This window comes from Gigantopelta aegis, chromosome 10, assembly GCF_016097555.1.
Source record: "Gigantopelta aegis isolate Gae_Host chromosome 10, Gae_host_genome, whole genome shotgun sequence".
NCBI classification, from domain to species: domain Eukaryota; kingdom Metazoa; phylum Mollusca; class Gastropoda; order Neomphalida; family Peltospiridae; genus Gigantopelta; species Gigantopelta aegis.
In genome coordinates this window covers 42,802,096-42,874,184 of record NC_054708.1, presented here as the reverse complement: position 1 = coordinate 42,874,184, position 72,089 = coordinate 42,802,096, and the positions used below count along the sequence as shown (strand labels likewise).

At 38.9% G+C, this 72,089-nt stretch overlaps 1 protein-coding gene across 1 annotated transcript; it reads right to left on the bottom strand.

The window, feature by feature from the left end:
- Positions 1-20,833: 20,833 nt before the first annotated feature.
- On the bottom strand, positions 20,834-48,010 carry LOC121382809 (26S proteasome non-ATPase regulatory subunit 4-like). Its single transcript, XM_041512429.1, has 11 exons — positions 47,860-48,010; positions 35,971-36,111; positions 35,458-35,569; positions 34,131-34,217; positions 33,425-33,493; positions 30,518-30,579; positions 29,956-30,109; positions 27,163-27,262; positions 26,243-26,395; positions 25,499-25,584; positions 20,834-21,425 (listed from the first exon to the last, which is right to left on the bottom strand). The coding sequence occupies exons 1-11, from the start codon at positions 47,883-47,885 to the stop codon at positions 21,240-21,242; spliced, it is 1,176 nt and encodes a 391-aa protein (XP_041368363.1). The 5' UTR covers positions 47,886-48,010; the 3' UTR covers positions 20,834-21,239.
- Between the last annotated feature and the right edge of the window lie 24,079 nt (positions 48,011-72,089).

Here is a 72,089-nt window from a genome sequence, read left to right as displayed (position 1 = left end):
GAGAAGAAACTAAAAGAATCAGTCCGGAATAAAAAGATCAAACAGATGAGATTTATAAGCAACAAATAGAAGAACCTAGTGACTTAGATCCAGACTTAGATAGCATGATTTTAATTCCAGTCAACAGTCGTGTTGCTTTCTTTATAGGCACAAGAAACAAATCCATTAATAAGCATCTCATCGATATGATAATGAATTGAATGCAATCATATATTCAATTGTTACTATCACGACGAGTTAGCACAATAACATCGAGTGTCTTCCAGATTCCATAGTATATTTCAGAGATTTAGCTGATCTACATGTGTTTATCAACTCAATACAAACATGTTCAGCTGCTATATTATTACCAGTATCTAGAGTTATATATACTTGACTCAAACCTAACAAACATGGTTCAAGTATTATTATTTTTCAGTGAAGCCTAGCGGGTTTTTTTTTTTTTCAAAACAAAACTCCCACATATAAGGGTGAAAGGCCTTAGAAAATAGCTAGTTATAGTAGCCTAACTCTCTCCTTGTATTGTATTGTTTTAAAGGGACATTCCTGAGTTTGCTGCATTTTTAAAAGATGTTATCGACTAACAGAGACTTTTTAACGATTGTAATTACATATCAAATATATTTTCCTGCATAACATATCAGTGGCTATATATTAAACGTTTTTCTGATCGTTCTAATATTTGTACTAGCGTAAATTTCATTTTATTTCCTAAAATATTGTTTTTCGTACGTACGAAATTATTTGAAGACAAATGCAGTTTGGGCTTCTTACAAATATTAAGACGACCAGACACACATTGAATATACAGACACTGATATTCTGAACAAGAAAATATATTTAATATGTAAGTTTAATCGTAGAAATATTTTATTAGTCAGAAATATTTTATAATGTAGCAAACTCGGGAAAGTCCCCTTAAATCCAAGGGAAATGGGGGTGGGATCTTTTTCTTAGGTGAAGTTGTGACCTTACGATTAGGGACTTGGGACAATAGGTACAACCTAAACAATTAATTAAGTTTCAACAACCATTCTGTATGCATCACCAGCTACATAGGATGCATTTACTAATGATAACAATGCATCCGAACCACAAAATAATGGCCCAGCACCACGTACTTAATAAGGAGTAGAGCAAAAGAAAACCGTCTCCAAATACACACTTGCAAAGTACCCAGAGGAAAAGGAGGGCAAAGAAAAGAGGATATAAAAGTATAACAACGAGAGCTTGTCGACCTTACTTCCCGTATATATACACAAACTGCAAGCCCTTATAAGGGCTAAAAACGAGTCTCCCATGAGTTGCCCTGGCAACCGGCCATGTCCTTTTAAGGACAGAACCGACATGATCCCAACAGATCAAGCCCTTTTAAGAGCTGAAAACAACCACAGGAGGCTTACAACGACGGCCACCAATAGGCTAGGTTACAATAACGAGCTACTCTCGGCAAACTAAGTTCAAAAATAACATGTAGCTTCCTTTTTACCTTTCGATGAACCGTTCCAAAATCGCAAATATTATTTCAAGAAATTGCGCAATTTTTCTCTTGACTTAATCCTATGGGACATTCAAAATTCAATAGCGCCAAAATGGCTCTGCCCGCTACTAACCCCGGTCCGGCTGTTGGTGCTATCTAGCACTTGCCAGCGCGGACAAACAAATCTGCTTTAGATTTGCCTGATCCCGGGATTGGCGTGCCTTATACTGATTTTAAATATGTTATCAACCAATTTATCTTTTCGACTTGGCAACATGATTGGGACGGTGCCGTTGCGAACAAGCTCCATGCTATCAACTAGTCTTATGAGAGTGGCAGTCCTCCTATAGACAGTGCAGGAAGGATGAATAGTCTTGTGTCATGCTTGTATTGGTCATACCTACTTAACCCGTTCATTTATCTTGAAGAAAGGTCCTCCACCTCAGTGTGATCACTGTCAGTGTACTCTGACGGTACGCCACATGTTGGTGGAGTGTAAGCATCTGACCGAAACTAGAAAAAGATATATTTGGTCAAAGAATTATAAATTTTAATTGTATCTATCTGTGATATTTGTATTTTTGCAGAGTTCTTTACACTGTGTTTTAATTTAACTGTTGAAGTTTTATATTGATGTTTTCCATCACTTTAGTTTTGCTTTTACCATAGTTTGACACCCAATAGCCGATCTATTTTTCGTGCTGGGGTGTCATTAAACATTCATTAATTCATTCCCAGCGCGGGTGGTCCCCTCTCCCACCCACCCCTACCCTTTTCCTGCCCTGGACGGAGGAGCCGACCGAGGCCGACACCTGCGCCCATGACAGGCGTGCGCTACAACAGCTTGTTCTGAATGTGCACGTAAAAACCTATGACCATGACCATGACCACTAATGGGGAAAATGTAACGGTTTTTCACTCTAAGAATATTTGTTAAAATTACCAAATCTTTAGCATCCAATAGCCGATGATTAATAAATCAATCCCTCTAGTGGTGTCGTTAAACAAAACAAACTTTAACTTTTTCAGCTCAAGTATTATGGATACATTGGATATTTTCGTAGTTATTTTCATCCTTATAACATTTAAGGTTCATGCACGCTGTCTTAGACACACATCTCAGCTATCTGGGTTGTCTGTCCAGGAGAGTGAGTTAGTGGTTTGTGAGAGAAGTTGGTGTATTGACCTTACAACTACCTATTGAGTCGTTAAAAATCGCTCTGGGTTGTTCAGGGAGACGAATCCAGTATCCACCAACCTTTAAGTCCGATGGAAGGAAATGGTTTATTTAACGACGCAAACAACACATTTTATTTATGGTTCTATGGCGTCGGACATATAGTTACGGACCACATATATTGAGGAAGGAAACGCGCTGTCGCCACTTCATGGGCTACTCCTTTCGATTAGCAACAAGGTTTTTTTTATATGCACCATCCGATAGACAGGATAGCACATACCACGGGCGTGGTGTAGGTCCGATGTGGGCAGGATTTAGCTCAGTCGGTTGAGTGCTTGATTGAGGTGCTTGCGTCGCAGGATCGAACCACCTCTATGGATCCATTCAACTGACTGGGGTTTTCCTCGTTTCAACCAGTGCGCCACAACTGGTCAAAAGACGTGGTATGTGCGTTCCTGTCTGTGGGAAAGTGCATATTAAAGATCCCTTGTTGCATTAGGAAATTTGTAGCGGGTTTCCACTCATGACGAGTCAGAAATTAGCAACTGTTTGATATCCAATAGCCGGTGATTATTTAATCAATGTGCTTTAGTGGTATCGTTAAACAAAACAAACTTTAACTATTTTCTAGCACTTATAGGTTGTATGGTATCAAAGTTCAAATATTTACGGACTAAAAACAGCTGATTGTTATTATTATATGACATTGATTATAATTTGTGCAAATACTATTATCCATTGGCAATAAATAAATACACTTGTATTTGTTATACAGTGGTTATGCAGTATTAAATAGAACTTCGAATATGATGGTTGCTAATAAAACATTAATTAAATATCTTAAATGGTATGTGATCCCCTCCACCCCCCCCCCCCCCACACACACACACACACACACCATTTTCAATAGATTAAAGGGACATTCCTGAGTTTGCTGCACATTTTAAGATGGTATCGACTAACAAAGACTTTTTAACGATTGTAATTACATATCAAATATATTTTTCTGCATAAAATATTAATGGCTGTATATTAAACGTGTTTGTGATCGTTATAATATTTGTACTAGGTTAAATTTCATTTTTTTTCCTAAAACAAAATCCAATTTGGACTTCTTACAAATATTAAGACGACCAGAAACACATTGAATATACAGACACTGATATTCTAAACAAGAAAATATATTTAATATGTAAGTTTAATCGTAGAAATATTTTATTAGTGGGAAACATCTTACAGTGTAACAAACTTGGGAATGTCCCTTTAAATGTGAAGTGCCACAGTTTTTTATTGCTGTACTACCTTGGTGTGTTGATACGCTGCTTATATCAGTTTTATTATTAAACATTAACATTATCGGCAATAGGAATTGATTTGGTCCGATGGAACCTGTATTCCTATCGGACTCAAATTCTTTTTACACCGGTATTGAATATCTCTTACCCAGACAGTCATATCCATAAAGGAAGGGAAATAACTCGTGGGTTTTTTTAACTGATCGACCTACGAAGATTGACAATAATTGGTGAAAATATCGTTGAAGTTAATGCGCTCGGTAATGGGAAATTTACTGTGATGTCATTCAGTGCTCAGTCATTGGTTCTGGTTTATGAGCCAAATACAAATTGGCAGACATAACAGGACTATAATAACAGTATTTTGTATTACTCAAATCTAAAATTATTAACATTTAGCTCGTAATTCAGTTCACAGCATAACGGGCACAAAAACATATAAATTATATTTAAATACCTCTACAGTATATACGACTGGTTTTCGATATGGAATTAGTCATGTCCCGCGATTCTTCTCCCAAAATAGATTATCAAAAAGCTGTTAAAATAGATGATGCAGGAAACATATTTATTTAAATGAATTCCATTTTCTCGGATATATCTAAATCGAATGGCTATCAGTCCCGTTAAAATATGCACCAAATCGAAAACTACACAGAGGTCATGACGTGAATGTGTTAATATGGTCGTTTTGTTTCTTTTGTTGTGATTTTGTGTCAAAATTATGTTTGATCCAGTGATATGTTGTTATGCTACGTTACGTTACAGTATGTTATGTTGTTATGGTATGTTAAACGTTATGTCACCAACTTTGTTCAGTAGTACCAATAGCAGCAGTATTAGTAGTAGTAGCAACACTACCAGTATTAGTAGTAGTAGCAACACTACCAGTATTAGTAGTAGAAGCAACACTACCAGTATTAGTAGTAGAAGCAACACTACCAGTATTAGTAGTAGTAGCAACACTACCAGTATTAGTAGTAGAAGCAACACTACCAGTATTAGTAGAAGTAGAAACAGCAGCAGTATTAGTAGTAGAAAGTAAAGTAAAGTTTCTTTTATTTAACGACGCCGCTAGAGCACATTGATTTTTTATCTTATCATCGGCTATTGGACGTCAAACATATGGTCATTCTGACACTGTTTTCAGAGGAAACCCGCTGTCGCCACATAGGCTACTCTTTTACGACAGGCAGCAAGGGATCTTTTATTTGCGCTTCCCACAGGCAGGATAGCACAAACCATGGCCTTTGTTGAACCAGTTATGGATCACTGGTCGGTGCAAGTGGTTTACACCTACCCATTGAGCCTTGCGGAGCACTCACTCAGGGTTTGGAGTCGGTATCTGGATTAAAAATCCCATGCCTCGACTGGGATCCGAACCCAGTACCTACCAGCCTGTAGACCGATGGCCTGCCACGACGCCACCGAGGCCGGTATATTAGTAGTAGAAGCAACACTACCAGTATTAGTAGTAGTAGCAACACTACCAGTATTAGTAGTAGTAGCAACACTACCAATATTAGTAGTAGAAGCAACACTACCAGTATTAGTAGAAGTAGAAACAGCAGCAGTATTAGTAGTAGAAGCAACACTACCAGTATTAGTAGTAGAAGCAATACTACCAGTATTAGTAGTAGAAGCAACACTACCAGTATTAGTAGTAGTAGCAACACTACCAGTATTAGTAGTAGTAGCAACACTACCATTATTAGTAGTAGTAGCAACACTACCAGTATTAGTAGTAGTAGCAACACTACCAGTATTAGTAGTAGAAGCAACACTACCAGTATTAGTAGAAGTAGAAACAGCAGCAGTATTAGTAGTAGAAACAACACTACCAGTATTAGTAGTAGAAGCAACACTACCAGTATTAGTAGTAGTAGCAACACTACCAGTATTAGTAGTAGAAGCAACACTACCACTATTAGTAGTAAAAGCAACACTACCAGTTTTAGTAGAAGTAGAAACAACAGCAGTATTAGTAGTAGAAGTAACACTACCAGTATTAGTAGTAGAAGCAACACTACCAGTATTAGTAGAAGTAGAAACAGCAGCAGTATTAATAGTAGAAGCAACACTACCAGTATTAGTAGTAGTAGCAACAGCGGCGGCAGCAATATCAGTGGAAGCAACAGAGTATTAATAGTAATAGTATCAGTAGTATCAGTAGTAGTAGTAGTGGTGGTGGTGGTGGTTGTAGCAGCAGCAGCAGCATTACAATTCCGTATAACATACTGCATTTAAGTATGAAACTACGGAATGGTACCTTGGCATGCGAAGATAAGATGTAGTGTGTGTGTGTGTGTGTGTGTGTGTGTGTGCGTGTGTGTTTGTATATGTGTGTAGCTGTGCGTGTGTTTGTGTGTGTCGCGTGTGTGTGTTTGTGTACGTATGTGTGTGTTTGTGTACGTATGTGTGGTGTGTGTGTGTGTGTATGTGTGTGCATGTGTGTTTGTGTGTGTGTGTGTGTGTGTGTTTGTATGTGTGTTTTGTGTGTATGTGTCTTATGTGTGTGTGTGTGTCTTATGTGTGTGTATGTGTAGCTGTGTGTGTGTTTGTGTGTGTAGTTGTGTGTGTGTGTTTTGTGTGTGTGTGTGTGTGTGTGTTTGTGTGTGTGTATGTGTGTGTTTGTATGTGTGTTTTGTGTGTATGTGTCTTATGTGTGTGTGTGTATTATGTGTGTGTATGTGTAGCTGTGTGTGTGTGTTTGTGTGTGTAGTTGTGTGTGTGTATTTTGTGTGTATGTGTCGTGTGTGTGTGTGTGTGTGTGTGTGTGTGTGTGTGTGTGTGTGTGTGGAGATAACTGGTTACTGTCAAGATTCGTTCCAACCAGTGCACCACGATTGGTATATCAAAGGCCGTGGTATCCTGTCTGTGGGATGGTGTGTGTGTGTATGTGTGTTTATGTGTTTGTGTGTGTGTGTTTGTGTATGTATGTGTGTGTGTGTGTTTGCGTGTGTGTATGTGTGTGTGTGTGTGTGTGTGTGTTTGTATGTGTGTGTGTAGTTGTGTGTGTGTGTTTGTGTGTATGTGTCGTGTGTGTGTGTGTGTGTCGTGTGTGTGTGTGTGTGTGTGTGTGTGTGTGTGGAGATAACTGGTTACTGTCAAGATTCGTTCCAACTAGTGCACCACGATTGGTATATCAAAGGCCGTGGTATCCTGTCTGTGGGATGGTGTGTGTGTGTGTGTGTGTGTGTGTGTGTGTGTGTGTGTGTGTGTGGAGAATAACTGGTTACTGTCAAAAGACTCATTCCAGCCAGTGCACCACGACTGGTATAACAGAGGCCGTGGTATGTGTTATCCTGTCTGTGGGATGGTGCATATAAAAGATCCTTTGCTGCATTAGGAAAAATGTACCGGGTTTTCTCTGATGACTACGTGTCAGAATTACCAAAATGAAATTAACCATTATATTACACAGCTTTACCGTTTTCCAAGGCAAGTAAACTCACTCGTGTTGAAAAAAGAAATGTTTTATTTAACGACGCGCTCACACATTTTATTTAGGCCTACGGTTATATGGCGTCAGACATATGGTTAAGGACCACACAGATATTGAGAGAGGAAACCCGCTGTCGCCACTTCATGGGCTACTCTTTTCGATTAGCAGCAAGGGATCTTTTATATGCACCATCCCACAGACAGGGTGGTACATACCACGGCATTTGATATACCAATCGTGGTGCACTGGCTGGAGCGAGAAATAGCCCAATGGGCCCACCGACGGGGATCGATCCCAGACTGACCGCGCATTGAGCGAGCGCTTTACCACTAGGCTACAGCCCGCCCCTCACACATGCTGAATGCCTTTTCGCCTAAAAAATATCCATGTATGGTATATAATATACCAAAACAAAATAGTTCGTAATAATTTATTTCTTATTTTTAAAACAATACTTTTCTTCGAATCGTACTTTAAAAAAATCAAAACCATCAACTGGAATTAAAATAATAAGTAACATTTATCAATATCCCCATTCTTTTGCTAGTTAAAAGTAGTTCCGTTCCAGAATTGTACATATTTAGTCAGTGTTCGATAATTTTTAAAAAATTGATCTTGCCACTATATAACAGTGTTTGCAGAATATACAAGATACTCTGTCAAAAAAGAAACGCATAGGTGATAGGGAAAGAAGAAAAGTGTTTGATTTTACAAAATATCGGTTTTTGTACAATGTTGCTGAATGACCATGTTTGTTAATGTTCCTGGAATGGGACAGCATGCTCAAACGCACTTTAAAACAAATTTAACGCACGTTGTGGCGCGTTGTGCGACAATTGAAGGAAATCTGCGTGAAATGGTTAGATTCTGGCGAATGTACGTGAAACTCGGGGAAAAGATTGGGGTATTTAAAGCTGCAATGATTGCAATGATGCCTCATTTCCATTTCGACGTAGACGAGTTACAAGATGCCAAGACTAAGCCTGCCGAATCGAAACATTGCAATAGGCCGCCTCCAGTTAGGTGAATCGCAGTCAGCAGTCGCACGCCACATGAACGTCCATCAGAGCACCATTTCACATCTCTGGGACAGGTACCAGCAGTTTCAATCAGCTGAAGACCGGGCCAGAAGTGGAGGACATCGCATAACAACTGCAGCACAAGATCGCTGCATCCGGGTTCTGCACTTGCGTCACCGAACTGCCACAGCAACGAACACTGCTGGACGCATACCTGGTTTGAGAAGAGTGTCTGCACAAACCATTCGGAACCGACTTCGAGAAGCTGGTTTACGGGCTAGGAGACCGTATGTTGGCCCCGTCCTGCGAAGTCAACGTCGACATTTATGTGTTCGCTGGTGCACAAATGTACAGGGGTGGAACCTGGGGAAACTGGCGGTGAGTATGGTTCAGCGACGAGTATGGTTCAGCGACGAGTCACTTTTCCTTCTACAGCGACGTGTGGACGAAAACGTCTTTACAGACGCCGCAATGAACGAAAACATTCCCCATCTTCATTCGTCGATGGTGCAATGTCTATAATTCGTGCTTTTTTTTTTTTTAATCCTCTAAATTCGGGCAAAACGCAGTCTGCCAACACACAAACACACACACACACACACACACACACACACACACACAGAGAGAGAATGAGAGAGAGAGAGAGAGAGAGAGAGAGAGAGAGAGAGAGAGAGAGAGAGAGAGAGAGAGAGAGAGAGAGAGAGAGAGAGAGAGAGAGAGAGAGAGAATTGAAGCCCGTACGCCTGTGAGTATAATGTTATCATTAACAGACAATGATTCATAGTTTGTAAAAACAGGAATCTAGAAAAATAACAACTGAATCACTAAACGCGCGCGTGGTAAAAAAAAAAAAAAAAAGACCCCATCAATGTGTTTAAATTTTGGTATTGGGCATAGTTTTGTTTTCTGTTTGGTGTATTGACGGCATCGGAATCGCTTTCGTGGATAATATTTAAGTCAGTTGCTCCCCCTTGATTGTTAATTCGACAAGGGTATTGCAATCGAAGTTCCACCAATGACTGTATTCGAGTCGGAATGAAATGTATGACATGTTAAAGATATTTACGGTACCGGTACTAATCATATGCCAGACACGGTTTGAGTTGAGAACGCATTCAACAGTGTCAGCTGTTAAATAAATTCATCTCTAAACAACATGCAATATAAAAAGCAATTCGCCGAACGCAACAAATAGTCATATTTAACTGACATTTTATTATTTTTTGGGTGAACGTAGCTGATCAAGATATTTCGTAAACGTATTTATTTTATTGACCAGTTATATTATACTTTTTTTCTTTTTCATAACAAAAGCATCTATCGTTTGACAGCTCTTGGCTGCACGATTTTTTGCTTCGCTCGCTTTGCTCAGGTCGTCCCGTGATCGTCGTAGTTTGTGATTCGACAAAATAGCGCGCCACGTTTACTTACATGATAGACTGGTTCTCAATTGAATATACCCATAACGACGCCTTGTAATATCATTCGTGTAACGCATGCACCATTTAAGGCCAAACAAATATTTACGGAAATTTCCGAACGCTGAAATTGTTATTTGAGCTACTACAGAGACGAGCCAAATAATATCAGAGGGCGAATAAACTAGCATTTAATACAGCCATCTGTTAGGGTAAACGTTAACATACTTATAATAGGAAATAAAAAGCATTATACATTTTTGTGCGGAACTTCAATTCTCGCGGGGGGTTGCGTTCGCTATGGGCCTGCCAAGTTGACAGATTCGGTGGAGGGTGTGTCATGATGTGGGGAGCCATCTCATATATCGGCAGAAGTGAACTTGTGTTCGTACAAGGAAACCTGACAGCTGTAAGCTACCGGGATGAAATTCTTCGCCGTCACATGCTTCCCATTTTGGATCGACAGAGAGAACTCTTTCAGCAGGACAATACCAGGCCGCATACGACACGTGTAACAATGGATTTGGTGACGAAAACGCTTTCACTGTCGTTAGTCCATAGCAAGAACACTGTCACATACTCATGTCAAATTTGACTGTGATACGAACATAAATAACGAAATTATGCCACTTTGTATTAAAGAGATAATTCCATGAATATTTCGCCTATGCGTTTCTTTTTTGACAGTAAAGTTTGTTTTATTTAACGCCACCAGAGCACATTGATTTTTTATCTTATCATCGGCTATTGGACGTCAAAGATATGGTCATTCTGACACTGCTTTTTTTTATAGGAAACTCACTGTCGCCACATAGGCTACTCTTTTACGACAGGCAGCAAAGGATCTTTTATTTGCGCTTCCCACAGGCAGAATAGCACAAACCATGGCCTTTGTTAAACCAGTTATGGATCACTGGTCGGTGCAAGTGGTTTACACCTACCCACTGAGCTTGCGGTTTGGAGTCGGTATCTGAATTAAAAATCCCATGCCTCGACTGGGATCCGAACCCAGTACCTACCAGTCTGTAGACCGATGGCCTAACCACGACGCCACCGAGGCCGGGTTTTTGGGGGTTGTTTTGACAGAGTATATATATATATATATATATATATATATATATATATATATATACTGTAAACCGTGAAAACAATGCGTGCGTATAAATTTCGCGTCGTTCGCGTCCAACCTTATGTCGCGAAATTAATACGCACGCACTATTTTCCAGTTTGAAGTGTGCTTAAAGTAATTTGTTTTGTTTTGAAATATTTTATTGAGAATAAAATTCACAAAATGATTTACTCAACAGGCAACTATACACGAGCTCTCCTTGATCGTTTATTGTTTTATCTACCAAAGGGTGTTAACAGTTAACAACTGAAGCTGTGAGTTGTGATTCTAATACAGATGAGGTGGGCCTAATCCCCTCTATAGACTCTGTACCAGGCACAATTGCTTCATGTAGGATAACAGAATATTGATTTACAGACAGTAACTTTATAACAATTAGAGTGAGCTGTCTTTATTCATTTTTTTTTTTTTTTTTAAGCTGTCAACGGTCGTTCGCGAAATTTACACGTCGCGAACATGCGCTAAGGTATACATTCGCGAAAAAAACACGTCGCAATATTAATACGGTTTACAGTATATATATATATATATATATATATATATATATATATATATATATATATATATATATATATGTATATATATATATCCTATAGTATAGTAGTAGTAGTAGTAGTAGTAGTAGTAGTAGTAGTAGTAGTAGTAGTAGTAGTAGTAGTAGTAGTAGTAGTAGTAGTAGTAGTAGTAGTAGTAGTGATTGTTGTTGTTGTTGTTGTTGTCGTCGTACGGAATATTGAATTGGAATCGACCAAGAACAGTGAACATCAGTAACCCGCAGATGATTCTCACTTCTCGGAAATCACCAATCAAAACATTGCTCTTGAAAAATTATTTAATTACAGGGAGATAATTACGATTTTCATATGACCTTGCTCAATGTAAGAAATTGTTAAATACACCATCCCAACTAACAAGGAGTTGTAGAATTAGCCATTCCGTTTACTTACACGTCCGTATTTACATATTTTATTAGCCTTTTCGGTTCCGTTTCTTGCTTTATATCATTTTATATGTGCAATAAGACACTAATTTCGGTACATTTTATAAAAAGTAAAATGACGGATAACCATAAACCCATTTTCTAACGCATAATGAATACTAAAACCCGCGAAGATGCGCAAACTCCATCGACCTAGGTTAAAATTATTTAGCAATTTCTTCGTTTTATACATGCAATTACACGAAAGTCAATAAATTTGTGTTGATGGGCCATTAAATCATCCTTGACAAATTATTGTTCGCCATTAAGTATCACGTGCTTAACATTCCAAATCATTTGTATTTTATTACAGTAGCAGTGATTGGCTGAAACTGTTCTTGGTCTTAATAATACGACTGCAATGATAATATTAATAGTGCTCTTTAAGAAATACTCACATGGGAATGGAATGTAATTTTGTTTACCCAAAACCCATCAACCGAACACAAATATTTGCATTTTGATCTCAGAGAACTCAGACCCGGTAAAACAGGTTTGTTCTCGTTTAGTTCCTGGATAGGTGATCGCTCTGGAACATGCCAATATCTAGCAGTGGGAACATTGGGGTGGGGTATAGAGAAGATGGTCCTTAAAATAAGGGACAAAGTGTCAATTTTTGTCTTTATATTGTAGTACCATGATATTTATCTTTTTCTTTTTCCTATTTTCAGTGGTTTCCTGGTTGTTATAGGTTATCCCTGCCGAACACTGAATATCGTAGTGTTCCTCGACTAGTATTTCAGAGGCCATTTGTGCACTATCGTGTCTGAGAGGATATTTTTTTTATTAAAGACCCCTTGCTGTTGGTCGATGTGTAAACCATGAAGAATTGGGTTTTATCGCTCACACTTATCTAGTAGATGGATCAACTCATGGCAAAATCTAGCCAAAGGACTTATAATCTTAAATACAAAGCATTCACTTCTTACCCAGTTATAGGAAGACAATAGCGTGTGCACCATTAAATGCCATGCACTTATATGCAGTTACTATGGTTGACCTTGCTGGATTATCCGGATGTGTGTAATGATGGCTTTGGTGCCAAACCCCAAAAAATAAAAAGTGTTTTAATATTTTATTCTAGCCATATAACATACACTAATTTAATATTTTATATAATATTATATATATATATATATATATATATATATATATATATATCCTTGACATCTCACAACCTATCTTCCATTCAAATACAATATACATGAATATGTCATGTGATCAGTCGTTTGCGTAATAGAAACGGAACGATGGAAAGAAGGATTAATTTATTAACGATGTCATTAGTTCATGTCAGACAGATGGTTAAGAAATATTAAAAGGAAGGCAAATGCTCTTCCTGCGGACGTCTATGCTAAAATTCGCTTCCATTTTCTTCCGTTTTAAAACCAGTTGATGCTAGGTACAAACATCTCTACCCATTTCTACTGCACTTGTGTATGTAGACGACAACCCTCTCCTCCAGTTAGATTGATGACTCTTAAGTCGTCGAGCAGTTAATAAATCTGTCAGATCTCAAACCATTTCAGCCAAATTATTTTTCATGGCATTTATGTGACAGAAATATCACGTTATTACACGAAGCAGTGTCTTTATTCGATTGGCAATTTTCGCGAAGCTTGCAATTGTTTCTTCGCTTTCCATCACACTCGCTTGATTTACGTTTATTTCATGTCAGGAAAATCAGCGCGCAAACTCGGTTTCACTGAATGAAGACATTCTTATGTGTCACATATTAGTTCCGCACGACTTGACAAACAGTTGGGATGATACACAACCAACCTCATTGACAAAAGTGCTAAATTTGATACCAAATTAACTTCGTTGTCTTGTACAATTCGTCTAAGGTTGACAAACTGTTGTAAATTACCTTGATTAAATACCCTCATACCTCTTAACTTATTTTATTTTCAAGACAAACGTTTCAATTTATTATACAAAATAACAAAAGTTAATTAGTATGGCATAAATTAACTTGATTAATTGTGTTGTAACAATGCACTACATGTACTTTACTAATTTATGACAGGAAATGTGAAACATTAGCTATATGACAAATTGCTTCAATTTAATGCAGTTTTTTGTTTTTCAACTTAAACTTTCTCTAATTAATCCGGGCTTTTGTTTAAAGATAAATGTTTCCGTTTGTACTTGAAAATTTTATAAAACATTGTATAATATAGGAATGTATATCAGTTTACATCAAATGGATGTTGAAAGAAAATGTCCACTTAATGTTTGTGTATTTGTGTTATCAAGAATAGATTTGATTTAAATATATATATATATATATATATATATATATATATATATATATAGATTAACGATAATAAATTCAACACTGTCGTCATTAAGAAAACAAAAACAGGCTTGAAGCTTTCGTCACAATTCTGTTTCGTTAACGTAAAAGTACATCATCTGCAATTTGGAATATGGTAATACAGTTGTCGCTTCATTTTTTATGTTATTATTAACAGGTTACTTCATTTCAAGTTAAATCCCCCGCACACGAGAGCTATTAGGTGAAAAAAAAACGTTTCAAGTAACATTTTCCTAAGCTGGTAGTCATCACCTGCGGTAGGCTTTATACATTTTTATATCGTCTTCTCTTTGTCATGACATCGCCCACGTTTCAAGACAGTTCTTACATTCCATTCACATTTCAAATATCTATACATTTTTATATCGTCTTCTCTTTGTCATGACATCGCCCACGTTTCAAGACAGTTCTTACATTCCATTCACATTTCAAATATCTATAATTATTATATCTTGCTTGATCATGTTGATAACAGTTGTTTTATTTGATTCATATAATAAATAAATAAATAAATAAATAAATAAATTGCTTTGCAAATCATTACGCACTATACAAATTGCTTAATGTCAAATATTAGCTAAGAGAAGAAAAAAACAATATATATAAATAAAATTTTATTAGTTTACAAACATTAAGCACGACTAATACATGATTTTTTGTGGCTATCGATCAACACATTTAAGTACCAGGCGCGGCTTTACACGCCAGTTTACTTCCATAAAGGCATCGTTCGAGTACAGCATAATAAAATAATAATAAAATAAAACATCCTAGTGTCCATTGCAGTTTTGGTTAAACAATTCAATTTCCATCATCTGTGCTTTAGTATTCCGCATTTTGTAAAAGCTTCCCACACCCGAGTACTATATTAAATGATGTTTTGTCAACTGCGAATTTCCACAAGTCTAATAACAACATTAGCGTTTGTCGGCAATATATAAAGGTTCATATATAGATTGGATGCATCATGCGGCGTGTGCGTGCGGTCAAACTGCTGCATCTGCTGCTTGCGTTTTGGGCATATACACGATTATTTTAGTGTGGTTGGCCGCACGCGGTTTGCAAACGCACGCATCCAGTCAGTACAGATCCTCTAATTGAATTAATGTATTACTTTTTCTGTTCTTTTTCTTCGCACCGCATCCAGTCTATTTGAGCCTTAAGAGTGTTCTATATATCAACACGTATAGTTTGCCTTGTTGCCTAATGAGCTGCAGACGCAGAATGCAGTCATGGACACAAACATCATTGATGATGCTAGCGCAGCCATTTTTGTTCAGCTGAAATTCCAACTCCTTGTAGCACCTCCAATGTGTGGGTTAAATACGTACCGGTAGGTGCTGACACGTGTATTCCTGTAGTGTCTGTACACTGCTATCAGTGATTAAAATGTGACAAATTTGTTATCAACTAACTCGAGAACGGTCTATGTAAATAGATAATAATACCATTTATCTTACGAGTTGTTTTAAAATGTATGTAACGAGCGAAAGCGAGTTTGATACATTTTTAAACGAGTTGTAAGATAAATGGTATCCAACGGAAACGAATGTATTATTTTATTTCATCCATGTCCTTAAAAACCAGATTTTAAGCGAATTTAAATATCTTTTTTGACTAAACGTTATTTACAACCCTTGCACTTGAAGCTAACTTAAGTATCACAGGCAAATGATTGTCAGGTTAACTATGTCATAATGTAATCGATTTCGATCGTGCTGTTTTTTCAATGGATGTATGGCACTGATGACCTGGTCATTACCTACGAGCAGCCAGTCGTATGACTTGAAATTGTTAACACACGTACATTTGCATAGGCGTACGGGCTCCCATTTTTGTAAAAAAAAAAGGGGGGGGGGGGGTGCAGGTAGGCATTTGCCCAAATTAAATAATAATGCCCGAATCTGCATAACATTTATTCATATTAGCATTACTACCAAACAGCTATATAGGGTTGTAAACGAATCACTACGCATTTGTGCATGTACATTACAAGTAAGTTTGAGGGTAAAATTGTGGAAATACTTGGTAAAAAGGTTTCAGGTTAGTACATTTTCCCCGAATATCTGTATAATGTGTGCCCGAATTTGAGTACATGTGTAAACAAGCATGTGTTATCAAAAATAACTAATGCTATTCTCACCAACGGGTGTGTAAGAAAGCTATTTAACGTCACGCATAGGATTTTTGCTGTATTAGAACGCGAATATTTGCCTACTCCAGAGTACTCGGGCTATCCCCAATACAAACCATTAGCAAAGAGTAGAAAAACACGAAATCGTACAGCGTTCATTCTAATATTTCTACGCCTCTTAGAAACATCACTCAAATACTTAGGGGAATTACAGCTTGAAGACAATCGAACGTGCTGACGTCACTCAAATATTAAACGCAATGCGTAATCTATTTTACGCCACCGGTGCACAGCGCTTGATGGCTTCTATCGCATAAATCAAATAAAATATATCCATCTTCCAGTAAAAGTTGAAATAAACAATTTATGAACGCTCTGAAACAATGATTGTGGATTGTTTTACGGTTTCTATACGAGTGACTAATGTTCCTGACAAAATATGAACGCTTTGTATTAAATCGCTGGACGCTTTGGGGAGTTAATAAGCATAGGGATACCCATGAAGTGATATTAGCCGCATATATCATTTGAAAGGTTCACTATAAGTCACCGGTTGATAGGCGATATTAACTAGGTGTATGTCCCAAGACTATTTAAACCGATTTGATGGGACTTAGTGATGATACCTAGGTGTATTTCCCAAGATTGTTTAAAATGGTTTGATAGGAACGATTTTATTTAACAAAGATTGAAATTCTTGATTTAAATAAACATTTTAAAATATTAATTAAAAAAATATATATATAAAAAATAAAATAATTTTTTTACTATTACTTCCAGTAAAAGTTGAAATAAACAATTTTCAACATTTTCACAAGCGTACAAACCGTACGCGGGAGGGGGGCGGGGGGGGGGGGGTTACGAGCCAGCGTACACTTCTTTTGAAAGTGAAAAATGTCGATCAACATTTTTCATTTTGGGGATGTACTTTTAGGGGGGGGGGGGGAAAAGCGTACTCTTTGTACACTTGTACATCTTTTTATTTATTTTATTTTTTGCCTGGGTTGTTAGGGCCATTGCTTGAAAAAAGTAATTATATATATATTTACTTTAAGGTAGCTCAGTAGTAGCTCCAGTTGGGAGTAAGACTACGTCAAAGTATCCACTATTGCATCAGATGCGGCATTCAAATAAATTCGAACCATTAGTGGTTTGTTAGCAGGCGTAATCAAACATTAACCAAGTTCTACATGACAGGACATGTCATGTGATTACATTCACGCAGAGTGGGAAGAGGGGGGGGGGGGGGGAGACGCACTACCACTTAGTGAACAACTATACCAAATACGAAATATATTAATTATATCATTTAAAAGTTAAAAGCAATTGTAAAAATATTAATTGAACCAATATGTAATGATCTCGCTTAGGTCGTGACATCAGCCATTCTAACCTTCGCAGGATAAACCTCGATATCTTAAAAGAGTAAAGTTATTTTCCATTTACGAACGTCATGCTTACACGTTTGCAAATTCAATGTGTTTTTGGACGTCCTTTTTCAAAACCTAACCATGAACGTCAAAAATAATAATGCTCAATGTTTATAATCCCAGTCCATATTATGTTTAGTTCATATCAAACTGTATCAAACAATTGTATGAGGTTACATAATTTGTGACTCCAACACCCACCCAAAGAAACACAAAAACAAACACAGTTCCATAATTTCGCCTGTTAAAAAAACAAAGAGACAAAAAAAAAAAGACTTCAAATAGGCCTCGATTCTTTAAAACTTACAGGGACTTGCTATGGGTCTAATAGAAAATACTAAACGAGTACCCGTGTGAGACAGTTTAAATTACGAGATTATTTTCCATTGTACATCATGAGCGAAAGCGAGTGATATACGATTAAAAAACACACAAGTTGTAATATAAATGGTCTCACATGCGAACGAGTATAGTATATTATTACTAGGCCTACAACACACGTCGATGAACAAAAATTGCACAGAATGTTTTCCAAATGAACAAAAAAAGTCGTAAAAATGCACAGATTAAAGACGGGGAAAATTACGTCACTTCATTTAGCTATTTATCAAAACTTTGAATTCATAAGCCAGAGGCGGATCGGGAGGGGGGAGGGGAAGAGGCCCGGACCCCCTAAATTTTGCGATAGTTATAATTTTATTATATATTGATTTTTTTTTTTTTTTACGATCCCCTCCAAACCTCTCCCAAAGTTCCCTTGGCCATCCACCTCATGTCATTTCCCCCTCCCCAAAATGGATTTTCTGGATCCGCCACTGTAAGACACAAATCTATCAATGAAGTTTACACAAACAATATTATAAACATATTCAAGGCTAAACAAAATTATTAAAATATATATTTTGTTAAATTATACAGCTAACATTAATTATAAGAATTGACAGAAAGTATTTTTCTGGTTTAAACATATGAATGTGCACCCTTTTTGCATGAACATCTATGCGGAGTTGTACAGTGTTGACACAGTCGATCACCTCTCAAAAGGCATATTCTACAATGTGAAGAGACGAAAAATATTACATGGGTGTAATACAATAGTTTATCCTATAAACTTGTATTCTTTCCGTGGGAAAACTGTATGGATAATAAATAGAGGACAATAAATGTATTATTAGTTTATTTCACGAGGTACGTGGAACTTGATAATAACTGGTTCCGAGTTTATTGTTAGTTTATCACCCAGCTATTTTTTTCTTCTTTTTTTTCTATTAAATGTTATAAATTGTTAAAAGTATTGTCCACTATTTGCAGCATTGCTGTAATTTAAAAACTAAATTTCTGTTTAATCAGTTGTAAGAAAACCAAACTAATAACAATTTAATACTGAACATACCATGTGTATACTAAGGGAATTTTTTTTTTAAATCTTCGGTAACCAAGTCGGTTTACGTGATATTTACCTATTAGGTAACCAATTGTTAGGTTACGTGAAATATATGTGTAACCAAACCAATTATATAAAACTTACATTGATCGTACGCTTCAGGCCTCCGAGAACTGAAAATATGCGTGACCCATTTATCGGTTACACAGAAATAAATATAGGTAACACATTGCTTTTTTGCATAACCCGTTATATCTCAGTACATTGTGTAAATGGTGATCCAAATTTGACATGAACAAAAACATAGTTTATGCATAATTAGATTCGCGCGAGCAACGTGCCAACGAAATGATCGTTCTGACAACTGGCAGAGACCTGCACTTTAATTAAATTATTTCCAGCTAATACTTTAATACCGAGAGCGCCAGAAAATTTGCTAGACGTCTTTATGCACTTCGTGTTAAACTAAATTACAGCTTTAATATTCTCTGTGTCTGCATCAATCTGCATCTTTTCAGTGGCTGTTCATAACAACACCTGCAAGTGCCATGCCATGGAGTTCTTAATTCCCCACAGCACTTTTTTGCCTTGGCATGGTGTTTGCCGTAGACTTTTTATTACTTGCAGGGGTTGCATAATAATCACCATTTTAAAAGTGTACAGTTTTTTTGTTTTGTTTAACAACACCATTAGAGCGCATCGATTTATTAATCATCGGCCACTGAATGTCAAACATTTGGTAATTTTTACATATAGTCTTACAGTGGAAACCCCTTATATTTTTCCATTAGTAACAAGGGATTTTTTATATGTACCATCCCATAGTTTTGTCTGCTCCTGAAGTGACCATTTGGTTTAAATGTATAGTAAAACCAGCATTGTTTTGCATCATTGGTAATTTGTGAGTTATACCAGCATTACAGTCTATGTTGTCCCCATAATCTACTAGGCCTAGAAATGTTGGTTTTTTAATTTGACAGCAGTCTTTAAAAAGCCTGTGATGCCACAAATCATGCATATATATGGAAATGCCAGTACTGAAATAGCAGGGTACATTTTGTTAGTATCGCATCACAATTTACTACACAAATTTCCCTGAACAGTATATGGTTTTACTGGAAAATACAGAATAGTATTTTGTTTTGTTTATCTGTGATGCAAATTGCAGAGGATACCAAGCATAATTTACTTTTCCATAAATTGTTATTATACAATTATGAAACCATTTAGAAACACAATAGACACTTGAATACTATGTGAGACCGGCCTCAGTGGTGCAGTGGTTAAGCTATCGGACTACAGGCTGGTAAGTACAAGGTCCACAGCCTGGTACCGGCTCCAACCCAGAGCGAGGTCTTAAGGGCTCAATGGGTAGGTGTAAGGCCACTACACCATCTTCTCTCTCGTTAACCACTAACCAACTAACAACTAACCCACTGTCCTGGACAGACAGCCCAAATAGCTGAGGTGTGTGCCCAGGACAGCGTGCTTGAATGTTAATTGGATATAAGCATTTAAATAAGCTAAAATGAAATTAAAATTCGAGGATTCTTCGTTATCTAGATCTGAAAGTTTATTGTCTTTAAAACGACCATAATTTAACATTAAAATCTCAACAAATTCACCTCAATGTTCATTTTATTATACTTTGGCCTTGTGTAACTGACAACATCAGTTACATACACTGTTCTATAAATAAACAATATGTGCATCTCAAATACTGTATTTATTTCTTACATTCTCTAACATTCTCAAATTACAACCCACAGATGCAAAAAGAAAACATATTCAGACAAAAACCAAAAGTGTTTGTTCACAAACATAAATGTGTATTATTAGACAAAAGATTTAATAGTTTTTAATATATTATACTGAAAATTGTCTTCAATATGTGAACTTCTGTCAATTTTACACCATTTCAGTTGTATTAAAGTAGAGGCTAGCATTATGTATAGACTGACAGTCAAGCAACGTTCAAAGACACTGCCACAAGTAGCAGTAAAAAGGAACAGCATTCATCTACACATTATTTAGCATCTTTATCTTTTGAATCTTTCTTCTTGTCAACCTGTTTTGAACTATCCTTCTGTGTGAGTGCACTAACGGCATTCTGAATGGCTTCACTGTGTGGATCGACCCCAGGTAAACTTTCAAGCACACTTTGTAAAAACTCCGGATCATTCACAACTTCCAAGAAATCCTCCATTTCTTCCTGCAAGTATAAGAAAGAAAGAAAAAGAGGATGTACAAAGGAAAATTGTAACATATTGTATAACCTACCACGTGTTCAAACACAAAAAAAGAAAATAGATTGTGACTAAAATAGGCAAAAAAGTTACTAGTTGTATCATCTGTAAGGTAACAAAAAGGATTTAATAAATATGGAGTTTATTTCAAGGTATATACATCTGTACAGCGGAAACAAATCTGACTGTCCTTTACAGACAGGTGGTTGTTATACCAGGTGTCCAAAAGATTATCTCTTCAACCACATGCAACCAGAGCCAAAAAAAACCTGTCATCAGATGGCTGCCGTTAAGTTCGAGCCCTAATACAGTTTTAGATATCTTTATTTTTTATGCATTTTTCAAATAAAAATATTTCCAAAAGAAGACTAAACCCTAAACTTTTCAATCAGGCAAACAAGACAAAAAAGAAAAAGTTTGCTAAATGACACTCCAGCATCTGTTTAGTCAACAGCTAAATAGTACCTACAGTAATTACATCAGAAAACTTGTTGTTACCACCTGACTACATTACTGACTAATTTGCAACATCATTGCATTTGTTTTTAAAATCAAGCACAGTGAAACCGATTATAATGATCTTACTGGCTTTTTATCAGATTTGTTTTTAAAATCAAGCACAGTGAAACCGATTATAATGATCTTACTGGCTTTTTATCTTGGCTTTGTCCTCCTGTTGTAAATCAATTTCCATTTGTTTTTAAAATCAAGCACAGTGAAACCGACTATAATGATCTTACTGGCTTTTTATCAGCTTTCTTGGCTTTGTCCTCCTGTTGTAAATCAATTTCCATTTGTTTTTAAAATCAAGCACAGTGAAACCGACTATAATGATCTTACTGGCTTTTTATCAGCTTTCTTGGCTTTGTCCTCCTGTTGTAAATCAATTTCCATTTGTTTTTAAAATCAAGCACAGTGAAACCGACTATAATGATCTTACTGGCTTTTTATCAGCTTTCTTGGCTTTGTCCTCCTGTTGTAAATCAATTTCCATTTGTTTTTAAAATCAAGCACAGTGAAACCGATTATAATGATCTTACTGGCTTTTTATCAGCTTTCTTGGCTTTGTCCTCCTGTTGTAAATCAATTTCCATTTGTTTTTAAAATCAAGCACAGTGAAACCGATTATAATGATCTTACTGGCTTTTTATCAGCTTTCTTGGCTTTGTCCTCCTGTTGTAAATCAATTTCCATTTGTTTTTAAAATCAAGCACAGTGAAACCGATTATAATGATCTTACTGGCTTTTTATCAGCTTTCTTGGCTTTGTCCTCCTGTTGTAAATCAATTTCCATTTGTTTTTAAAATCAAGCACAGTGAAACCGATTATAATGATCTTACTGGCTTTTTATCAGCTTTCTTGGCTTTGTCCTCCTGTTGTAAATCAATTTCCATTTGTTTTTAAAATCAAGCACAGTGAAACCGATTATAATGATCTTACTGGCTTTTTATCAGCTTTCTTGGCTTTGTCCTCCTGTTGTAAATCAATTTCCATTTGTTTTTAAAATCAAGCACAGTGAAACCGATTATAATGATCTTACTGGCTTTTTATCAGCTTTCTTGGCTTTGTCCTCCTGTTGTAAATCAATTTCCATTTGTTTTTAAAATCAAGCACAGTGAAACCGATTATAATGATCTTACTGGCTTTTTATCAGCTTTCTTGGCTTTGTCCTCCTGTTGTAAATCAATTTCCATTTGTTTTTAAAATCAAGCACAGTGAAACCGATTATAATGATCTTACTGGCTTTTTATCAGCTTTCTTGGCTTTGTCCTCCTGTTGTAAATCAATTTCCATTTGTTTTTAAAATCAAGCACAGTGAAACCGATTATAATGATCTTACTGGCTTTTTATCAGCTTTCTTGGCTTTGTCCTCCTGTTGTAAATCAATTTCCATTTGTTTTTAAAATCAAGCACAGTGAAACCGATTATAATGATCTTACTGGCTTTTTATCAGCTTTCTTGGCTTTGTCCTCCTGTTGTAAATCAATTTCCATTTGTTTTTAAAATCAAGCACAGTGAAACCGATTATAATGATCTTACTGGCTTTTTATCAGCTTTCTTGGCTTTGTCCTCCTGTTGTAAATCAATTTCCATTTGTTTTTAAAATCAAGCACAGTGAAACCGATTATAATGATCTTACTGGCTTTTTATCAGCTTTCTTGGCTTTGTCCTCCTGTTGTAAATCAATTTCCATTTGTTTTTAAAATCAAGCACAGTGAAACCGATTATAATGATCTTACTGGCTTTTTATCAGCTTTCTTGGCTTTGTCCTCCTGTTGTAAATCAATTTCCATTTGTTTTTAAAATCAAGCACAGTGAAACCGATTATAATGATCTTACTGGCTTTTTATCAGCTTTCTTGGCTTTGTCCTCCTGTTGTAAATCAATTTCCATTTGTTTTTAAAATCAAGCACAGTGAAACCGATTATAATGATCTTACTGGCTTTTTATCAGCTTTCTTGGCTTTGTCCTCCTGTTGTAAATCAATTTCCATTTGTTTTTAAAATCAAGCACAGTGAAACCGATTATAATGATCTTACTGGCTTTTTATCAGCTTTCTTGGCTTTGTCCTCCTGTTGTAAATCAATTTCCATTTGTTTTTAAAATCAAGCACAGTGAAACCGATTATAATGATCTTACTGGCTTTTTATCAGCTTTCTTGGCTTTGTCCTCCTGTTGTAAATCAATTTCCATTTGTTTTTAAAATCAAGCACAGTGAAACCGATTATAATGATCTTACTGGCTTTTTATCAGCTTTCTTGGCTTTGTCCTCCTGTTGTAAATCAATTTCCATTTGTTTTTAAAATCAAGCACAGTGAAACCGATTATAATGATCTTACTGGCTTTTTATCAGCTTTCTTGGCTTTGTCCTCCTGTTGTAAATCAATTTCCATTTGTTTTTAAAATCAAGCACAGTGAAACCGATTATAATGATCTTACTGGCTTTTTATCAGCTTTCTTGGCTTTGTCCTCCTGTTGTAAATCAATTTCCATTTGTTTTTAAATCAAGCACAGTGAAACCGATTATAATGATCTTACTGGCTTTTTATCAGCTTTCTTGGCTTTGTCCTCCTGTTGTAAATCAATTTCCATTTGTTTTTAAAATCAAGCACAGTGAAACCGATTATAATGATCTTACTGGCTTTTTATCAGCTTTCTTGGCTTTGTCCTCCTGTTGTAAATCAATTTCCATTTGTTTTTAAAATCAAGCACAGTGAAACCGATTATAATGATCTTACTGGCTTTTTATCAGCTTTCTTGGCTTTGTCCTCCTGTTGTAAATCAATTTCCATTTGTTTTTAAAATCAAGCACAGTGAAACCGATTATAATGATCTTACTGGCTTTTTATCAGCTTTCTTGGCTTTGTCCTCCTGTTGTAAATCAATTTCCATTTGTTTTTAAAATCAAGCACAGTGAAACCGATTATAATGATCTTACTGGCTTTTTATCAGCTTTCTTGGCTTTGTCCTCCTGTTGTAAATCAATTTCCATTTGTTTTTAAAATCAAGCACAGTGAAACCGATTATAATGATCTTACTGGCTTTTTATCAGCTTTCTTGGCTTTGTCCTCCTGTTGTAAATCAATTTCCATTTGTTTTTAAAATCAAGCACAGTGAAACCGATTATAATGATCTTACTGGCTTTTTATCAGCTTTCTTGGCTTTGTCCTCCTGTTGTAAATCAATTTCCATTTGTTTTTAAAATCAAGCACAGTGAAACCGATTATAATGATCTTACTGGCTTTTTATCAGCTTTCTTGGCTTTGTCCTCCTGTTGTAAATCAATTTCCATTTGTTTTTAAAATCAAGCACAGTGAAACCGATTATAATGATCTTACTGGCTTTTTATCAGCTTTCTTGGCTTTGTCCTCCTGTTGTAAATCAATTTCCATTTGTTTTTAAAATCAAGCACAGTGAAACCGATTATAATGATCTTACTGGCTTTTTATCAGCTTTCTTGGCTTTGTCCTCCTGTTGTAAATCAATTTCCATTTGTTTTTAAAATCAAGCACAGTGAAACGGATTATAATGATCTTACTGGCTTTTTATCAGCTTTCTTGGCTTTGTCCTCCTGTTGTAAATCAACTTCCATTGGACCTGGTGTTGCTTCATCTGGACTTGAGTCTGAAAAGATAAGTAGTAATTAAAAGCAATCGGATTTAAAAAGTTACAGATGAGTGTGGTCCATCAAATTATTAATATCCAGTACAAATTCTGGCTACAAATAACCAGTCATTGACCAAGGATTCTAATTCTCCCTTTAATTAGACGTAGATGTTTTGAATAATTACAACTCGTCATGTCTGCTGTACTAACATAGGCTATAGTCTGTCCAATCATTCTATGAAAATGTTTTTTTTTAAATAATTTCAGTTTGGTTTGATGTAAGAAGAAAAAGTAAAAGTGTTTTGGAAATAACAAAAAACCCACCTATTTTTGTGTACAATTTTGAAAGTAATCGGCTCAAAAATAAATAACTTGTAGTAAATTTCATAGTATGAAAAAAGGCGTTGCCTGTGGGACAGACTATAAGTAGCTTTTCTCACAGCAGATATGGTCAAACACATTGTAAAATGAGATTATACTTAAACAGTATCATTGAAAAAAAAAATTGGAACCAAAATCTAACATTGTATCCTCTAAATAATAAAGTTAAAGTTGGTTTTGTTTAATGACACCACTAGAGCACATAGATATCTAAATACTAAATAACCTCTCTCATAAGGGTATTGTTAAGACATTTACTAACAGGTAAATGACTTATATATTGGTCACATGTTACCTGGATCCATGGAGAGCCTCATGGCATAGGCTATCTGATCTTCCTCTGACATGGATGATAAATCTGGGATGGGTGTCGGCTCCATTGATGAATCATCAAGCTGGACAGACTGGGCCATCGCTTGTTCCAGTAGAGCATCGTCCACATTGCCCACTGGAAAACATAACATACACTTCTACAGTTAGTGTGTTCATCATCTTTAAAAATAGGAGGTGGTTTCAGAAAAGAAGGCAGTTTTAGTTACTGGATTTTAACAGAGGGTTTTAACTGCCAGCATGATTAATAGGTGATTCATAGTGGCAGAAATAGCCATAAAAAATCACTGCCATTAATAAACCTATGAATGAACAAACTGACTCTTTATCTGAAGAAGCAACAAGAAATGTGAATATCAATTTATGTTTGTAAAGTATCTGTTTACTGAACCATGATGTTCTAATCAAAGTAATGAAATAAAGAGCTAAAAATGTCTCTATAGCACATCAATCTTTTACTGTGCATAAGAATAAAAATACATCAACTGAAACAAAGTGTAAATTATCCTTAGAGAAATAAGGGTCGGGGAGCTTTATACACATTGGTAGGGATACAAAAAAACAAATGTTCTAAACAATGTTTTAAATTATAACAGAGGCAGCTTTAAAAAATTACTCAATGGTGCAATATGCCGTCTGTTTAACATTACTATCACCTATATGTACCCACAATTGATGTGTGATATCAGTCTATCCATGTGTGTGGGGTATGCAGGTGGGGTGACTCGGTGTTTAGCATTTACAGTTTCAGATAAACAGTGTAAACATTTAATACAAATCGTAATACTGTCATAGACGTAATACATGTATTTCGACTTTTGCCTATGGCAAAATGAAATCTAGAGAAAAGCAAATACTGTTGTAAAGATAAAAGTTTTGTCTCACCTTCTTGAACAGGGGTGCTAATTTCCATGACTGACTGTGCCGTGTCTCGAGCGTCCTTCTCTTGTCGTGCTCTCTGCTCCTCCATCGACACACGTAGAGCCTAGATACAGTAACATACAGACACATCACTACCTACACCAAACTCCCATCGACACACGTACAGCCTACATACAGTAACATACAGACACATGACGACCAACACCAAACTCCCATTGACACACGTAGAGCCTAGATACAGTAACATACAGACACATGACGACCTACACCAAACTCCCATCGACACACGTAGAGCCTAGATACAGTAACATACAGACACATGACGACCTACACCAAACTCCCATTGACACACGTAGAGCCTAGATACAGTAACATACAGACACATCACAACCTACACCAAACTCCCATTGACACACGTACAGCCTACATACAGTAACATACAGACACATGACGACCAACACCAAACTCCCATTGACACACGTAGAGCCTAGATACAGTAACATACAGACACATGACAACCTACACCAAACTCCCATCGACACACGTAGAGCGCCTAGATACAGTAACATACAGACACATCACAACCTACACCAAATTCCCATCGACACACGTAGAGTCTAGATACAGTAACATACAGACACATGACGACCTACACCAAACTCCCATCGACACACGTAGAGCCTAGATACAGTAACATACAGACACATGACGACCAACACCAAACTCCCATTGACACATGTACAGCCTAGATACAGTAATATACAGACACATCACAACCTACACCAAACTCCCATTGACACACGTAGAGCGCCTAGATACAGTAACATACAGACACATCACAACCTACACCAAACTCCCATTGACACATGTAGAGCCTAGATACAGTAATATACAGACACATGACGACCTACACCAAACTCCCATTGACACACGTAGAGCCTAGATACAGTAACATACAGACACATGACGACCAACACCAAACTCCCATTGACACATGTACAGCCTAGATACAGTAATATACAGACACATCACAACCTACACCAAACTCCCATTGACACACGTAGAGCGCCTAGATACAGTAACATACAGACACATCACAACCTACACCAAACTCCCATTGACACATGTAGAGCCTAGATACAGTAATATACAGACACATGACGACCTACACCAAACTCCCATTGACACACGTAGAGCCCATCGACACACGTAGACCCTAGATACAGTAACATACAGACGCATGACGACCAACACCAAATCCCATCGACACACGTAGAGCCTAGATACAGTAACATACAGACGCATGACGACCAACACCAAACTCCCATCGAGACACGTAGAGCCTAGATACAGTAACATACAGACGCATGACGACCTACACCAAACTCCCATCGACACACGTAGAGCCTAGATACAGTAACATACAGACGCATGACGACCTACACCAAACTCCCATCGACACACGTAGAGCCTAGATACAGTAACATACAGACGCATGACGACCTACACCAAACTCCCATCGACACACGTAGAGCCTAGATACAGTAACATACAGACACATGACGACCAACACCAAACTCCCATCGACACACGTAGAGCCTAGATACAGTAACATACAGACGCATGACGACCAACACCAAACTCCCATCGACACACGTAGAGCCTAGATACAGTAACATACAGACGCATGACAACCAACACCAAACTCCCATCGACACACGTAGAGCCTAGATACAGTAACATACAGACGCATGACGACCTACACCAAACTCCCATCGACACACGTAGCGCCTTGATACAGTAACATACAGACGCATGACGACCAACACCAAACTCCCATCGACACACGTAGAGCCTAGATACAGTAACATACAGACGCATGACCCAACACCAAACTCCCATCGACACACGTAGCGCCTTGATACAGTAACATACAGACGCATGACGACCAACACCAAACTCCCATCGACACACGTAGAGCCTAGATACAGTAACATACAGACGCATGACGACCTACACCAAACTCCCATCGACACACGTAGAGCCTAGATACAGTAACATACAGACGCATGACGACCAACACCAAACTCCCATCGACACACGTAGAGCCTAGATATAGTAACATACAGACGCATCACGACCTACACCAAACTCCCATTGACACATGTAGAGCCTAGATACAGTAACATACAGACACATCACTACCTACATCAATAATGTTTTTTGTTATTGCATCTATTTTAAATGATCAAGTCTCATTTATCTGTCGTAATATCACAATTACTATCATACCTCTCATTGTAATTTTTATATTATACATGTAGCTGCTGAATAAACCAGATAAATTTTTGAGATCTAATTTGTCATATTTACAAATTATTTGTAAAGAAAATAAATCACTTTTCACCACACATACCAAACTAATCTTTATAATCATTACAGACTTTTGTGAAGGGACATAATTCTAGGCAAAGGGATGAAAATCTGGCATAAAAGCCAGCTGTGAAAATCATGTGTTACATGCATGGATGGTCTCCCACCAATATCATCTAGAGTTAACTGGCCGTCTATGGCCGATATTATCTGTAAAGGGTAAAGCTTTATAGATTATTCATAAAAACAATTTTAAACACAAATAAAATAGAAACTTTATGGATAATCTTAAGAATGTAACAGGTAGTATAGTATTAGTAGCTGAGCAAACATCCAAAATTAATGTGGTCCCAACAAATAAAATATTTTTTACAGCGAATAAATTTGTTACAGTTGGTTAACAAAGAATAATAATTCAATTACCAAGGCCAACTCAGGATCTTCATTGGGATCGACGCCGAATTCGAATCCCACAGCACTCATTCCCGCTCCACCTCCATCCTCACCCACGATAACCGGGGAGCTGAGCAGGGCATCCGAGAGCATCGGTCCAGGTGGAACGGTTACAAGATGTGAACTGCACAGAAGAAATAAAGAGTGTCTCCATTACAACATACCCAGGGATGCAAAACAATTTCAAAAGTAAAAGTTGAAATGATTTAGGGCTTTTTACTGAAAACTATACCATAGTTAAATAAGAGTAATATTTCTGAATTTCAAATTAAATCTGTCTACTTTATAAAATGCTGAATTCAAATGAAAAGCTGAAAAAGCATATTCCTACATAGCTTTAATAATACTAAAAAGAATTAGTAATAACTGAAAACCTGGAAACATTTTTCTTTTAAACAAAACATTACTTAATGGTTCATCAATATGCTGGACAATATAAGTTTATTACAAGAATAGGGGGGAAATACACTGTAATGTTAGATAAAAAAACAAAACAAAAAAACTACTGTTGTATATTGTAAATTAAGCTTACGTGGATCCATCTTTGCCATTGACAGTATTTATGAAACTGGTCAGCTTGTCAGTATTAACAGTCTGAAAAAAAGACCACATCATAGATCTATGTTTTGTACTGATACTTTGCATCACATAATCATAATAACAAAGGTTATTGTTATTTTTTGTATTATTTTGTGGATTAAGAAAGAGAGGATATTAGGAAATGGAACATCACCACAAAACAAGCGAAGAAAGATTAAATCTGTGTCTTATCACTTCTCCCTTTATAACCATCGCACTGTTAATGTCAGTACATGTTAGGGATTTAGCAATAATTTAAGTTCTAGTTTTAATCCCAATTCCTTGTTTATGATACATGAAATAAAGGCTACTTAACTTGGACAGTTTTGCTATTATATTACCATTATATATTATATATATCAAGTTTGTATAGTTTCAGTTAATAATCAAAGTTGAAACCTGTAGGAGATGAGACTAAATAGAAAGGTTAGCAAATTGATGTCCGAAAAATCACACTGATGATGCCACAGAGGAGCTAGTAAAAAAATTCAGCAAAACATTTAACATATCCAGTTAATAACATATTTATCCTGAATATTATTCAGTGAAACCCCAACTAACATAACAACCACTCCGGTTCTAAGACCAGACTGCTATAAAGACCAATATTTTAAAGATGGGAATATTTCCAAATTATTTTATAGTAAAACTACTATAGTATTAAGATCACTCAGCAATTACGGATTACAGGGCTCGACCTTAGCGGTAGCCCGGAATGTTGTCGGTACTGATTTCTCACGCGGACTACCAGTTGTCTAACCCTGGTAGTCCGCCGGGCTACCAAATGTTTTGGCGTGTCCAGTCACTCAACAATCAACAAGATGTTTAATTCATCGGTGTCTGAAATTCCACCTTTCATGCCATCTCTGCTGTCAGGAGTCGCTGTAACTGTTAATTGCTCCCTTAGTTTGACCCACAGGTGGCGGTTGCGCAATATGATTTAGTGAAATAAAGGAGTATATTTGCCAGTGGTAGGATTTTTTTAACATAGCGGACCAAAACAAATAATTTGATTTAATCCAGTGGCCAGATATACCTGGTTCGTACGGGTCATGGAATTTTCATTTGGGTCATGGGTTAACTATTCGTAGTCATTTATTACAATCAACAACACGGTCCGTTGTTTTTACTTATAACAAACGCTTTGTATGATCAAGACTATTTGCTGCAGCTGAAGTCTAAACTAAAAGATAATTCAATCGCGATCTATGTAAATTGTCAAATTAAGGTTTACAAAATTAATATCTATTACTATGTTAAATAAATGTATAAATTAACGAATATTTTCAATGTTAAAAATATTAATCTTTCTTACAAATTAATTTTAATGAAATCTCTCTTATCGTTTGTTATCACTTTGCGCGATAACCTCACTAAAAATGACATCTTACCATGTCACGTGATAACACAAACACACTATCTGGGATAATTGACTTTCGGCATTTACAAGTTTATTGTCATCAATAAAAACCGCTATTGTTTTGGAATAAAGGCAAAATTACACCTATTGAACATAGTTACAGCCATTTTAAGTATTAAAATATGCAATATCGATCTGAAGATCGTACGATTAGCAGACAGCTGAGTTCTACTCGTGAAAACCGTATGAAGTGTTTCAATACTATTTTGTAAGCCTTCATTACGAGATTAGGCCTAAAACAATTAATAATAATAATAATAATAATAATAATAAATACTATTGTGTATTTCTGAAATTGTACCAAACAGGTCGGTTGTTTTGTTTTTTCCATTTGCTCTTGATTTACAAAAACCCACCCTAAAATGTTTAAATAAAAATATTTTTAACATATTTTTTTTCTTTTCTTTTAAAGGACTTTGTGGGGCTACCAATTTTTACTAAGGGCTACTAGATTTTATAACCTGGTAGCCCGGTGGGCTACCACTGAAAAAACTTAAAGTCAAGGCCTGAATTATGACCAGTAAAGTCAGACCGAATGGTCATTTTCAGTACAATTTTACCTCAGCATTTACTTGTTCTGTAACAAACGACAAGTAATAACTAATGTGGTGAAATATTGTCTACTTGTCCTAGCCATGGGGGTAATAGTAATTACATTTGTTGCTCAACAAGTAATTAAATAAGTCTTATGTTTATTTAGTTGAAAAGACAAGGTATTACTTTCGTACTAGCAAACAATTGGTCTAAAAATTAGCACGTCATGGTTACTTTGTGGAATGTATTTTATACTACAATGTTGAAAAGTAGCAGTTATAAAGAATAACAGGTTTTTATGAAAGCACATGCTGTACCATTCTAGTACATTATTGTTCACAAAAATGGTCAACAGATGCAACAATTACATGTAGTTGCAATCAGTCAAGTGAGCCAGAAGTCACTCGTTTGCATTACGTTTGGGTGAGTGGACACCCTGAAACATCGGGAGGGTGTCACTTGTTCAAAAAGTTGTTAATCTCTATTGTGTAATAATTTGTTTTAAAAAGGGCATTGACTTCACACTTCGATTATTCTTGCAGTTTAATGTAAATACCAAAACACTGTCATCACCTATTAATTTTATCAGTTTAGACATTGTTGACAAAAACATTCTGAATATTGGTAATTCGGTATTAAGACCAATCTTAATAAGACCTGCCGATGGTCCCACAGCAGTTTCACAGTATTAGCTTCTAATGATCATAAGTTCACAATAAAATATTATGCGGACAGACAGCTGAGTAAAAACATAATGCTTATCTTTTCCAACCCAAAATATGGGATTCGCATAAGCACAGAATCATGCTAAATTCACAGCCCGTATTAATTCATTTCTCACACCATGTTCTACACATGTGCCTGTGTTTAAATATACTTCTGGAAAACCAGTTAGCAGGTTGTTACCTCTTCACCAAAGTTAATAACATCCACGGATACTTTTTCCTTCTTTAGTTTCTTGGCTACTTTCACAAGCTGTAAATAAATGCAATCAAACCAAAAACATTAAATTAAAAAAACAAAAAAAATTAATTACAAAAAGACATCATTACTGATAGAAGGGAGATAAATCTAGAAACATTTAATTTAAATGTAGCCTGAAACAGATGAAAAATATCAAGCTCAACATTAAGTAACAAACAAATTATTTCATAATCAGGGTGAATATAGTTTGCTGTATTGAAGGTGACACTGAATTATTTTAGTATATATTATACCACATCAACCCCAAAAAGATTATCACATAGCTATCAACTTGGTCCCATCTTAAAGCACATATATATATATATATATATATATATATATTTTGAGGGTTCTACAGTTAAATTTTCCTGTAGCATCTACAACTATGTAAAATTACATATGCACTAGAAGTAGCATTTATGTTATAAAAGGGGGACAATTCTGAAAGCCAGTATACAAAAGAAACGAGTGAACAAGATTTTTACCCCTTTATCAAACATGAAACTGGACTATTAGAAATTTAATTAAAAAATTAACTTTGGAATACCTGATTTAATGAAGAAAATGTGTTAATAAATATCACACGGACAATTCTTCCAAGTAATAACTTATTATTCAAGATTTTTCTTTTTTTTCATAATAAACATACCTCTTTGTCATCATCATCAACTGGACTCCCAACAAAGACAACAATCTTCAGTTTGTGATTACGACCTTGTCTGTGCTTCAGTGCCAGCTGCAATGACAAGATGGGTTTTGTGAGACAACTCATGCTACAAGTACACGTCTACACACTAATAGTTTTTAAAGGTTCTGGAAAAAAACCCTATTATAGGTCTATGCAAGGAACACAAACTTTTCAGAACTCTGCCTCAGCAAAATACTTTGCCGAGACAAAAGTAGTTTGCTTTAAATAAAATAGATGAAATATTTATATTTTAATGTCTAAACTAGTACATGTATCTCTAAACAAATAATATTCTACCGGTTTTTTAATATCTAGACTAGATCAGAACACATCTGACAAAACCAAAACATACATTATAATGCAAATCATTGGCTAAAAGTTTGAACAAAGTTCAAAATTGAAACATTCACTGAAGTTGTGTCAGATAAAATAAAAGATATTGTTAAAGGGACATTCCTGAGTTTGCTGCAATGTTTAAGATGTTATCGACTAACAAAGACTTTTTAAGATTGTAATTACATATCAAATATATTTTTCTGCATAAAATATTAGTGGCTGTATATTAAATGTGTCTCCAATCGTTCTAATATTTGTACTAGGTTAAATTTCCATTTCATTTCCCAAAATATATTTTTTCATACGTACGAAATTATGTGAAGACAAAATCCAGTTTGGGCTTCTTACAAATATTAAGACGACCAGAAACACATTGAATATACAGACACTGATAAACAAGAAAATATATTTATTATTAAGTTTAATCATAGAAATATTTTATTAGTTAGAAACATCTTACAAACTCAGGAATGTCCCATGTGATTTCCCTAGAAATTTGGCAAGGTATGGTAGACCAAACACTTTTGGGACATTTTCACCATTTTCAGGGCACTTGTTTTTCATTAAAAATACACAAAAATTAATTGAAATAAACATTAATGTAATTTATGTGCTTGCTTTAATAAATGAATGGCAAAAGATATAAAATGCATATTTTATTAATTAATAATACCCTTTTGGGTGCTTTATAAAGGCAATTTTAGAATTAATTAGTGAAAAAGGCTTGTTTAATCTCAGGGCAGCATGGTGCTGATTAGGGCAAGTTGGTGCTAGACTACTGAGGCATGGTGCTGCACCATGCTAAAACAAGCTAGGGAAAACACTAGTCTCTTTAATCTATTTTACATTCCATCATTATTGAATATTGATGCCATGTGTCTGTATTAGTTACACTTTCTTCACTACTTGTTTGCTAGCTGGTTATATATGAACATTTAGCTGGACATCCTACATGAGCTACTCTGACAGCTGTGATGAAACTGATCACTCCCTTCGGCTGTAATTGATGAAGTCGAGCAAGAATACGACCCACGTCGGTCGTTAAGGTAACGAGTACTTCCACACTGAAAGAAAGGAAAATAATATATTTAGTGTCCAGCTGCATAACAAAATCAAAATAACCAAAACAAAGTGTCAACATCAATACATCTACATGTACAGATGTAATAGTGCCAGTCCACTCGAAGTCAAATTCAGCTACAGAGAGCAGGAAAGTACTCATTAAACCAGTATATGTAATTTAGTTTCAACCAAATAACCACATCGGAAACCAATAAAATCATTTTCAGTTGTTAGTGTTGCTCGCTATCTCAAATGCAGCTCAATAACACTAACAGTATGTATCTGACGCACCACTGCAAGCCCGAGTACATAATAATATCCAAACTGTGGGTGCTTTAACATTGGAAATTTGACAAATACCACTACATACACGTACACTGTTATTATCTTTAACTGAGCTTACCTCGACATCTGCAACAGACCCACGTTGTTTTCCGGGTTGGATCTTGTTTTGGAGAGACAAACCAAGTTGACAGCATCTTGCTGTGCTTGTAATCGGGTCGGGACGAAGTCTCCATTGCGCATGAAGTCACTGTTGTCAACACTGAAATTGACAGTACATTTTTACATTCACATTTAAAACAGAAACAAAAAGCTACATGTACATGTATCAAACCTTATTTTTTAAGGTGCGCAGGTGTGATCGTGCTCATCCAGTGCATGGAATATCAATCTGACGAGTGTGAAAAACAGTGCAAGTTACACTCAACAAACAGAGCACGTAAAATAGATGGGTATATTTATTTCCACTGTTTACAAAAATTAACAGTTTTCATAGCTCATTTAGTTGATAAGAAGGTCCTTTTATTAAAACAATAAAAATTACAAACATGGCAGTGGCTTACATGCAATCGTTAAACTGGTATTTCACTTTGTTGAATAAATCGGGAAATATTGGTTTAATAGACAATTTTATAGATGTATCAGTCACAATCCAATCAGAGCTACACTGCCTATTTTATTTATTTTGGAGAGTAATTTTTCACTCGCTTAAGAATATTGATGTGTTGCGATTTTCTACTCGCCTATAATTTTCAAAAACGAAGGACTGATGTATGTTACTTATTTTGTAATGTATATTGTTAGGATTTTGTGAATTTTCAACTGTTGGAATATTAAAACAATTTATAAACAGTGAAAGAACATTAGAATCTTTTGAGTAAAGCTTTGTGAATCTGGTAGGCCAATATGGATTTCGACATTGAAAACACCCCAGGCTACTACTATTACTAAGGTGGATCTCTGATTTTTTTTTTCCATTTATCTCCTACTTCCAAAACTAGGTAATTTGATTTACATACAAGTATGAATTCAATCATTGGCTGTTGGATATTAAACATTTGGTAACTTTGATTTGTAGTCTTCCAAAAAACAAAAAAACAAATGCTACATTTTTCCATTAACAGCAAGGTATCTTTTCCACAGAAGACTGAACAGCACATACCAACAGACTTTGATATACCAGTTGGGAGGCAATGGTTGGGACAGGAAAACATCCAATCTGTCAATCCAGCAACCAAAGCACGCCAAGGCAAGCACTCACATGTATATAGTCCAAACGATATCAATAATTTTATTGATTTATACAGATCTAAAGAAAACGTATTCACAACAGCAAAGAATACTTTCTTGCTAGTTTTTTTAACATGAAATCTTGAGAGAGAAAAAATCCCAAGCACTCACTCCCTAATGGTGTGATTAAAAAAAGCAGAATGTTTCACTTGTCCTCTGGACAAGTACATGTACATATATCTAAAAATCTAATCTATTTAATAAATAAAAATTGCAAATATTCCCAGATTCTGTTTAATGATTAAAAACATATATATTATTCATTAGGTACTATAATGTAGTTTTCATAAGCATATATTCTACAGTATTGCTCACCATTAAAAATAAAACCACCCTAAAACATTTTTAAATATAAATAAATGATTTTGCTTTCTTCTCTTTTTAATTTTTTTTTAAAGTTATGGGGCTACCAATTTTTACTGAGGGCAACTAGATTTGATAACCTGAAAAAACATAAGGTCAAGGCCTGGACATCATATTTCATTAGGGGCAATTCCACATTTGGAAGGAGGCTCATTCCACTACGGGTTGTAACAAGGACTTAAACTTTTTTCTCTTTTTTTTACATCACCAACATTTAACACATCTAAACAAAGACATTTTTTGTTTGGATGAATGGTGAAGCCGCAGTATTTCCATTGTCAGAGGGTAAAACGGGTATGGCACCATACCCATATTTGTTTTTTTAAGTTAACATTTTGATAAAATTAATTACTGTTATTACTGTATGATTTCTTCACCCTAACCTTAAACGTAACCCATTTTCTTTCTGGGGGATGCCCCTCATATCCCATGTTGACCGTGGTTGCATTCAATTCCATAGCGCCATACCCAAAAATATATTTCTGGCAGAAACACTGTTTCGGCATGGGACTACTTGACAGGGCCGTGCTCCATGCTTGCTGTCAGTTGAGCTATATCGGTATCACTGAAGTCCGGGGTAGACGGAACCTGCAGTGCATACCAGGTAATCCCTCCCCCCCCCCCCCCCCCCCCCATGTGGGGTCATACACTCGGGAGACAGCCATAATCGCACCCATGAAGTGAAACTCGGTTTATGTGGCCATACACCTACCCATTTGAGCCTACCAGTACATTCACTCTGGGCTGGAGCCGATACTGGCATGGAAGCTCCCCCAATTTCCTCAGGTGGGATACAAACCCAGTACCTACCAGACTCAAGTCTGATGGCATAACAACTACATGTACACCATCGTGGCTGCTACAAGGACCTAAACAATGTAAACAATCAAACTTATTACCAAATTATCAGTGAAGAGATGTGTCCCAGTTTGTGAATATTATTTGTTAAACCACATGTAGTATTACCGTGAGATACAAATTGTGTAGTGTGAAGAAATTACAAACAAATGTGACGTTATCCTAGTACATGTATGTAGGACCCATCAGTATCACAAAATTACCACAAATTCTTGGGCCTCTTTCCATGAAAGAATCGTACATATAGCTTAAAGGTTATTATAATTACAGGGAGTTTTACAGCTGGCACATGTACATGTAAACATTACAAAGCAACCAAATGGTAGTTATAAGTGTTACTTCTATGATTAAAATCTTCCGTGTATTATATGGGAGCAGGTCAGGTCAACTCAACACAAAATAAACTCGCCCCATCCGAAATGTTTGAGTATGGTGCTATGAAATTGAATGCAACCAGTCAACAGGGGGTATAGGAGGCCTCCCCCAGATGGATACTAGATTTAGAACCAATTTTTCCAAATTTGATTACAGACCTTTCCCCAGGATATTTTTTACGGCGCTTACATTTTCAGTGCCAGCTTGTTGTTCTATGACAATTAGCAATCAACTGTTATTACATGAAAGGGTGCTGAGGGCCCTACACCTAATTAGGTATGAAGGACATGTTTCACTTATTACAAGTGTGAATACCTGTATACTGTAAAGTTTTAAAAGTTGTTACAACCAACAGTTGATTGTCACATATAACCAATTAAAGCATAGAGGCAATTGATTTAAGACCCTTACATGATACCAAAGCGTTTACCGGTACTAACACACTTAAGGCGTAGTGGCCCCCTACGCCATATGCTCTTGAGAAACCCCTGGATTATCTACCTTGGAGTAAGTTAATAATATATTGTATTGCTAAAGCTGTATTATCCAATGTTACTAGCTAAACAATATGCTGGATTACAGATTGTAGGAATACACCCAGAAAGAGTTCCATATTATCCCCCCCCCACCCCCCCCCCCCCCCCATTTGGGGTATTGAATTATCCACATGAACTGGGTATTGCATTAAACAAGTGCTACAAACAACGTAGTGCTATGCCTGGATTTGAACTCCAGACCATCGAGTCTGTAGTCAAGCACTCCCAACCACTCACCAAGCAGTATATCAACAAGTGAGACTCCATTTTAATACTTATAAATCTTATGGGGTGTATTTTGACGGAATTAACCGAACGTCTACAGAATAAAACAAAAATTCAGTCCCATACTGCCTTATTCTGTCTTCTGTGTTATATTTCGTCCAAAAGCAGGCATCAGACTAGAGTTATCCACCCATTTGGTTGCCCAAAATACGGAAACGAATGCAAGAAAATATAGTTTTCTTGTTATGTGATTAATGGCTGTAGAGCTGGTTTGTATGCTGATTTGTTACACTGGGTTTGACAGGTAAGAGGATGCAGTTAGTGAATATGTCAACTTGGTTTACACTGGATACTGCATACTGTCCCCCACAGCACCTTGAAGTCATGCAACATTTGTATAAAATGCACAGAAATGGGTGTGATTCGGTCCCTTAGCCCACATGTGTTTGTTTACATTGATATAACATGACAAAGAGCTGGACAACAGGGGTCGTCCTTTGGAGTGTTCATTGGCCCCAGGCAGGTAAGGTTTCTTGTGAAATGCCAATGGCCTGGTAAAATTAATAAAATTGCTACAGCCACTGGGGCTGTATGAGAAAACATAGTGTAATTAATTGTGACCAGCACCAACAAAAGCACCCTTTTGTAGGAAATTTTACACAGATTAGTAAAAATGTCTAATTTTTCAAAGGCAAAACCTAGCAAAAGAAAGAAATGTTTTATTTTACAATGCACTCAACACATTTTATTTACGGTTATATATAGCATCAGACATATTAGTGTTTTCCCTAGCTTGTTTTAGCATGGTGCAGCACCATGCCTTAATAGTCTAGCACCATCTTGCCTTAATCAGCACCATGCTGCCCTGAGATTAAACAAGCCTTTTTCACTAATTAATTCTAAAATTGCCTTTATAAAACACCCAAAAAGGTATTATTAATTAATAAAATATGCCTTTTATATCTTTTGCCATTCATTTATTAAAGCAAGCACATAATGTTTATTTCAATTAATTTTTTTATATTTTTAATGAAACGGAAGTGCCCTAAAAATGGTGAAAATGCCCCAAAAGTGTTTGGTCAACCATGCTTTGCCAAATTTCTAGGGAAATCGCTACATATGTTTAAAGGTAGGGTCAACTCAAACAAGAGCCTTATGTGTTGGGAAGATGCATACCCGGACCACCAACACATACTGACACTTCAGCAAATGAAAAACGCGCAATTCCATTTTGTTTCATTTTTGTGACGTCCGGTGGGATAGCTTGGGGCGAAGTGACGTCAGCTCCTGACCATCTCCTGTATGTACAGTGTAAACAAAAGCAATAATTTTCGACAAGGTGCTTCTCTTTGATCAACCTGACTTGTAAAACAGCATAAATGACGTAATAATATAATAAACTATTAAACTAAATATATTTCAAGTTGCATTAACGGAACAAAATGGTGTTATAGTATTTTTCTCTGTTAAATAATCCAAAGGAAAAATGTACACTATTAGGCCTACTGATATGCTACACAAGGCTCGAAATTCATTTTTGTTGATTGGGAGGCAATCTTTGCTTTTCAAATTTTAATTGGGAGGCAAATGTTTGAATCTGAGAAGCAGTTCTAGAGCACAGGTATTGCTGTTATTTTACACTTATTTTATTAAATCTATACAAAATAAAGAGTCCAAACAAATTATGTACCTGGTTTATAAGTTTATTACCCTGAGACAGTGACAGATTTTTCGTCGCATTCAAATTCTAACCAGTTTGCATGTGTACTTGCCCATTTCTCGACAGTAGCTTTTTTGGCCACCGCGGCCATGATTGTAATAAGTTCTAAAGTAGCTTGGTCGATGGTAGTCTCTAAAACTGTAGTCGTTTTTGAAAGTCGCGACACTCGGAACTTCTCGGCTGATTCCATCGATAAATAAGCGTAAGTTCAACCAGTAGTTGTTTCCTAACGTTGGCTAGACTAGTTTTTACGCTACATGTTAAACCGAATGACCAGTCCGAGAACCAGTCCAAATAGCTCAGGATGTTTGCATAACTCGCTGTCGCTGAACTTGGATTTGAAAAACCGTAATCGGCCGATGTGATCCGAATGAGTTTCGAGAATATTGTTGGTAGATAATTCTGCCATTATTGGTGTGCGCACCAATGTAACATGGCCGCGTCTATGATGTCGATACAAATATAGCAATGTTTTAAATATTTTAAGTTCTTCATTTGAAATGCGGAAAACGAGCGACAAACGCGAATTCTGGGATACACCGGAAACAAATTTTAGAAACCTGCTTGTGAAATGGTTTTTTGGAAAGCATTTTGTGCGCTTTGAGCGGCAATTGCCGCCTGCCAAATTCGAGCCTTGCTACACTGGAGCAAAAACGACAACCCACGATACCCAAGTGATAATTTTCTTTTCTTTGGAACTACGTAATTGGTCAGTTCTGTGGTTTTAGATGGAAAAGTCTACTTAATCAATAGTTTTACAGAACTATTAATAGTAATAAACCATGTTCATTACCATTTTAGGGGCGACAGGTAATATTCCACAATACCTGTATGTATTTTTGTGTCTAGACAGCATCAATTAATTGGCTCGTCTGGTTACCAATCAAATACACACCTGCCAGTCAAGAATCACCAGTAGAAGCAACTAACAGCATAGATAAATTAACTAAGAAAACACTCCATGTATCATTTCAGTACGCAGGTTCAATGCTTGGACAAAACATTGTTCATTATTTCGACTTTTTGTTTAGCCACTCTGACAATGTTATTTTATTTTGTATTGAAAAATAATATATACTCTTCAAAAGAAGAAACGCAAAACCACATTGTCGTAACATTTGGAGAATTGATTTAATTATTGAATGGTGAGTCCGATAATTACCAAATGTTGCAGGATTGTTCACAATTCACTCTAGTCCATTGTGAGTAATTGATAGGACACACCACCAAGGTCAAGGTCATCTGGAGTCAATACCGGGTGTGGCCTCCGCGTGTGTTGACAACTGCTGGCACCGCCTGCCCATTGAAGCAACCAGAGTACGGATGACGTCCCGGGGGATGGTGGCCCACTCGGCCTGCAAGGCTGCTGCCAGCTCGGGCAGGGTCTGGGGCTGTGGTTGTCGCTGTCGGAGGCGTCGGTCCAACTCGTCCCATAGATGCTCAATTGGGTTCAAATCCGGTGATATCGATGGCCAAGGAAGGACATTAATGTTGTTGTTCTGTAGGAAAGCCGTTGTGAGACTTGCTGTGTGAGGCCTGGCGTTGTCATGTTGGAACACTGCGTTGGCGTTGGCCATAACTGGAACGATGTGTGGCCGGAGGATCTGGTCAATGTAGCCCTGTGCATTCAGGTTGCCCTGCACGTGGACCAGGTCAGTTCTGCCAGTGTGTGAGATGGCTGCCCACACCATGACACTACCCCCGCCGAATCTGTCCACTTCCTGCACGCAGTTTGCCGCATAACGTTCACCACGACGCCTATACACGCGACATCTTCCATCATGACGTCAGAGCAGAAATCGGGACTCGTCACCGAACCACACCTGTCTCCATCGCAGTTGAGGCCATTGTCGATGAATCTGGCACCACTGCAGTCGACGGTGTTGTGGTGTTACGATGACACCTCAAACTGGACGCCTGGCACGAATTCCTACCTCACGTAGGCGGTTCCGTACGGTCTGGTCGGATATCCTGCGCAAACCTGGTATTGCTGCGGCTGTGGAGGTGGCAGTAGTCAATCGTTCCCGAAGGTGGCGTACCCGGATGTAGCGGTCCTGCCCGGGGGTAGTGACCCGTGGTCGACCGGATCTAGGGAGGTCACGTGTTGATCCATGTTGCTGGTAACGGTCCCACAGTCTGGAGATGGTGCTTGGGGACACATGGAATGCCCTGGCAACGGCCGTTCTGAATTCGCCTGCGTCTAGTCGGCCGATGGCATTGTTTCTCTGCGGTTCACTGAGACGTGGCATGTCCTGGATTGTCAACTGTCGGCCAGATACAGAGGCCAGGCAAGCGAACACCCTGCACTTTTATACTGTCGGTGTTCATGTTGCACGTGCAGACAACGCACGTGCAGTGGTGACATGGTTTGCACGTGGCTGCGTTTTTGCGAATATTCACATTTTGGAACTTTATTTTACAGTAGCTGCGTTTTATCGAATGTAAAATTGGGAATCTCAGTTTTTCTCTTGCAATTGCAGTCAAAACAATTTCTGTTCTTGCTCAGGCGAGTTCTCGGCCAATCTGGCCAGAAATAACAAACTAAGTGAGAGGACTGGACACAACAATCCATATTTAGAAGATCAATGCCAAATAAGGTTACCGCTACCAGTCTCTCGCATTCTCGTTGAGTTTCCACGCAGGGACATAGGCTGGGGAGGTTCGGACGAACCCCACCCCACCCATCCGCTGAAGTAAATGCTCCGCTTTTCTGAACTAAACCATACAGGTTTATACAAATGCCAGACAACTTGGCCCGGAGGACAACTCGGCCCAGAGTTCTGAGACAACCCGGCCCACCGCGAGACAACTCAGCCCGGAGTCCAGAGACAACTCGGCACAGGGACAATCTTGTCTATTGTTGGACAAGTGTTGTTTTTTAAATTAAAGCCGCACACCCTAGTTCCATCCAGCGAAAATAAATTATAATTTGGTTAATCTACAAACCTGTAACACACTTAGATCACGTTTTTGTCAAATGGAGTGAAAAAGCAGGTTTTATATCGATAAATACCATGGGAATCCCCATGTCCCAATTGCTTGAAGTAATTTTGGAAGTTAGTATTCTGATGTCACCGGTAGATGTCGCTCGAAGCACAACAATGCTTACGTCACGACAAATTTCACAGACTTGGGGTGCGTTCCTTTCACCTCTCCTGGACATGTTCCTGGTTCTGTCCTGGTTGTATCCCCTCTCCAGATATCGTAAGACTTAGCAAAATTATTGGTTTTAAGGGTTTGTAACATTTTGTACTGAGACACTTACTTGTCTAAACTTTATTGTTACTGAAAATGTTCACAAATTGTGAAGAAAAATCTCACAAATGAACAAGTAAACGACAACAAATCGGATGTTGATTGCGCGAACCGTGCACGAGAAAACAAACCGAACCAAAATGATAACGGTCACGTGGTATACCAATGTCTGTGACATTGAAATGGAAATATCCCCTCTAAAAATAGATTAGACTTTGTCTGCTCAACGTTTTTTTCTCAAGAGGCCCGTGCCATTTTATGAAATACGAAAAATGCATTTTGTGGTATTACAAACACCAGGATTACCAGGATTACCAAAAAACACTTCAGGTGAATGGAAATGTATATTCTAACTAATAAACGGTAAGTAAAGTGCAATTTTATTTGTGAAAAAATGGGTTTAATAGCGAAAAACAACACCGTAATGGTTAACAACTAGCTGTAACTAGGGTGTGTCCCTTTAAAGTATTCTCACTGAAATAAAAGAATGTGGCTGAAAGAATCTTCGAACTGTGGGGACGCTACACAGATGGTGACGTGTCCACTTCTAGATTCCTGTCGGCCTGTGGAAAGCTCTACGCCCCTCTTGCGCACTGACTTTTATCTTTTGCTGGACATTTTATTTCTATGTTCTTTTGGTGATTGGTGTTTTATTTCGTTATTATAACTATTTACATATGTGTTCTGTTGGTTTTTTGCGTACATATGTGCGTATGTATTTAATGTAATAAATGTGGGAATTTGGCAAATGATGTCTTTTGCGTTATTTCTATAGTACAATACTTCTAGAAACTCATCCGACACTACGATATTCACAATTGTCATTCTTAATGGTGACCATATAGTTAGCGGTATCTATCAGTACAGTGCTGTCCGGTGTCTCGGCACACCTAAGCTTTCAAGGACTATTTTCTATGTGAACATTGTGAAATATTTAATAAAATGCATCTCTCACCAATGAAGAAGTGCATTATCTGAAATACACTACAAACTGTTTTATGTCTGTAGTAAATAAACATTTTAAAATGGTGCATAAATATAGGTACCCCCTTGTATCCAAAACGATTTGCATGTCCGGTGATTCGGCGCAGTAGATGTAGATCGTTGACCCCGCTATTTATAAACCGCCCATGACCTCACTTTTAGCCCATAAACGCTACACTATTGTCCCAGAAGTATTTTAGTACTTTTTTGTTTTGTCTTGTTAAAAATATTACTATGAAAATGAACGATCACATATGACCCATCTCATGATCAGTTTTGGAATCATTTTCTTGAGTGGCACAGTACTGCAGATGCATGTATACATGTTCATTGTCATGCATGGCTAAGATGCCTTATTTCGCTTTTATTTTTTATAACAATGTGACAATTGTGAACTGGAATGACTGTCAATTAAGGTGTAAAATTTTCGTTTTGTTTGCATTTGCCTGTGTTTTCTTTTTCGGTTTAACCTTCTGACTACTGCAGGCGAGATATCTCGTCCGACGTCATGTCAGTCGATATACTGTACACTGCATACAGTGCATTCCCCAATTCATATTTCACGCCGTTTTGCACACGACACTCACCAGAAACGGAAATATAATTAAAGAAAAAAGTGTTTTTTTCAAAATGGTGGTTTTTGTTTTGATTTTTTCAATTGAAAATACAGTGTACCTTGAAATTTTGAGTTCAAAAAGTGGTTTTCGGCAAGTATTTTCGCTTGACAACAATGGCGGCACGTCGCGGTAATTTTCAGGGATCGATAGCTGATTGTAACAGCTAATTTGATAATAAATTTGATCGTTTTACCAACAATGAAAATTACCAAATATTGCAATATGAATCGTAGTTCGGGTTTAAAAAAAAATTCTGGTCAGAAAACCACTGTTATCGGGAATAATGGACATAAATACTGGACAGCTGGCCACAAATGCCAGTAAATAAACGCAACTTTTTCGATTTTTTGCCTAATTTTAATCACCATTAGCCGATCTAAAATAATAAAAATTACAAAAAAAGACACGAAAATAATACTTACCGATTCATATATGAACTTTATTTCATTTATTTATGAAACATTTAAGTGAATATATGTGAGTAAAAATTATAAACTTGTACCCACTCAACGTGGTTTTTGTTAAAAATTAATCCAGTAGTCTAAAGGTTAAATAAAAAAATAACCGAACAAAAATAATTACATTTATACTGTTTACTATAATTTTTAAAATGCGGGAAAGGTGTTTTTAGACTGGTTTTAACATTCTTAATATCAATAAGGATGACCTACTTCGCGTTTATAAACACGAAAACAGGTGAATTATTTATTTTGAAATTATTAAACAATTATTGATAATTCTAAAAAAAAAAATTAATTGCACCCTTAACAATAAATATGTTGATACTTGATTAACCATTGAAAAAGGAATTGAACTTTAATTCGTTAAAAACTCCGACAACATGACAACTTCCTAAGCATACTCAAGCAAAATACCAAGTGCGCCGAATCACCAGACGCGCCGATACACCAGACACGGTTGTATAATGCATTATTATTACTATAGTACAATACTTCGACATGGCCAACTATCATACTTAACACGCATATAATGTGTCACAGCATGCCCCGTCTATCAGTCTAATAACTCAGCCCAGAGTTGTCCGAGACAACTCGGCCACAGGGCCAAGTTGTCTGGGCCGAGTTGTCCCCCGGGCCGAGTTGTCTGGTCCCCGTTTATACATGTATATGGAGTTTCTGGTGGTGCAAAACCAAAATCAAAAAAAAAGGGTCCACTTGGTTCATATTCAACCCCCCCCCCCCCCCCCCCCCACCCCCAGGTCCAGAAAATTCCCTGACGTCACCTGTCAAATATTGTTTTTTTACACAAAAGAACGACCACTTTACTTTGCTTAGCACTTGCATGGGCGTATGGGGACTCTTTCATTTAGGGGGGGCTGGAGGGGTTGATTTGCCAGAAATTTTACCCAGATAAAAACTGCCCGAATTTTTTCCCCTGTTTTGCCCGAATTTGGGGGGGGGGGGGTAATTGCGTACGCCCATGAGCACTTGATTATGTTGGAATAGGTCAATCTCCAGGTTTTTAATGAAATCTCCAGGTTTTGGAGCTTCAGTGTCTAGGTTTCCAGTGCCTCGAGGTTGAGAGGTCTGGTACAGTACTACCTAGACCAGTAGCCAGTACAAATACTACAAAATGTTGAAAATCATCAAATTTGCTTCGTCACACTTTAATACAAACTTGGTTGTTTTAAACAAATAAGCTAGCTGACTAATATACTTCTTCTGTGATATTCTCAATCGTTATTTAGTGTGTATACGTTTGGATAAAGTTATTAAATTGTAATTAGCTTCAATGTTTTTAAATGGAGAAAATAAAACGATACAAACCAAACGATCGTACTTTCCAGCACCATCTTGATTTTGTTATTGCTTATTTCCCGTTTTCATTGTTGGAGCACCACGCAAAGCGCAAACCTGTTTTATTTTCCCATACTAGTGAAATGAAAGGATCGGGTCTTTCACGTGTATATTTAAAAGACATATTACGATGATTTGATAATAGAAACGTATAGTGTCAGTCTGTAGGCCTTCTTCGTCGACTGGCAGTCAGACCTGTCAACCTTTAGTCAAGAGAAAGCAGGAGGTGTGTGTTGAAAAAGCAGGAGATTTTGTCAAAAAACAGGAGATTTTTTAACTGCACACGATTTAACACAACTTTTTAAAAAGTACTACAATAAGTTATATGAACACTACATAATGTCATGTATACTTGTCAACCTTAGTTATTGGCATTAAAAAAAAAAAAAAAAAAAAAAATAATAAAAAAAAAAATAATAATAATAATATAAAATTTTATATATATATATATATATATATATATATATATATATATATATATATATATATATATATTATTTTGTTTTTAATTATTTTTAAATATTATTATAATTTAATACATATTTTTAAAAATAACTCTTTTATCAAAAAATCTTAACACTAACAAATTTAAACATCAATTAGTACATTTACGGTATTACACTTACAGGTTGCATCATCGTTATTTGTGTTTCGTGAAAAGTAGACCCAAGACAAATTTATATAGGCCTAAATCTTATAAATTAATATTAAGTTTTTACTACAATAAGGTACAGTGGCGTTGTACTTATTTAAAATCGCTACAACCATGCAATAAACATTGTATTGCCACTAATCATTGCTACTAATCATAAGTAAAAGCTCATTCCCGCTCCAGCTCTCAGCCGAAGATGTCCTTTGCCGCTAAGCACCTCCAAGTCGCGCCCTGCTCTGTCGATCTCCCCCCACTGTTGGGTTTGACGATCCAGAGTTTGGGCACACGCTGACAGAGTATAAGCTGTCACAGAAGAGCGGGAGGGCTTACGTTACACTAGTGTACGTAAGCCACCAACCCAAACCAGCGACCAGGAAGAGAAGACGCCAGCGACGGAAGAAGGTGACGCGCACGGAAGAAACGGTACAGGGGGGGGGGGGGATCGAAGCCGGTGGCTACTCCGCTGGTAGAGGTTCCTTCGCCGTCGTTGACACCGAAGACGCCGTCACCGCCGCACCGCAGACCGACGAGACCACATCGGATCGAAGTGGACCCGCCGGCTAGCCCTGACGTCTATACCTCCCCGGTTCGACACCCCCACCCGCCGGCCCTTTTAAGGGCCAATATTATGGCGCTGCTGGAAGGGATCGAACCGGTGGTCGCACCAAACCGACCCAGTGCAGAGGGATACCGCCCAGCTGGAAAGCTGGGATCGGCCACATCCGCTGTTAGACGCTGGGTCAACCAGATAGGGACGAAGCCCCTGGTTGTGTACGCCCCAACACTGGAGCAGCTGCCTACAACACCGACCAGAGGAATATTCCCGCACCGGTACGACAGACAACGGGGCGGCTTCCACATCAGCAGCGTGGAATCCCGCATCGGTGCACTGAGTACCATGCTGGCGTATACCAGCAGGCATACGTGGGGGAAGGCTCCACACACCGTCAGACCCACGACATGCTGCGCAGGGTGTTCGCGCAGCACTACGGGGACATCGTCAGCATGTACCAGAGGGAGATGCATCACCTCCCCAACTTCGACAGTGACGCCTGAACACCGCACCAGCCCTCAAGGCTAACCTGGTTCGTATAGGTCGGGTACGTTTAGGCTTAAATTTTAAAAATCCGACACCCTTTAAAGTTTTGGCCGAACCGTCTAAATTTGCGTTCCATCACCAGCAATATTTCGGACATAACGCAACAAATTACTTCAACTTTTTGGCTTAATTCTCCTTCTGAGAAATTTCAAAATTATTACCGCCGCCTCTTCCGCCTCTGCCGGTCTTCGGTGCTCCTTGTGCCAAGTCGTAAGCGAGAAGACAACCACCCCCTCCCCCCCCCCCCCCTGTCTTGGACGGAAGAGCTTGCTTCGCATCCATTTGCGCCCACGACAGGCGTGCGCTACAACAGCTTGTTCTGAATGTGCACGTTAAACCCTATGACCTGACCTGACCTAAAAGATCAAATACCGAGAGTCTCCCGCGGAATCCGGGAGGGTTGACAGGCTTGCATTGTTAGATTTTTGCCGCGAAAAGTGCTACGCTAAGGTCTCACTACACAGATCACTTCCGGGGGAGAGTTCATTGATCACAGTCCACTATAGTTCCTAATTGTGACACATGTTATGGTTCACATATTCACTTCTAGGAAATGGTGAAGAATTAAAACAATATGTATGTTTAATGGTAAGCCTTCTGGCTGTATTTTGCCCATGTCATTTTGTATTATTGTGCATCGACCTTTTGGGACATGGGTATATAGCGCAAGTGACAGCCGGAGTGAATCGGTTAATGAACCACCTGTTCGGACCGGTACTACAGCCAGATGCGGTCATATAGCAAAAAACTGAGACGGAAATGTTCTCAATTTTGGAGTGGAAATAAATGCTTATATAATGTATGTTCGCAATGGTGTATGTTGTTAGTGCCAACGAGAACCCGTTCTATGGGCAATCTTCGCTTGAAGTTGGGCAGTTTAACATGGGTTTCAATGGCAGATGACATCTGTGTAGTGAGACCTAATAGTAATGTAAGCGTAATGAAGAATGATAGCCAGTCTTAATGTGGTTACCAGACGTTTCGTCCCCGATTCAGTTAACCACAAATTAGTTCGACCCCACTGATGAAATAGTGCAAATGTGGCAATATACCTACATAAAAATAAGATTGGTCCCAAGTTTGTTATTTTATTGCTAATCTGTTGGTGGGAGTGAAATTGTACTACACTATTTGCTAATAAAGTGGGGCTTTCAGGTTGTTGTTTTTTGTGGTGATGTTTGGTCTGTGTTTGTGCGTGCGTGTGATAGCATAAACCATGGCCTTTGTTGAACCAGTTATAGATCACTGGTCGGTGCAAGTGGTTTACACCTACCCATTGAGCCTTGCGGAGTACTCATTCAGGGTTTGGAGTCGGTATCTGGATAAAACAAAAAAAATCCCATGCCTCGACTGGGATCCGAACCCAGTACCTACCAGCCTGTAGAGCAATGGCCTAACCACGGCCGGTACATTATCTATGAGTTATTGTATGGGACGACAGGAAAATATATAACGTGATTAGGTGGTAAGTGCGGGGGGTGGGGTGGGGGGGGGGGGGGGGCATTCTAAAATGATTGGATCAGGTCAAAGAATTCAAACATTTCAATGGTATTTCGTAATTTTCCATTAAGTTACGAAAATTGCCGAAACCGTTAACATTTCTTTGACGTGACGTCAACAATGCTTTGACGTCACATTTTAATATGTTTATTGATGTCAAAACGATACCACGTACATTCTCCAGAATATAGTTTAACTTCAGAAATGTGCGAACAGAATCGCTATTTGACATTTTATAATCATATTTATTTTAAAATTTGGGGTGTATAAATGTAAAATGTGTAGCCTATGGATCTAACACTACCTAATGGCGACTGCTAACTACTGTACGTGCTGTTTTGTTGCAATATTTTCTACAAGTGTGAGTGGATCTGTAAGTACAGGTAAGACTTTAAATGTGTGTTTGTTTGCTTTATAATTTTGTTTGTTTGTTTCAATGTTTGTTTGTTTGTCAGGACCGTTGAAATTGGATATGGTTGTACGTGGCACTATGAGTGGCGTTATTGGGCGACAGACAAATATAAAAGGTGGGGGAGAGGTGGTGATGGGTGGCATTGTCGCCATGGGGCGTGCAGGAGCCCATCTTCATAAATCAAGGCTAATATTCGTTCCTCGTATTCAGCCTTGATACATGTCGTCAAGAAATCGTGCCACAAAATGCTTAAATTTCATTGGATGCGATTAGATCTGATTGCAACGAATCGCAACGCTCCTTATAGATTTCCTTGTTATTGTAAACAAAGATGGCAGCGTCAGCGTCCGTGGAAACGTGTCGTGTTTGTCACGATATGTTAAAAAAAAAGGTTTCGGCGGTTAATTTTTGATATTGCTTTCAAGATTGTCACATGTTACCGATGCTGTGATTGGTCAGCGATGTTATCGTGTAAGGGACATAATCGGTGTTACAAATTTTCTTCCAATGAGGGCGCTAGTAGTGGATATCAGTAATCTTGACTACATGTATCAAGGCTGAATCAAATAACATTATAAACGAACATGCACTAACAGACGTATACAGATATTTATACCCAAACAGAACCTCTTACACATACCACAGTAAAGCTTATAAAACATACTCTCGCATCGACCGAATCTTAATCTCAGGGCAGTTTATTGCGGGCCTGAAAGAAGCTGGTGTAACTGGGTGCGTATATACTGATCACAAGCTTGTTTGGGCTGACTTCACCTTTGACAAAAACAACAACGGACCTGGACTATGGGCCTTTAAGAATAGCATTCTGAAAGACAAAAACTACGCTAATTTAATAAATGAGTTTTGGCAGACTTGAATAACAAAAAAAGGGGATTATGAGGATCTTTTGTTATGGTGGGATTTGGGTAAAGTAAAAATAAAAACTCTGACCAGGGACTATTGTAAACGAAAACGCAGGACTGAAAGGACGTACATATATAATTTAAAACAAGACGAAATTTTCTTAACACAACTAGACGAGTTAGGACACTTGGACGATTATTCTGAATTATTAAATGTACAAAATAAAATTAAAAGCTACGAACAAATACAATTACAGGGTACTAGAATTAGGGCCAAGGTCGACGAAATAGAACAAGGCGAAAGATGCACGGCGTACTTTGTAAACCTTGAAAAACAAAAAGTCAATAACAAATGTGTGGACTCCTTAATAACTGAAGACGGTAATTTAATTAACACACATCAAGAAATTTTAGAAGAAACTACTAAATTATACAAAACTTTATACACTTCAGAAAAGACAGACGTTTCGGCACAAAATTATTTATTAAACAAAATGACAAAGACGTTAAACGATGAAGACAGAGAAGCATGCGAAGGGGAAATAACTCTTGACGAAGTCTCATCAGCTATTAAATCTTTTGCCAATGATAAATCGCCTGGCTGTGATGGATTGTCTGCAGAATTCTACCGGAATTTTTTCGGCCTTATTGGTAGTGACCTGGTAGATGTAATTAATGATGCCTTTAGTAAAGAAAAATTAACTTTCACCATGAGGCGCGGTGTAATCGTTCTAATCTGGAAAGGCAATGAAAAACAACTTCTAAAAAATTGGAGCCCGATTTCGTTACTAAATTGCGACTACAAAATTATCACAAAAGTTTTGGCCAGTACAATTCGAGATTTCTTACCAAAAATTATTCACCCAAATCAAAAATGTTCAGTAAAAGGTAGATCAATACATGACGGTGCGTCATTGATAAGGGACTTAATAGAATACGTTAATCGTGAAAATTTACCGGGGTTAATTCTTTCTCTAGACCGGCCTCGGTGGCGTCGTGGCAGGCCATCGGTCTACAGGCTGGCAGGTACTGGGTTCGGATCCCAGTCGAGGCATGGGATTTTTAATCCAGATACCGACTCCAAACCCTGAGTGAGTGCTCCGCAAGGCTCAGTGGGTAGGTGTAAACCACTTGCACCGACCAGTGATCCATAACTGGCTCAACAAAGGCCATGGTTTGTGCTATCGTGCCTGTGGGAAGCGCAAATAAAAGATCCCTTGCTGCCTGTCGTAAAAAGAGTAGCCTATGTGGCGACAGCGGGTTTCCTCTAAAAACAGTGTCAGAATGACCATATGTTTGACGTCCAATAGCCGATGATAAGATAAAAAATCAAAGTGTTCTAGCGGCGTCGTTAAATAAAACAAAACTTTACTTTTACTTTTCTTTCTCTAGATCAAACTAAAGCTTATGATAGAGTAGAGTGGGAGTTTCTATTTAAAGTGCTCAAAAAATTTAACTTTGGACAAAATTTCATAAAAATTATTAAGACTTGTTATACAGATATTTCATCTGCGGTAAAAGTCAATGGACATATTTCAAACTATTTTAACTTATCTCGGGGTATTAGACAGGGATGCCCGATCAGCACAGTTTTATATATTTTAGTAGCAGAAACTTTGGCGAAAGCTGTTGGGGAAGATACAAAAATTAATGGAATAAATCTACCTGATGGCTTCGTTACCAAGTGGGTGGGCTACTCAGACGACGGCAACGCGACCTTATCAGACCTAGACTCGGTTAAACGATTGTTTAAAGTTTTAACTATATACGAACGTGCTTTTGGAGCCAAAGTCAACCTTCAGAAAACCACTGGTTTCCTAATGGGGAGACTTAGGTACGAGAAAGATACGCCTATTGATATAAGATGGATCAAAATTTTAGGTTTCTATTTTGGTAACGTAGATGTTTCAGCTGATAATTGGGAACCAAAAATTCAAAAAATCAAAACTATTTTAAACATTTGGAGTAATCGTAAATTAACCTTACATGGTAAAGTAGTAGCAGTAAATTCGCTTGCCACTAGCGGCATTTGGTACCTATCTAACGTTTTGGAATTACCGGAAAAATACGCTAAACAAATCCATAAAATTATCTTTGACTTTATTTGGAGTTACAAAAAACATTTTATATCAAAAGAGCAACTTCAACTACTTAAGGAGTTAGGCGGGTTGGGTGTCGTAAATATTCGTTTAAAAATTAAAGCACAAATAATTAAATTTGTAAGTAGATATTTAAGCATAGAGGGCGATGGCCACTGAAAATCTTTAGCGGATCATTTTTTAGGCCAATACAAAAAGTTAAATATTGAAAGACATGTTCTAAAATGTAAAATTATAAATAAAAAAGCTAATTTCATCTCAATGCCGAATATCTACAGGGAAATACTCTTAACATGGAAGGACCTTGACATTACTAGAGACACTAACAGCTACCAACAGATAATTTATAAACCGTTACACGAAAACCCTTTTATATCCAACAAAACATACACAAGTATACGTAGAAAAAGACTAAATTTAGTCAAAGACATTTGGGACTTGGGGATGAACGACTTTTTGGACTTCGCCGGTTGCTCAACTAGCGCGGTATTTTATCGCCAATTAAAAGACCTACAGGACAACTTTTCGCGGACATTACTATGGACGCTACAAAATGAAGACCCCTTTGATGGTGACTTAGACGCCATCTTTCGTATCAACGTAGGTGACACGAAAACTAAAGACATATACGCAGTCTTGTTATTAAGAACTTACAAAGATGCATCATTTAAGACCAGGTGGAATATAGCCTTTAATGAAACCATAAACTGGCAAAACATTTGGAAAACATTAAATTCAGGTTTCATTGAAAATTCCGACTATGATTTAAAGCCGCACACTCTAGTTCCATCCAGCGAAAATAAATTATAATTTGGTTAATCTACAAACCTGTAACACACTTAGATCACGTTTTTATCAAATGGAGTGAAAAAGCAGGTTTTATATCGATAAATACCATGGGAATCCCCATGTCCCAATTGCTTGAAATAATTTTGAAAGTTAGTATTCTGATGTCACCGGTAGATGTCGCTCGAAGCACAACAATGCCTACGTCACGACAAATTTCACAGACTTGGGGTGCGTTCGTTTCACCTCTCCTGGACATGTTCCAACTGTTCTGTCCTGGTTGTATCCCCTCTCCAGATATCGTAAGACTTAGCAAAATTATTGGTTTTAAGGGTTTGTAACGTTTTGTATTGAGACACTTACTTGTCTGAACTTTTTGTTACTGAAAATGTTCACGAACTATGAAGAAAAATCTCACAAATGAACAACAACAAATCGGATGTTGATTGCGCGAACCGTGCACGAGAAAACAAACCGAACCAAAATGATAACGGTCACGTGATATACCAACGTCTGTGACATTGAAATGGAAATATCCTCTCTAAAAATAGATTGGACCTCGCTTGCTTAACGGTTTTTTCTCGACAACACGTCTTTTGAAAAAATGCAAAAAATGCATTTCGTGGTTTTACAAACATCAGGATTACCAAAAAGCACTTCAGGTGAATGGAAATGTGTATTCTAAATAATAAAATGTAAGTAAAGTGCAATTTTATTTGTGAAAAATGGCGTTTAATAGCGAAAAACAACGCCGTAATGGTTAACAAATAAACGTAACTAGGGTGTGTCCCTTTAATTTATAAAATGATTAGAAACGTAATTGCAGTCAGAAAACATCTATATGACTGGAAGATTGCGACCACTCCGGAGTGCCCTGTGTGCAACAGAGTGGACTCAGTCTTCCATGCCTTTTTTCACTGCAACAAAACAAAACTATTTATAAGGCAAATTGAACCAATCTTCAAACATCAGGAGCAGTAACTTGAACTCAGGACGTAAGGTAGAAAAACTTTCCTTTGTTGATCGCATAAGAGAATATTTGAATAACTATAGATGACTTACCTACATTTATAGATAGCTTCTTTACACTGTTACGTTTTTACTATTGTATTTTTCCTTTTGTTCAAAACACCATACGTATATTACCTAGGACTTCAACATAAATAGATAACTTGCGTATAATAATAGATAGATTTTTATATTGTTATTTCTAGTACTATTATAATTGTCTCTCGCACAAAAGTGCCAAACATATAATACTAACCACTCAAATCATTTAGTTAGCATTACTATTAACAATTAGAGCTAAACCACAAATTAATAGATCTATTATTAACTTAGAACCGCAAGCCAGTGCGCGAGTGCGAATAATTTTAACATGCTCATATACCACTAGAGTTTCGAGCATGTCCGCCCCGGGGCCTGTCTCTGGATAGCCAGTGACTTGCTCCGGGACAGAACAAAATTATGGGGACAATTTTGAAATTTACATCCAAAAATTAAATAGTGGGCCTTTAAAATTTTGATGCGCATCTCTAATTAATATAATTAATAAAGAAAATACTACTCTTTAAATTTGGTTGCTAGGATTAGACTGGGCGGTCAAAATGAAATTAGATAAAACGCCTGATTTGGGATGGCGGGGGGGGGGGGGGAAAATGGACAGAATTTAGAAAATAGCAATTAGTAAAAGAAATTAGTAGGATTAAAATTAGAAAGAAAAAAGTTACAAGCCAAAAATAAAAAGAATTGACTGCTCGGTCGAATATTTATATAATTTGGAGCATTTTGGAAGGACAGTCCAAAAATAAATAAGAGAAAGAAGAGAGGATCGGACTATTTAATAATATTAAAAAAAAAGATAAAAAAAAAGTAATTTCGACATGAACTTTTGAACGAAGGTCTAAAAGTTTTTAAAGTCCGATCTATACGTCCACGTGAGTGGCCTCGTTAAGGCCGTTAAGTTGTTACGTCGGCGAGGAGTGTCCCGGAGATTCGGCAGCAGATGTTGGCGTCGTAACAGGGTACTGACTACCGTACCGTAGTCGGGGCCGCAGACAGCTCGGATAATCTTATGTAGATTCCGGTTGTCCAACTTGTTCGAAAGTATGGCCTGTCTATAGGTCTGCTCCCTCCGGTGCGTCACGACTACGGTGTGGTGAGTACCGAACATCTTGCTGTGAAGTTCGTACTCGCTGCCGTCCTCCAGGGGTCTCCAGTCCGCGTTGAGGTAACTGCCACGGAGCTTGGTCGGGTCTGTCGTGTCCCCCTGCATGTACTGATGAAGGTGTTTCTTCAGTCCGCTCACTGCGACGGTCCATTCGGACTCTTCGGGGGGGGGGGGGGGGCGACTACCGGCGCTGGTCTCTCGGTCTCGGCTGGCTGGTTTGTTGGTGAAGTTGCCTTCCTCTTGCCAACGGCGGCTGATCGGGCCTGTGGCGTGGCGACTGGCTGTACCGGCGATACCGGCCAGTTCTGCCTGGGCCGCGTGACGGTCGGCGATGGAGGGTCGTCGTGGGGTGTCTCACACATCGCGGTGTTGAGTCGGTCCCTCTCGGTGGTCGACGGTTCCCGCAGGGCTGGTCTCGTCAATTCAGGCTGGGCTGGGGGCGGCGTCGCAGAAGGGACCGCCGCTGGCGGTTGAGCCGCCAGCTTTGGTACCCCCCCCCCCCCCCCGTGCCGTTCCTGGCGCGCTTTTCCTCTTCCTCCATCTCCTCTTCTTCGTCGGTACGATCGCGTCACCGTACACCAAAGTCACGGAAGCCCGTGACCCAGTGTACGAGACGCGATACTCCAAAAGTTTTCAATAACTGCATAAGAGTCCCCCCAGGTGGGAGGGAAACTCGAGAGTACAAGTCTGTTCTCATCGTGAATCAGTTCGGAGTGCGAGTGCGAATAATTTTAACATGCTCATATACCACTAGAGTTTCGAGAATGTCTGTCCCGGGGCCTGTCTCTGTATAGCCAGTGACTTGCTCCGGAACAGAATCAGTTCGGAAGTCACCGCAAGCCAACCATTACATTAAACACGACTAATCTACTATATTTCTCAGTGGCTCCGTTCAGGTCCGCAATAACTCTACCGTCTTAACCTTCGCCATTTTCATTAAACCGATCCAGCTAAACCCCAAATACCGTTCATATTAATTAGATAACCTTCTTCATTAATCTTCGAGTCAATAAACTAAGAAACCAACGCGCAAATACTCAAACGATAATATGGCCATCCTCGATAGCTCTTGTCCAGTCACCAAAACAACCTCAGCCATCGGCAGTATAGCCAAAATATACGTCCTAACCGAAGCCGTGAATGAAATTAACGAGACAACCGTCTCCCCCTCTCCACCACCCCCTCAAACTCATAAACCAGCCGCGCCAACCCGTAAGACAGGCAAAAAACTACCAAAAACCGACGTCAGCACGGAAATTGAATTTGTGTGCCTTAACCCCCACCTCAACAACGCGGAAGCAGCCCGAAAGCTAGCACTCCAATCAATTGTCCGCCCAGCCCCCCCCCCCCCCCACCCCCCATAGCTCCATTAAAAGAAGAGGATCCCCAAACCTCAGCCAAGAAATCTTGATTGAATCAGATAGCGACTCAGACGTCGACGTGGAAACCGACGTCCACCCAGAAATCAAACTTAGTAACAAGTTCGAATCCCTGGCCACCCCCGGAAAAAGCCACAAAAAGGCAAAAATGATAGAACAACCCCTCAAAGGAATTCGCAAAGTAACATTTGGCCAAATAAACCCCACTCTCTACCAATACTTATACTGGCAGCAGACGCTGGAGAACCACCATGCCCAAACCAAAGGGGGAATCCACGATTTAATTTACCACGCCCAACTAGCGAACGGGGACACTTTCGTAAAAAGTTCGGAAGAAGCCTTAAAATCCTTAGGGATAACCCTCCAACTAAAAACTAACCCTGACTCGGACAAGCTAACTCTAATTCAACTCCTGCCTGTCATGCCAAACTCCGACCCGGCCAGCCCAACACGATTGCCCAACTTACTGTCAACCACCCGTGAAAACCCAACAGTCAGCAAAAAAATCCACAGCGCCATTAAAACCAAACTAATGGGAAATAACCTAATAAAATCTTGCCCAATTTTTTTTTAACTTTGACCAACAGTTCAACCAAGATAGCCAAAACTCAGTAAACGACAACCGACCAGCCACAACCGCCGCGTCACCAATGGACAGCCAGCAGACAACAGCGGGCTCGAACAACAATCGCACCCGCCGTCATGACAGCTGACAGCAAATTAAACCAGCTGTCTGCGGAGGGTCGATTGACAGACAACACAAGAGTCCCAATAGCTGAAAAAAATAAAGAAACCAAACCAAGCGGCATAGCCCCAAAAAAGTCTAACGGTAAAAACCAAACAGGTATCCCAACAACCAAACTGCCCCCTAGAGCTACGGCAATAAAAAGGTTAGCGTACCATAAAAGTAGAAGCCCAATTAAAAACAATCTCAAAGCAACCAACTTCTTAAAATCCAGAGGGCAAAAAGTAGGGCAACTCACCAAACAATCAGTAGCGCCAGTCAACAAGAAACTCAGTAAAACCACTCCGCCAACTAACCAAACCACCCCTCTCACCATCACCTTCTCCAATACCATCCCCCCACCCTCCCTTACCCCCACCACTACCTCCGCCCCAAACCCCACCTCCACCCCCTCCCTTACCCTCACCACTACCTCAGCCCCAAACCCCACCTCCACCCCCTCCCACCCCCCCTCTACAACCACCACCCCAACCCCAGCAGGTCCCACCAGCTCCTCAACCCACCCACCCTCTACAACCATCACCCCAACCCCAGCAGGTCCCACCAGCTCCTCAACCCACCCACCCTCTACTACCCCCACCCCAACCCCAGCAGGTCCCGCCAGTCACTCAACCCAGCCTGCACCCCCCCCCCCCCCCCCCCCCGTACCTCATACCAACAAAGAAAACCCCACCCTACAGGAAAACCCAACCCGCCCAACCACCCCATCAACCACCCCCCGGGATACCCATAACCACCAAAACCCCAACTCCGCTACTAAATGGCTAATCAAACTTTACCCCCTTCCAGCCCACGAAACCTCTCTAAACCGCCTAAAATTCAACAACCAGCAACTCAACATCATCGAGGCCACAATATGGACCAACGGATACGTGCTTATCACTCTCGTCGGACTCTCGAACGATGCGGTTGTATTCCGAGAACGTGGTGATTTCTATCCCCCACCCCCCTCCCACACCCACCCACCCTAGGGGTTGTGTTGCGTACGCTTGGGCCTTTGTCCAAGTATCGCATAGAACACGACGGCGACCCAGCGACTGTCACGCTAATCTACGGCGTGGACAAGAAGCGACGCTCACCTAGCAGAAGACGGAGGAGGCGACCTAAGACTACCCAGGGGGGACCTAACTTGGCGGCTCAACCGCCAGGGGCGGCCACTCCTTTTCCGAAACAGAGGACGAGACCGACAGGGGCGGTGCAGGGTGATCCAAACCCGGTGGCTAAACCACCGGGGGCGGTTCATTCTGCGTTGTCGCCCCCAGCTACTCGACCGAAGCACTCGCCAGGAGCGGCCCAGGGGGGGGGGGGGGGCAAAGCTGTCAGCTTCATTGACAGTGGCGGTCCCTCCTGTAGACGTACCAACGCAGATGGAGACGGGACATGTGGTCATTAGTGACCCCCCAGCCAGCTCATCAGCGCCTCCGGAAGTTGTTGCGGTTCCAGCGGGAGTCCAAGAGGAGGAAGGTGTCTGCGGCCACCATACCAAAGACATCCGACCAACCCGATTGGACTCTCGTCTGCGACAAGCTGCCAGCTAAATACCGAGGAGCAGTCTACGGCGACTTTACCGATAGCGCTCTAATCAAGGGCCCTTGGAGAGAAGATCATTGGCGCCAACTTCCAACTGGACAAGGGAAGTACCAGCTACAAGGAGCCCTTTACTCGGACCAACTCTACGTGACGGCACAGCAGGACGGATTGTACAGGCAGGGACTCCTGATGCCATCGATGCCCAACGCAACCATCCACCGCATCTTGAAGATGGTACTGCGGGACATCTATCCAGGAGCCATCAACAGAAACATCGCCATGTTGACTGAAGGACTCCCCAACTTCAGGCCTGAACAGTCCATCACTTCGCCATGAGTCCTCCCTTTTTGGGCTTAGTTGGACTTTAAAAATTTTCGGCTTCGGCTCAAAATTCTTATGTTTATTTTTTTTATAAATAGTCCAACGCACTTTACTTTGGTGCCCAATCAATTGCTCAAATCACCTTAAAACCTTTTAGGCCGAGCAGTCAAAAAATCTTTGGATTTAAATTCTTAGTCCAGACATGTGTAGAAGTGTAGAATGTCGTTAGGATTTTAGGATTAAACTTACCCCTCCCCCCTCCTAGCCCGGACTTAGTCAGTGGCGAAAGTCAGAGATTAAGCCCGTGACAGGCGTGCGTGAAACCTTCGTGGTATATACGCACGTGTAAAAGCTTTCACTCACTCACTTATCACAGCGGAAACAAACAAAAGCAAATATATTTTCATCCAAAGCCGCCAATACCAACTTCTACCATACGAAATAAAACCATCTAAATGTCACCACTGCCAGCAATGGGGCCATGGCGCCAATAAATGCAAACACCATAAGGAGCAGCCCACCTGCTACAGGTGCGGCCAAAAGCACCCCAGGAGCTCCCACAATTCGCCATGTACCCGACCCATCCAATGTCCGAACTGTCTAAGCAGGCACATGGCCCACGATGACACATGCCACCACTATCAACGTGCGCTTAGACAGCTAAATAATAGGAGAGAGCAACCAAAACAACTAATAACAAACTACCCAACGCCAAAAACAATTACAACCTAATATAACCTATGCGGCGAAAGTAAAAACAAATGAACAAACCCAGATAACCGAGCTAAAAACACTAATTGAAACACTGGTAGTTGAAATGAACAACATTAAAAATAAACTTAACAACTAAAAAAAAAATAATAATAAAGTAAGTAAACTAATAAACTAAACTAAAAAAAAAAAAATATATATATATATATATATATTTAAATAAACTAATCAATTACGGGACTACAGTATGGGAGACAAGTCTCCACACACCCATATTAATAAAAATAAATCTACAAGTAAAAGCCTTAGCGTTCTCCAATGGAACGTTAAAGGCCTCCACTCAATGGGACATGGTGCCGAACTCATTCAACTCATTAGCACCAATAACACCAAGCCAGATATTATATGCATACAAGAAACTTGTCTAGGAACTGGCTAAAAAAAAAGTAATAATAAAATAACAACTAAAAAATTTAAAATTCCAGGCTATACGACTTACTATAAAAATAGAGAAAATAGCACTAGAGGTGGAATAGCCACACTCATTAAAAGTACCATCCCGCATAGCGAAATTAAATACGAAGCCTTAAATACCAATCTGGAAGTCCTAGGACTTACGGTATTAAATAAAAAGATGCCTATAGACGTCATCAATGTATATAGCCCACCGGGAGCAGCCCATAAACAGCTAACTATAAACGACTACAATAAACTTATAAAACCAAATAATAACCTAATCCTAGTAGGAGACTTCAACAGCCATAGCCCACTGTGGGGAGGTCAGCACTCCGACACACAAGGAGACATACTAGAAGATTTCATTAACATAAACAACCTAGTATGTCTCAACGATGGCAGCCCCACCTACTATCACGACCAACTAGCAACCTCATCTGCCATCGATCTTACCATAACCTCTAATAATATAGGGGCAAACGCCCAATGGGAGGTACTTGATACTCTAAATAGCGACCACCTACCCATCCTAACCAACTATAAAAGTAATATAGAATATACCGAACAAGAAAAATTCTTACCAAAATTCAAATTTAGTAAAGCCAACTGGGCAGGCTTTACAAGCATGTATACTCTCCAGGATAGACTATGAGTCCAAGCCTACAGCTGCGCCGACCCAAAACTACTGCAAAAATTAGATGTTATCCAAAACCAAGCACTAAGAACAATAGCTAAAGTTCCACCCAATACTAGCGGCCAAAGCTTAGAAGTAGAATTTAACATCATGCCACTTAAATACCGCCGCAATATCCAACATCTTAATTACCACCTCAAAATCCATTCGCTTAAGTTAGACCACCCAGTTCAGGAACTTACTCCTATAATAACTAAACCAGGACTAGAATTTAATAAAAAAAAAAAAAATCAATGACTCATTTGCCACTAGGGCTAGTAAACTAGAAACAGAGGAATTGATAACATACCAGTGGCTCTATACCATATTAATCAGCCTATGGAGTGCCACACTCAATATTTAATTAAAAAAGCCACAGACGAAACACCCTTTCCACTATTTAAAAAAGTCCTGTTTGAAGCCGCAGCCAACGAGCACATCCATATCTACACGGATGGCTAAAAAAAAACCAGATAATGGTAGGGTTGGCTCCGCAATAGTAGAAGAAAAGATATCTAAACACTCCAAACTTGTTAAATATGCCAGGCTGTCAGACAACCTATAAGTCTACACAGCAGAACTGACAGCCATCTACGAGGCACTAATCTGGATTAAAAATAAACAATACCCTAAAAGTGTTATCTTCTCAGATAGCCTTAGCTCCATCCAATCGCTCCAAACTAATAAATCTACTAGGCCAGACATCTTAGCAGCTATCCACAATAAACTCCACGAACTAAACCAACTTAACCTAACAGTAGTATTCGAATGGGTCCCAGCTCATGTAGGGATAATTGGTAACGAAGTAGCCGACTATGGAGCAAAAACAGCACTCTCAATCACCAGTACAATTACCGCACTACCACTAGGAATAACAGAGTTAATGTCAAAAGCAAAAAAATACTACATAAATCAATGGCAAGCAAACTGGGACCTTACAAATAATACATGGCACTATAACATCAAGCCACTAGTCAACTCAATAAGACCTAAACACCAAAACACCTATGTGGATAAACTTATCACTAAAGTACGCCTAGGTAAATTTTCACAACTAAACAGCTGCTCATTTACCAAACTAAACCCAGAATGTGATAGTGGCACCCGGGAAGATATGAAACACTATCTCCTGGATTGCACGATACATACCACCCAAAGAAAACTAATGATAGAATCAATAACCGAAGCCAAACATAATAAACAAATAACGCCTAACTTCCTACTAAACCCGGATAAATATCTAAAACATAAAACCTTCAAAGCAGTTTATCTATTTGTCCATTCCACCAAACTAAAGCTATAAAATAAACCAATAATAGGCACTCATAACCGTTCACTAGTACGCCCCTAAGAAGGAACTGCTACCAATTCGAACTCTACTCGATGCTTTCCAACCTAGGGGCCAAAGGTGAATAGGTAAAATAAGAACCAATACAGTGTTAATAGATTATTCATAGGGATTATTCAAAACCACTCACTTGTAAGCCCTTACATAAGAGCTGCAACCAATTTGGAACTCAGACCCGATGCACTCTACTGCAAGTGGCCAAAGGTGGGGAGGTAGCGAATATCCGAATAGATTAATGTAGATTAATGTAAATATACTATGTTATGAGTCTTATTCTAAAATCGTGTTTGGTAAATTGGTACATAGCACTCCCAAATGAGATCGCAGCAAACCAATTGAATAAGGCGCTAACCATCCAACCTAAGCCAATCTATCAACCAGGATAGGATCACTAATTATCAAACTCTCTTTTTACAGCTCGTCTATTGGTCCAAGCCTGCCAACCACGATCCAGAATAACCACATGTATATATCGCACAATTCATGTAATCGCACCATGCACTTTATTAATGATGAATAAAATTAGCAGACACGGTAAGTCACTTAGGGCACAGAAGGACAGCTGGAAGACAGAGAACAGAAGATCGACCAAGTAAGACCAATATAGTATAAGGGCGCAAGCCCAACAAACCCCTAGTATACAGTTGCCAACATAATTTATTTCATTAATCTTTTAATGTTAAGCACTAGGCTTTTTTAACCAATACATACACTATAAGGGCTCACCCTTCAAATTAGATATTTAGAATAGACTAATCCCCCCCCCCCTCGCCATTGTGTTAACAAAGCTACACAAGGGCGGGGGGGGGGGGGGGAGGGGTGGTCATGATGACCGTTGGAAACATTAGAATAGGGACGTAAGACAATAGGTACAACCTAAACACCAAACTAGGATTACACACAGACAACATGCTCACCGCAACAGTACACAGGATGCATTGACCAATGATAACAATGCATCCGCCCCACATTTTAATGGCCCAGCACGTGCTCTAATAAGGAACCGGACAAAAGAATACCGGTTCCGAGTACACAATTGCAATGCACCCGGGGGAGGCCGAACAAAAGAATATCGGCCGCCCCTACCCAATCCCCAAATACTTGCTGCTGGGAAATGTACTTGGTGTCACTGAGGAGGAAACTGAAGACCAAACCAACATCAGCACTTCGACCACCCCGGAACAAATCGCCTTACCTGCCAGTGTCTACACAATTGCACGAGTCTCCTCTGGGTTGTCATGCCACGACCAGAAGAGGTCAGGTCCTTATCAGGACCCTACGGACAACCTAGGGAGACAACCAGCATCATGAAGGTCGATAAGTAACGAGCTACTCTCGACTCACTAACGAGCTAAACTCGATTCAAAACCTATACTAGCTCATTCATTTACCTTTCGGCCGACCGTTCAAAATTGCGCCAAAATTACTCAACAAAAACGGCGCACCATTTTCTCTTTGGCTTAAAATGGCTCCACTCAAAATTCAATAGCACCACCCTCTCCCCCCACCCCCACCCGCCTGCTACCGATTCGGTCAGGCTGCTGGTGCTCCCTTGCACCTGCCAGTGCAGGCGGTCCCTCCCCCCCCCCCCCCACCTTTCCTGTCATGGACAGAGGGGCCGGCCAAGGCCGGCTCCTGTGCCCAAGGCAGGCGTGCGCTACAACAGCTTGTTCTGAATGTGCACGTAAAACCCTATGACCTGACCTGACCTAATCTTCAAAAAACTTCTCGGTAATAAATTTCGTTTGAACCCGTACACCATGATTTTTGGCATAAAACATAAGCCTGGAGATTATGCATCGCAGTTAGGAATTTTTCTTTGCAGTAAAGCGATACGGGTAATATGGACAACTAGAAAATTATTAGAGGGCGATAAGCCATGTAATGAAATGGCACTTTTCAAACATTTAGTTTATTCAAGGGTTGAAATAGAACTTTTTGCCGCCTTAGAGCGGCCCAACAAAAAAGAAAAATTCTTAAGACACTGGTGTTTCAAGGGGGTCATTGCCTCGTGCAATGATGCCTTATATGTATACACTTATATGTATATCTTTATTGGCCACATTCAAGAAGAACCTGGTTCATTGTAAATAGGGAGGGTTTTTAAAAAAATAAATGGGGCACCCGGCATGTTCGGGACCTGCCTGAAATATAAACAAAAAAAATACGAGGAACGAATATTAGCCTTGATTTATGAAGATGGTACATGGGCGTACATAGGCTTTTTTATAACTTAATATATCTGACATTGATATCTGACATTATTATATTTACTCAACATAGAAATATATGCCCAATATCTCTGCAATCTATTTTGGAACCCCCCTTTTCAAAATCCTATGTACGCCCATGTGGTAGGAGCCATGCCTCAACATATTTGGAGGAATTTGAAAATGCATATGATATTATGTTAACACCCGAATAGTCAGTCTACACAAGCAAACCTCCACCCCAATAAATTATATGAGGATATACAGATAAACCAAAACTATAAAGTGTGCAGGGGAAAAATATGTTATTTGGGAGCATCACCAATGCGTATTAATAAGACTTTACAAGAAAAGTTCACGATGTTAATTCAGTTCAGTTCAGTTCAGTTCAGTTTATTGAATCAGTTTAACTATAAGAACTGCACTCGGGGAACTACAAGTGTGGATCGAAAGGGAGGGTGAGAGAGGTGCGCACCATCCCCGAAATTCAAAATGCCTCACCCCTAAAAACACAACCCAAAAACAAAACAAACAACAACAATAACAAAACCCCAGTGTTTAGCAGATATAATGCATTTATTTATTGTTTTATTAATGTATTTTTAGTGGGGAACATGTAATTGCTCAATTAGTTTGATATTTCTCTGGACGATTAGCCTACCGTATAAATAATTCTTGTTAGTGTACTTTTTAATACATTTGTACTGTAAACCTGTGACCTTTTTAAGAGTTTCACCCCACCCTAGCGAAGTTCTGCATCAGCCCCCAGATTCCCAGTCTGCAGCTCGACGCGGTAAGACGTGTTTGTTTCGCTCGACTTGGGGATCCTTTACTTCGTTGTTTTTGTCAGCGAAGTGACGTTTTCTACTGGGATGTATGCGGCCATTGGAACTGATTGAACGCTGGAACGCTTCTCGTTTCGACAGTCTGCACCACCAGGTTGGATACTTTTTTAGCGAGATTCCTTGCCTCCACGTCATTTCTCCGTCTGTCTATGTTGACTTGGTTTTTTTTCGTGACTCGTATGACGGCCATTCTGCAGAACGCCACGGTTGTTCGCGTTTAGTCTCTACATGTCCGAGCCTGTCCTAGCAGCACTGGAAGATTGACCGCCCCACTCTAAGAAGAAATAGGAAGCGGGGTCGGCCTCTACTACTCTTTTCTAGACTTTACTTAGATACGTTTTTAACGTGCCCATATACCTTAATGGTTTCGGGCACGCCTATCCCGAGACCGGCCTCCGATAAGATCGGTGGTCTGACTCGGGGCAGGAAAAACCTAACTAATATAACAATTTAAAACTTTTAGAATTTTAAGGCCAAAATAATTAATATTACTACATATCAATTAATAATTTTGACTGCGTTCCTAAAAAAAAAAATATCCTTAATCTACTTCTAATGAAAATATAATTGACGCCATTTTGAATGGGGAGGTCTAAAAGGATACATAATTTATCAATAAAATTATTCAGTCCCCAGAGGAAAGGGAAAGGGGGTAAGCCCGGCCCACAGAAAAGTTATATTAAAATTAATAATAATTAAAATGAATTATCAATCGTATTTCGGGCCTTGGTGTGACCAGGAGGGGAGGAGGGGACGGGAAGGGAGGCCGGAACTTTTGCTTAACCTACGGCCAAACCACTTACGCCTTATGGCCCCAAAGATACCTATCCACCGGCATCACTACCCTCCCCCCCCCCCCCCCCCCCCACCCCACCGTGTCCAACCGCAGCTCGATCCAGTCGTGGCAATCATTTGGCTATGGAAAAATAAGGTTTTTCAAGAAGAGTCACTACGAGAGTGACTTAATCTAGTAATGTTGTGTAGAAATTAGTTGATTGGAAAGTGTTGTATGTTCAGCCCGCCGTGGAGAGAGAAACGCATCCAGAAGAGAAGAACTGGAAACCCGATGCATCCCCTCGGTCCTCCCTTAGAACATGAATATTAAGTCACTCAACAGACGCTGTGACCACTTTAATCTATAAAACAGGTGACAGAACACGAGGTATAATTAACCAGGGTACTGCCACAAGCACAGACCAGTTGCCTGCCCTGTTGAATTACATGATTGTTTTAATTAAAAATATAAAATATGATTAAAATACTGATAAGAAATAGGTAAAACACATTAAATGAGCGAGCATGCTGAGTAACCTAAACTAATACTTTTATTTTATTATTTTAAAAAATATATATACAAGGGTCAGACGATATTTTCGACATTATTTTCTGAATGTCAATTATATTAGCTAGACCATAATGTCACGCATGGTATTGTTCCATTTTGACGAAAGTGGGTCTAAGCAACCCATAAATGAATTAAAATCCACTGTCATTGACACTGTCGACTAGTTCTAATGGCGAAAACATGCTTACATTTGCACGTAAATTAGGGCGAAAGCGAAAGGTCTGCTAAGTGCCCATAACTTGCTTTTTCACAAAGCGCTTCATTTGCACGCTTTGCATGTGTATTCCATGTTCCCAATGCTGAATTTCCGTATAATTGGAGCTTGCGTTCGTGTACGGTGCACACTCCAAATTCGACAATGGTACGACGTCAACTGACTATCGAAGATCGAGGAAGGGCTATTGCTTGGCTTCAGGATGGCAATGCGCAAAGAAATGTTGCTCTGAGACTTGGTTCCAGTCAGAGTGTCGTTGGCCGACTGTGGCAACGGTACCAAGCAACGAATTCTGTTCGAAATCGTCCACGTTCGGGAAGACCCCGAAGCACTACAAATAGAGAGGACCGCTACATCACCAATATGGCTCTACGTCAACGCACAACCACTGCACGCCGATTACGTGACAATCTGCGGACTGCGACTGGAACTCGAGTGTCTGATCAAACCATACGCAATCGTCTGAGAGCCAATAATCTACGCTGCCGTCGCCAGGCTGTTCGACCACCACTCCTACCACGTCACAGAACGGCCAGACGTCACTGGTGCACACTTCATCTGCGGTGGCAACGTGTTCAGTGGGGTCGAGTGATGTTCACTGATGAGTCCAGGTTTAGTCTCCAGTTCAACGACGGTCGGGTTCGTGTCTACAGATGTCCTGGGGAGCGCTTCGCTGACGTTAACGTTAGACAACGTCACCGGTTCGGTGGTGGCAGCGTCATGGTGTGGGGCGGCATCTCTATCCACCACAGGGACCCCCCTCTATGTGGTGGATGGCAATCTGAATGGAATCCGCTATTTGAATGAGATTATCCGGCCGTTGGTTCTCCCAGGCCTTCAGCAGATTGGCGGTGGGGCAGTTCTGCAGGATGACAATGCCAGACCCCACCGCGCCAGGGTGGTAACGGACTTTCTCAGACAACAAGGTATCGCCAGGATGGATTGGCCAGCATATTCGCCTGACTTGTATACAGTGACGTTTATTTGTGGTTTTTTGTAAATATGGAACAATAAATAAAAATTTTGGTGTAGTTTACATCATCAATCTAATACACTCTGAAACTTATTTGGTTATAAATTTTTGACCCTTAAATTCTTTTGAGTAGTATATATATACGGTGCAGTTTCCGGAGAGGGGAGGGGATTACTGCCAGATAAGCCCCCCCCCCCCAAAAAAAAAAAAAAAAAAAAAAAAAACGAGCAACAATCACACATCCAATCATACAACATCTATACAAATGCACAACACAAACAGATACAACATAAATCTAAAAATAACTGGGTATTAATGAATCCCCGCCCGGCCCTCAAAAAAATGGGGGACCGGGCGGTGGCACACTACCCAGTATAAGATATATAAAAAATATTATATGTGCCCCACCCCCTCCCACTAAATTGTGGGGGGGGGGGGGAGGCAATAGGCACACACATTAAATATACACATATACAAATTAAAACCAATTATAAAAACTACATTAGACAAGTAGCCAAAATGATTGGCGTAACGATGCCAGGTCATAACCCAACCATAACCCTAGACGGGAGTCGGGCCCGTCCGCACCACTATACGAACCCATGACGATGGACTATAACCTAGTCCGATTCTCTCTCTCGTTCAGACGGATCTGGCTTCTCAAGATCTGTATTTCAGCACAGCACTACACCTTCAACGTCTATTGACTGTCAATCTAGGGGTTTTCTTGACGGGATGCAACCCATCTCGTCCCTACAAGCTGTAAACCCTAACGGCCTTAACGAGGCCACTCACGTGGACATATAAATCGGACTTTAAACTTTTAGACCTTCGTTCAAAAGTTTATGTCAAAATTACTTTCTTTTTTTAATATTATTAAATAGTCCGATCCTCTCTTCATTCTCATAAGCCTATTTATTTTTGGGCTGTCCTAAAATGCTCCAAATTATATAAATATTCGACTGAGCAGTTAATTCTTTTTATTTTTGGCTTGTAACTTTTTTCTTCTTTTTAAATTCTATTAACTTTTTTACTAATTGCTATTTTCAAAATTCTGCCCATTTTCAACTCTACCCCACTCCACCCCGAGTCAGGCCACCGATCTTATCTAATTTCTTTTTGACCACCCGATCTAATCTAGCTACCAAATTTAATGAGTAGAAATTTCTTTATTAATTATATTAATTAGAGATGCGCATCAAAATTTTAAAGGCCCACTATTTAATTTTTGGATGTAAATTTCAAAATTGTCCGCTTAATTTTTTTCTGTCCCGGGACAAGTCCCTGGCTATCCAGAGACAGGCCCCGGGACGGAACTGCTCGAAACTCTAGTGGTATATGAGCATGTAAAAATTATTCGCACTCGCACTAGAATCCGCCCCTGCCTGCCGTGACAATAGAAAAAACTAATCTGTAATATTACTACTCACTTCTCTCCATCCGTTAGACCGGCTTCGGTGGCGTCGTGGTAGGCCATCGGTCTACAGGCTGGTAGGTACTGGGTTCGGATCCCAGTCGAGGCATGGGATTTTTAATCCAGATACCGACTCCAAACCCTGAGTGAGTGCTCCGCAAGGCTCAATGGGTAGGTGTAAACCACTTGCACCGACCAGTGATCTATAACTGGTTCAACAAAGGCCATGGTTTGTGCTATCCTGCCTGTGGGAAGCGCAAATAAAAGATCCCTTGCTGCTAATCGGAAGAGTAGCCCATGTAGTGGCGACAGCGGGTTTCCTCTTAGCAGCTGTGTGGTCCTTAACCATATGTCTGACGCCATATAACCGTAAATAAAAAGTGTTGAGTGCGTCGTTAAATAAAACATTTCTTTCTTTCTTTGTTTCCATCCGTTCGCTCAACAGCACCGCTGTA

Excerpts from the sequence above, each read along its gene's own strand:
- LOC121382809 (XM_041512429.1), bottom strand. The coding sequence starts at position 47,885 with ATGGTGCTGGAAAGTACGATCGTTTG. Across the intron at positions 30,580-33,424 it reads TTATTAACTTTGGTGAAGAG|ACTGTTAATACTGACAAGCT; the intron begins GTAACAACCTGC and ends TCTTTTTTTCAG. Across the intron at positions 30,110-30,517 it reads AATGGCAAAGATGGATCCAC|TTCACATCTTGTAACCGTTC; the intron begins GTAAGCTTAATT and ends TCTTCTGTGCAG.